The 65,833-nt window shown below is 39.4% G+C and overlaps 1 protein-coding gene across 7 annotated transcripts; it reads right to left on the minus strand.

Moving 5' to 3' along the window:
* Window positions 1-7,887: 7,887 nt before the first annotated feature.
* On the minus strand, window positions 7,888-45,172 carry WFS1 (wolframin ER transmembrane glycoprotein). 7 transcript variants are annotated; one of them, XM_075148673.1, is made up of 9 exons: window positions 41,348-41,426; window positions 40,768-40,833; window positions 22,740-22,822; window positions 20,880-21,226; window positions 18,022-18,166; window positions 16,982-17,152; window positions 16,256-16,336; window positions 12,271-12,416; window positions 7,888-10,614 (listed from the first exon to the last, which is right to left on the minus strand). In XM_075148673.1, exons 6-9 carry the CDS (start codon window positions 17,064-17,066, stop codon window positions 8,806-8,808), a joined length of 2,121 nt encoding a protein of 706 aa, XP_075004774.1. In that variant the 5' UTR covers window positions 17,067-17,152; window positions 18,022-18,166; window positions 20,880-21,226; window positions 22,740-22,822; window positions 40,768-40,833; window positions 41,348-41,426; the 3' UTR covers window positions 7,888-8,805. The 7 variants fall into 7 exon arrangements, with proteins under 7 accessions (XP_075004774.1, XP_075004768.1, XP_075004769.1 ...); XM_075148667.1 differs by lacking the exons at window positions 20,880-21,226; window positions 40,768-40,833 and adding an exon at window positions 43,870-45,172 and having other exon boundaries at window positions 41,348-41,545; XM_075148668.1 differs by lacking the exons at window positions 20,880-21,226; window positions 40,768-40,833 and adding an exon at window positions 43,674-43,816 and having other exon boundaries at window positions 41,348-41,545.
* Between the last annotated feature and the right edge of the window lie 20,661 nt (window positions 45,173-65,833).

Raw genomic sequence — 65,833 nt, forward strand, 5'->3', positions numbered from 1 at the left:
AGTTGCAGCTGGAATTTCACTTAAAGCAGCATGTCTTCTACCTAAGTTTTAATTAAACTCTGCCACAGATTTTCTCCCTTTGTTATTGGTCAGGTAACAGTTAAAGTTAATAAAAAGGTTTAAGCTATGACAAGCCCTGATTTTTTTTTTTTTGGCATCTAACACATAAAGAGACAAGAGAAAACAGAGTTTCCACCAGAAGGGACATCAGGCCCGCATGTTGTCACCACTCACACCAGAAGCAACCAATGCAGATCAACACTGTCAGACTTATGTTAAAAGATCTTGCAGACAGAAATGTTCTCAAAAAGATGCAAAACCGCAGAAAGCGGCCAGACCGTGTATTTCACCAGTTTGCCATGCACTGTTTCATATGCTGTTAATTTATCATTACACAGCATTTTATTACAAGGAAAAATAGGTTTCTTTTTCCATTTCCATGGTCTTGGATTGCAGATACACTCCGCAACGACGACTTTGCTCGTCATTTGTGCAACGTTGTTTGTAACTGGGGGGGGACAGGGTCTACCAACGGTTATCTATTTTTCATAAAGATTTTTCTAATGGCATTTCCTCTCCCAAATGGAGTGAAACCAGAACCCGATTCTTTTGTTCCTTGGCGGTGCCCTCCGGAGGCGGCAGCAGAGGGAGAGGAAAAGCAGCGTGAGCCCGGAGTGCCGCCTGACGGCACCCGCCGCACAGCACACCCGTGACGCCTCACCGCGGCGGGACACGGACGCGGGGCGAAGCACACCCGTGACGCCTCACCGCGGCGGGACACGGACCCGGGGCAAAGCACACCCGTGACGCCTCACCGCGGCGGGACACGGACCCGGGGCGAAGCACACCCGTGACGCCTCACCGCGGCGGGACACGGACCCGGGGCAAAGCACACCCGTGACGCCTCACCGCGGCGGGACACGGACCCGGGGCGAAGCACACCCGTGACGCCTCACCGCGGCGGGACACGGGCCTGGGGCGAAGCACACCCGTGACGCCTCACCGCGGCGGGACACAGACCCGCCGCAAAGCACACCCGTGACTCCTCACCGCGGCGGGACACGGACCCGCCGCAAAGCACACCCGTGACGCCTCACCGCGGCGGGACACGGACCCGCCGCAAAGCACACCCGTGACTCCTCACCGCGGCGGGACACGGACGCGGGGCGAAGCACACCCGTGACGCCTCACCGCGGCGGGACACGGACCCGGGGCGAAGCACACCCGTGACTCCTTACCGCGGCGGGACACGGACACGCCGCGAAGCACACCCGTGACTCCTCACCGCGGCGGGACACGGACGCGGGGGGAAGCCGGCAATCACCGCTTTCTCGCGAGAAGTACTGAGCAGATAAAGCAAACAAGCACCCAGAGGCTCCAGACACAAATGTGCTCTGGGGGTCCCTCAACCGTGCATAGTTGCTAGGCAGCCCCCTGCATGAGCACGACGGCTGCTGGGCCCCCCAGCACTATGTTTTCCGACTTTTTAAAGCACGCACATTGCAGAAGTACAACTCATCAGCAGTTGGGTGATGACTTGTACAGTGTTGCTTTTGGCATCCTACATCGAACTGTAGATGAGAACTAAATCTCTGCCAATAATTAAGGCTGAAATGTGAGTTGTTAATTATCTTTGTACGTCACTCACTGACGTTTCCACAAAGCCAATGCAGATGTCACTAACACTGACTAATGTGGCCTCCTATCTAATGAAATGCCAACCAAAATGAAGCTACAAACTTGGCTATAAAATGAAGGGATTTAAAGTCAAGCTTAGGTTTTTAGCTCATAAAGTGCACTTCTTAAAACTAACTTGTTTTTCCTAAAAATGTACACTGCTATGTAATTATAAGATTCAGGACCAGGGTTAAGAGAAATATCACCAGTTGTAAGAGTGGGAATAAAATCAGGTGCATTGGCAACACCACAGGAACTCAACTGGAAATGCAGCAGCTGTGGCACGAGCTGTGGGGTGGCCACCCTGCGCCTCGGACGGAGCTACGGCCAATGCAAGGGAAGCGTTCTGTGGCGAAAAGAGGGTGCACCCCCAGGGCTCCACACTCTGCACAGCAGGAGCTCACACCGTGATCCACGTCTCCACCTGGGGCAAATTGCCAGTCCTTACACAAGAGCTTTTCTCCCTGGCTTTGGTGCTGAGCCTCACGCTGTCTGAGCTGACACCGGTCTAGAGGTAGAGGCTGCTTTATATTTATCCATGGAACAGATGTGCAACCTAATGCTGACACATAAATTCTAGAAATAGGTGAATTATATCATCACAAAGGTTAAAAACTCCACTTCCCACTTATATTAAGACTCAGGACACTAGATTTTAAAACGACAACATTCTGACCACCATATACCCACACAACTAGTTATGTGCACATCTACTTCAAGTTCTTCTTCGTAGAGTGTAATCATTTAAATTCTGTTCCTGTCCAAGTCAAATGGACTTTGCAGTCTGACCTCACAGGCAGAGGATGCACCTAAAAGCTGGCAATAAAACATTATGTGACCTTAGTGTCACGTGTCACTGTGTCAAATAGAAGCTTCCCAAAAGCAACCCACCGCACTATTCTCTCTGCTTTTATATTACATTTCTCCTATTGCCAAGTGTTTATTTATTTGTTTGTTTTTCAGCCACACTCTCACTCCCAAATTTGTGCGGTGCATGGACTGGAGTGGCTTTGGAGGTGTGATGCTTCTGTTTCACAACTCTAGATCATTCATACTGCTCAAGCAATAAAGGCAAGTACTAAGAGGAGCATTCTCACTGACCAATTGCAGGCACTGCAGAGCATCCTAAATTAAGACTCCATCTATATGGTCAGTAGAGGACAGGCTGTGTTGGGGAAACTCAAGCCATCTGAGAGTTTCCTCTCCAAATGGCCCCTGAAAAAACTTGTGATGCACATTATCTAGCGACAAACAGGAAGATACCAGCACCTTGATAAAGATGGTGTGATTAGAACAAAAGTTGCAACAGAAAAATTTTGCCAGGACCGAGACCCCTGCACCGCCTGGGAGTGGGAATGGCTTGTGCTGACACCCCCCTTCTCCACACAGGACCAACGGGGCTCCTGGCCAGGATCAAGGACCTCCAGGTGGTACAATACAGCCCAGCACCTTCTCTGGGAGTTAGGATCCCCCTGAACAACCCAGCACCATTAAAGCACTTTGCTGCCCTGGGCAGAAGCTGCTGTCACCTCACAGAGTTTGTACAAGGTGCCTTTCCAGCACTGAGATTCGACCTTCACAGCAGCAATCCCACCCACACAGTGCCATCAAAAGACATACCATCTCCCAGCGGAGAGCTCCTATCAGCGGCGGCCCCAGGATAACAGGCATCAGCACAACACGGCACCGGAGGAGGCATCCCTGCATGTGACCTGGCCCAATTTTTATTACTGATGGCAGGTGGGAAATTTCAGAACTAATTGAACTCAGCCTCCCTTGGTAAATCCATCCCCCATCACACCGGAGCATCACAAACCTTTGGGTAGAGCCCAAAAGGCTTTTCTCTTTGTAACGGGGATCTGCAGAAGGGAGGAGGATGCAGCAGACTGTAAATGTGTTGGGGCAGACGACCCAGCCAGACCCACACGAGGGCATTGTTTCTGCTGCGGCTAGCGTGAAGCCAAGCGAACCATCTTCAAGCAGGTAGTGCCACCAGTCTCCAGGACTACACCTGTGAGCCTAGGTCAGGCTGTGAATGTCTGGGCTGCCGAGTCGTACTTGAATTACTAGTATTCTCACTGCCCTGGGAACGTATCTTAACTTCTTTGTGCGTTTGGAGATAGTGGCCTACTGTCTGGAGACAACTGTGGGAAAACCCACTTGTTCTTCAGGAGGAATAGTGCCATGCACTGGAGGACACCTGAATTTCACTGCTGTATTTTCCCTGTTGCAAAGTGAGACAGTTAAGGAGGAATTCACATCCCAGCCCACAGGTCAGCTGGGAAAGAGGGAGAGGGGATTTAGGGCTAGAAGAGGCCACCAGCTGGCAGAGGTTGGGAGGGACCACTAACAGCCAGTCCCCAGGATATGCTGCTTTGGCAGGAAAGCTCTAGGGGCACGTTTGCGTGTGGGCAAACTGAAGTGTCAGGTGGTTCTGGTGCAAAAACGATGTATGCACTCACTGTATGTATCGTACACAGCTATTCCCCATGTTCGTCCATGTTATGCCCATGTTCTGGGCATGCAACTGCTTCTTGGCTAAAAAGCTGATTATCAATAACCTCCTGCCCTTTTGTTTCTATCATATTTTGGGAAGTGCGATTACACACACACACACCCCTTTTCAGTAGGATTACAAAGACCCTTGATTTCACCATCATCAGTGGCAGCCCCTCAGAGGAAACACCCCAAGTAACTCAGTACTCAAATCAGAATGTGCAGTAAAACACATCACTTATTGCACAAATTTAAATGAATTTTTTTGTCGGATGAAAATGCTGAAATGAGTATAGTGAAGCTGCAATCTTACAGACGCTGCTTCCTGTAGCTGGCAGGAGGAAGATGTCTATCCTGTGTATTTCCTTCTATACCCATGTAAAATATTTCGTAATGGAAGATTGTAAGCAGTGCTTCCACATTCCTGTTCTGCTTCAAAACCTGAAGTTTGAGTTTATTAGAGGTGATGAAAATGCAAGTTTTCTCAGTGCTGAACATCCGTCCCTAATGGGAAGGTGAATCTCATCTTTTCCACATCAGGCTATAATTTATAAGAGGAAGTTGCAGGATGCTAATGATTTTTTTTCCCCAGAATAAAAGCTAATTAAATCTTTTGAGTAATAATATGAAAACAAATGAACCATCTCAATTAATGCATATAAACAGTAATGTCATTTGGTTGTTTGGTTTCTAGGCATCCTATTTGTATTTAAGTAACATTGGCATGCATGCAAGAATTTGTTAGAGCAGGTACGTATCTCTTAACAAGTTGGTGAGTTCCACCTAATTTTTGCTGCATAGATTAATATTTTTCTAACTTAATGATTAAGCAGCTGGTTTTCCTTTGTAACTATCTGCTGCTCAAACAATTGCAACCGTGAAGCTGAGATCAGAGCACAGCCTTTTTTTTTGTTACTGAACTTGACCCTTACCCTGAAAGGCTACGATGAATCTCAAAAGCATTAAGAAAGCACATTCACAATCTTGAAACTTATTTTGCCCTTTTCAGTGGAGACAGAGAAGCCAAAGGCAGACAGATATGGGTATGCTCTGGATATCGTTTTTCTGCATACTGTTTTATATCAAAGGCTCAAGTTCATCAGCTGTGTAGGGACGTAAGAAAGCATCGCGCTACCCCAATGGTAACATTCTTGTTACCCTGTATTACAAAAAAACTGCAAGCAAATTCACAATTAATAGCAGCTATTTTATGGCACTTATGACCAGCTAGTTCTAGGAAATAAAACCACATGTAATTCCTACAGATCGACTGATTTCCTTCTCTGGAAGAACAGGGCAAAATGCAAAGTATAAACTCCTTGCATTCTTGCCTACTGCAAGAATGAGTGGGCTCTTAAATTATTCAGAATTTCTATATGTGTTTTGTTGGTTTTTTATGCTTATAGAAGAATGTACCAGTTTGGAGAACAAGCAGTACTTTTTCATGTTACTTTGAGGATGGAACTAAAATAGTGAGTATTTACTCTAAATTCCGTATACTCTAAATGCTAAAGCTGAGCTTACAGAAAAACAGCTGAACCTAATTTAGATGTGTCAATAGCCATGTAATATCCTCCTCCTCCTCTTCAGTTAATTAATACTAATTCAAAAGATTGAATTATCAGCCTAGAGAAAGGGCACCTATCTTTGGAACTGTTTATAATTCATCATGTCTGCAAAACTGAATAAGAAAATAATAAATGTAGGATTAATTGAATAATTAACAGCAGCTGCCACATTCTGTCTCTCTCCTTTCCAGTCTAGAAGATGGACTGGTTTGGAATATAGAGCTGTAGCACACGAGTGGTACAAAGTTATTTTGTCCTATTTGCCTGCAAGATACGGAGTAGATAAAAACACCCTTTGCAAAAACACCTTGCCTGGAATTGCAATTGCTTATTAAGTATTAGTGATCTTGTGCTTGTCAGCTAAGATACGATTTAGAAAGATTTATTTGCTAAAGTTTTCAGAACACTGAACACTAGATCGACAAGAAAATGGAATACCTATCCATCATGTTACTGTATCCTCTTTTTCCATAAAAATATAAAAGCATCAAGAAGGAACACTTGAGAACTGGACATTAAAGGGCAGTATTTAAAGGTCTTGAATTCAAATTTACCTCCTTTTCAGAGACACAGAAGAGCTGAAAACATATGGAGAATGACCTCCTATGTGCTAGTGTTCAAAACTTTCCATCTCTGTTGGAAAGAATCATCTGACTAATTCAACCTGTCACTATGGAACATGAATTATTTTTCCCAGGATCTAGGTAACTCAGGGGTTGTTTTTCACGAGCACATAAAGAGGAATTGTGTAACTTAGAATCTGACCACACTGGTATCAACATCCTTGAAGGAGCTCCCCCCTCCGAGGGACTAGAGAGTTTTAGCCAATAATTCCAAGTTTGCAAATGTAGTAACAGTTATATGCCAATATGCCCTAATAATTTCCTCAGAAAAGGCTAAACTAGAATTCTCGGAGTTGTTGGAGTTAAGCCTCATAACGATATTAAGTTACAGATGAGAACTGAGCTACCTGGATTAACCCTTTTGTCTCATCTTACAAAGCAACTTTTTCCAAAGAAATCAGTAAAATACTCTCCCTCTTCTTGTAACACTTCCCACATCTGACTTCAGTCAAGTTTTCCTTTTCAGGACATGCAATAACTTCTTCAAAATGCACCACAGTAAGTCAGTAAATTGACATCCTTACAAAGAATAAAAGCTAAAAACAGAAGAATTTTAGAATTAGTTCTGAATACCAAGACTGTTGCCTTTTTTCTCCTGACAAACATATGAATAGAAGTTTCCTAATTATGTGTATATAAGGGGAAAAAGTAAAAAAACCCCACATCTTTTGTGCTTAGATTTCAGAGCCAGGAAGAATGTTTAGATATTTAAACAGAGCCTACAGATGTTCTAGCAAAAAGAGGAGAAAAGGCTAAGTTTGGCTTATTTCCAGCCAAAATGGGATCAGGTAAGCAAAACTATGTCAAAATTTGCATTTACCTGCTACCTTACACCATTTCTTTTCCCCAGGTGGAAACAGAGAGATGGTTGACAGTTTTCAAGAGTAGCAGCACCCAGAAGACACGATTCTACTTCATAGATTTTCTGATGGGCTCAAACATGACTACATGGCTTTGGATGGTGGAGGCTGCTGCTCTGCAACATCAGGCTTGGCTCACTGCCTGGGAACCGGGCAGCACGCCTGTCTGTGGGTGCCTTTGACTTCTTCCCAACTGCAGCCCAGGGTGATGCTCAAGAGGGTGCTTATAGTTGGAGTGCAGCCAAACGCCTCATTTTCCCAAGTTTCCCCCTCTCTATCACGAGCTTTCACTGATAACAGTCCCCTCCACCCCAACCCCCCAGCGATGACCGATATGCAAAGGCAAATAGGATCTAATGCACCATCAGCGGAAGAGTAGTCAGGGAAATAGCGTGATGTATCTGTGAAATACAGTCATCCAATGGTTAAAAAAGGTAGTAAGTCCCAGTGAAAGCAGGGGTGAGGAGCATGTCTAGATTTCACAGATACAAAAACTTCACCTGGCGTACTCCAGTTTTGCTGCTAGCTTGAAATAATGTGAAGTACAACTGCAAGTATCTCACACCAGAACATTTTAAGCATTCTAAATTGTATTTTTCAGTGAAAGCTGTTATCAGCACAACATAAACAACTGCTCACAATGACAAAGCATAAGAACAAATGTTGTACCCATTTAACTCTAGTTTATATTTTATGTTTATTTGCACAATACAAATCATTAAAGAAACATACTATTTCAGTTTCCACTGTAGACTTTCATGTACTATTTTCAGTTCCTTTGGCTTGTCCATTACTGGTACCATCTCAATACCAGCCTTACTCTCTGGTGTTTCTCCTTCACACACCAGCATGGATTATACCTTAGTGTCATATGTGTAGTTGTCATAACCAAATCAGAACAAATAGCGTATTTTGTACAGAATATTTAATGCAAAAAGGAAGCTTGAGGACTTTTTACAACCTTGCTGGGGTGTCAAATAGTGTGCCCTTTCAAAAAACATTAAAATCACTATCTTCTGGACAAATAGTGAAACAATGAGTTCTGTACACAGATACCACCACCAGGTACTGAGTATAAGATCACTTTTTTCTAGAAAACACCAAATAAATACAAGCAATATATGAAACAGAAGCTGTTGTCAGCTACCTATTCTAAATCGTACCTGTGAAAATACAAAAGGGCACATTGTGAATATTTAAAGAGTAAAGTGCTTTTAACATCGAGCAAGTGAATGCAACTAGTGTACCACAGGCAAATATATACCCATTTTGGACAAAAGAGTCTCCATGCAATTAGTCAGCAGCAATCCTCCGCATTCATTTACAATATTAAACTAGTATATATTACTTCAGTCATACAGGGTTTAAAGTCAGGATACAGTATGTACGCTTTCAAAACTCAACTAATGCTCTACATTAGCATACATTTTGAGCATTGCTACAGAAAGGTGGGGTTTGTGTTTTTGTTGGGTTTTTTTTGTTTGGTTTTTTTTTTTTTTTTTAACCTTTTAAGAAGCCAAACCTTTGGTAGTGTAAATGCAGCATACACTGAAGATACCACTGAACCAATATGAGAGCTCATTATGCAGCTGACAGGAATGGGAAGAAGAAGAAATCAAAAGCGAATTTAATGGCTTTATGCACTGTGCTCCTCCAGTCATGCTCTATTTTCACATGCCTCCCTGCAGGTAAGAGTTTAGACATGCAATTCAAGCAAGTGATTGCTTTCAGTTCAAAGACAGGCCATTTACTGCCAAGACGACCCTCCAGAATTGTGCTGAATTCAATTATACTTCCTTGCCTTAAGTTCAACAACACTTTTTTAAACTCATTGCTTGCCTTCAGCACAATATCTTTGGTTATATCATCCTCCTCTATAGACTTGGTTCCATTTTTACTACTGAAAGGCATGCCCACAGTTATTTCAAATTTGTACCGATCAAACATTTTCATGTGGCAGTTATGCTTTGTCAAATACTTGAGACGACACAATTCTTCCTCCTCCAGCGTAACATTCTTGGGGTCACAAAGAGGGTAGATTTCACCATACAAGCATCTCATCCAATCCCCAATAAAAAGCGGAAGCATATTTATTGCAGATTCTGCGCTATTGTCGATTTCTGTCACGCGCACATATTTGAACCGCCCAGTCCATGTCACTCTGTGTCCTTCCAGGTGACTACATAAAATCTGAGTACGTGCCATGTTAGTCTCCTTCCACGACCGGGGTCCACAGAGGAAAGCATACTGATTCCATGTCAAGGTAGAGTTGTAAACTTTCATTCCCTCTGATCGATACACATAGAACCAACAGAACAACACTACAGCTGTAATCCACACCAGAATGAGTTTCACGATCGAGCTGCGAGTGAGGGATTTAACCATTTCAACTACAGAGAAGTTAACTTTCGTCCACCATCGGAAGAGCAAAGGAACAGTACACAAAACCAGAGTCACTACAATTTTCATGAGCTCCAGAGACACGAACCACTTAATGAAATGGATAAGACACATCAGTGCAATGCCTATACCTAGCACTGGGAGTGCAAAGAGAAACAGAAAATAACCAATTGATGCACGAACGAGCCCAATGCCAGAGGACTCCCGCAGAATGACCACAGAGAGTTCGCACCACATAAAGCAGACCAGATAAGGGACCAGGTAGCAGTAGGTGCCTTTAAAACTCCGTAGTTGTGCCATTCTAAAGAAAAGATAGAACAAGTACAAAAACAGAAGGCATGGGATGCTTACATTTATCACAAAGAAATGGCCTACAGGAACAGTAAAGAAGGTTTTACCTAAGAATTTCAGGTAGCCAAAATTCCCAGGTAATACCTGCAGTAGGGATAAGCAACCTGCTGCTATCTCAGTCATTAACGCTCTTCGTGTGTAAGGTTCTGCACACGTGCTTAAACTCATGTAACTCGTCACTGTGAAGAAAACTGAGACGGTAGCTAACTCTGAGCATGGTATACAGTCTTTGCTTGCTATAGGGAAGGAAAAAATGACAAAGAATACCGAGAGTAAAAAATAAATGTATGGCTCTAAGTGATTCCATCCAAAGTTCACCTCAGCTTGCTCAACATCTAGGTTTGGTTCAAAACGAAGCAGTAAGTCAGTCAAAGCACGGAAGTTTTCCCAAGCCTTACTGTCCTGAAAAACTTTCAGTGTGCAAATCACCATAGAAATGAAGGACAAATAGAATATGACTAACGGAATAATGAAGGCAAAAAAATCAATTGTCAGGTTACTGATAATGAAGAAAAAGATGAGAGCATTTATATGGTGTGTTGGAACAATGGTAGACAGCCAATGCATTCCTGCCTTTGATGCAATATCTATAAGGTATTCTTTAATTTCCATAATGGCATGAAGCGGATATTTTACAACCTGGAAAGAGAGAAAGAAGCGTTTTATTTATGAGCAGTTTTGTATCTTTACATCACAGATATTCTTAGCTGAAGCAGTAGCAGTCAGTTGTCTAACCTCAGCTGACATGAAAAGATTTATATTTCAGATGAATGTTGCCAATAAAATGAGATTACTTTGTCTGAGATTATTAGCTCTATTTTGATTAATTCAGTCAGATGAGGCTCAGAGGCGATTTTGATTTCAGGAAAGATGTATTTCATTACCTTTGACACATTTAATTAAAGGGCTTCCTAGTCAAATATTCTGCTCTGCTAACCTCATACTGAAGATAAAGTACACGGCTGCAGTCCTGTACTATCTTAAGTTGTTACTTGAGCTGTGAGTACTGTAGCTTTAAAGCACTTAACTCTGCCACTGTTCTGCAAGGATTATGCTATACATGCTGACGTGGATATACACTACAGGAAGCAGTGCATATGAATCATATGCACTTACAGGAAGTCTTTACAGCTGTGGTTTATCTTTGAAACAATTCTTCCCAAGCATTTAGGGATGCAGCTGTCAAAATCTGGTTTGTAAGCAGCAGAAATATCTTTAACTGTAATTATTACACGTCTAGGGATTCTTTTAACTCCACAACAGTAACTGTACAGGATCTTAAAATTCTACCTATCTTACGTGGCATTTTCCAACGCAGTCACCAGACAACAGAGGAACTGCTGGATCAAATCCTCTCCCTATGACCAACCACACACTTCACGTAGGATCAATAAAAAGGTACAGGATTTTTCAAACACATATTCAAATATTGCACCTGCACATTAGATGCTGCAAACAATCCTTCTTCCCCCATAAAAAAAGACAGTTTTTATGTTTTGCCAGAACTTATGCTTTTATATTAATTAGTTCAAGGGGAAGGCCAAGAATGCTTCAGCAAAGATCTATGCATTGTGATGAAGTGGGGTAACACACACAATGACTTGGGCATAAGCTGATTTATTAGCGAAGGTATCCCTGTTTTTCTTCGTAAATGCATCTCTTTCAGAATATTAGTGATTCAAAAGACATACCCCTCACCGCCCCCCCCCCCTTTTTTTTCACCCCTACCATATGATAATGGACAATAAAATGACAACAATTACAACAAAAACTCTCATGTCAGCAGCTAGAAACCCCCTACCTTGCTTGAAATTTATACCAGTATTGAATACATGCACTTTAAATCAGTATAGAAAACCACTAACAGCAAGTTCCACTATTCTTGAATTCCTTCATAACAGAACCTTCTCACACCTCAAGGCTATGGATAATTTTTCCCACCTGCTTGCTCCTGTTTAAATAAGAAAGATATGAAGCATATAATAACATCTATAATAAAAATACGGCAGTTGTGATAAGGACATTTAAATCCTCACTGAGATGTAATGAAGATAGATTGCCCTCTTTCAGGGAAAACAATTATCCCTTTCTCTTAAATATATGACTCATATACATGAAACTGTAAACATAGATATGACGTCAAGACCAAAAGGGAATTATAGCAACAATTCTTGAACTGAGCAACAATTAGGCTAAACATCAGCTTTGAGAGTCAAGTGCAAGTCACCTCTGGCTTGTCTGAAATGGATACGTTAAGAGCCCTTCAACATAACCTGTTCAGTATTGCCTTTTTACCTTCAGTCGCAGAGGTAACTCTTCAGGACTCTTCCCTGCCAATTCATCATCTTCCTCCTCTTGCATAATCAGGTTAGATGGGATGATTCCCTTTGCGTACTTCTTGGTAATTTCAACAAAGTCATCCAAAGCAATAAATTTTTTAGCTAAAAGATAAAATGAAGCCTTTGAGTAAATAATATCACTACAACACTGTACTGATTATGAGTTGGAATATTAATTTTCTTTCCTGGTATTAAAGATGATCTACTCTGGGCTTCAAAAACTGAACTACCGATAACAGAGGCTTACCTTGCAACTGTTTCGGAGATCTGTGCTGAAAACAACAAGCTGCTTGTGCCAGCAATATATGACTACTCTAAATCTTGTCAGACCAGCAGATAAATTTATTATACTGGCAAGTAGAACAGAGTGAGTGGATGTAGCTTATCTGCAAGTATTCGAAGGAAAAAAGACTACTGGATTAGGTCACAGAGTTTTAAATCATAAGCTATTATATCTTTGGTAACTTCTTGAGAGAAATCTTTAACTAGCAGCCACACTGAAAAGAAAGAATTGTACAGGAACAGTAATGAATTATCTGTACGTTATTAACTGAAAAACTGACTGCTGATTTGGCATTTACAGTCATTTTTCTGAGTTCAGAAGTTACAGACCTAATTATGGGAAATGCCCAATTATTCCTATCTACAAGACTAAATATAGATTACTTACAGTGTACTAATTTAATATGCTATGTGGCTATACAAAGGGCCTCCCCCAAACTCTATCAACTGTGATCTAAAACAGATAGCCAGCAACAAAATATACTGTGCTCAGTTACACACAGAGACAAAATTTATCACTCTGCCCTGGAAGATCCTTATTCACTCCTGCAAGAAGAAGGGAGGCAAGAGGTTATTTCCGAAAACTCTAGGGATGCTGCAAGACAGAATATGATTTATACACTGCTTCAAACTCTTTTCACAGCCAGTTCCTTACATTAGCATGGATTAGCTAGTTTCTATGGTAGACAAGTTTGATGTCATTTGTAAAGGAGGATAATTAACAGCAACTTTTTTCCATACACTAAAGCAAATGACATTGCTGTAGGTATGAAAGACTTTTGAATGACAAAAATCTGTAACACACCTCCTACACAGTAAGTTTAGCTAGTCAGCTGATACAAAGATATGAAAGCTGGCCTGCTTAATACTAGTTTAAGATTTAAAGACACAGAAAACTGAACTGCTTCACCAAGTTTAAATTCAGAGGATTCATGGGTGGGAGCCTATTAATTTTTTAATTTTACAAAAATGCTACATTTATAGAAGTTATATATATCAGAATTTAATACTGAAAACACTGTAGATACAGAACAAAATAAAGTATTTGTGTGAAGATATCTACTACAGGAAGAGGGGTGTTAAAAGAGCTCAGCAGAAAAACAGCAGCTTACCATCTATCTTTTGCTTTAATCTCACAACATGGATGTTGCCTTTTGCTTGCCCTTTTACTTTTTTAATTTTTTTTTCGTCGTTGCATGAACCCGTATGTCCTACAAAATACCATCTGGCATGCCTCCCAAGAAACAAGAAAGGATTGATTTATTTTTGCTAGCTATTCTTATCATTCACAGGCTGTAAGGCGACACTGCTTGCACAAAGAAATCAGTGAGACTCCTTAGCTGTCTTTGGTGGGGTTCAGATCAAGCCTAATACCAAATGTGTCACCTAAATTTATTGTCCTATTGGGACAAAATATACAGTGGTAAGATAATCTTTTTGGTGTGGAATCAGCAAGCAGACACGGTTAGAACCTCACAAAAATTCCTTAATGGCACTTTTACATGACCATGGGACATCCTGAGAAGGAAGGAGTTATTAACTTACTTACTATGTATAGAAGGCCTATGAAATGTAATGACATGTATACTCTTAGGCATGCAACAACTGTCCATTGACAATGTCAGCTCTAATCTTCTGTTTAGCCCTCCATTAAGGATACCCCAGATCACATATCTGCAAACACATATCTGGCTTAAAAATTATCTTCCAAGTATTGTTGTGTATTAAAACTGAAGGAAGAATCTCCTGCTGGCAAGATAAATGGAGAAACTCAGTGGATCAGAGAAGTAAATGCTGGAGAGTAACAGCTGTCTTGTTCATCTATGAAAAGATGAAAGCTCTCTAGAGAAGAGCTAACAGCTTAACTCCTACTTTAAGTGTTTGATGAAAACTTTTCGTTTTTAAATGTTATTAGTATTTTGTCACCCAAGTGTCTCTTAAATTGATATAAAAAGCATATGTTGTAGATTCTACTTTATTATTCATAGATTTTTTTCCTTCAATTTGGTTATGACAAATTCCCGCCTCCCCCATCCACCGTAGAAAAAGGAAAATATGCACATCAATTTCTGCCTACACTTACATGTACGTTCGTTTACTCTCCTGTTATTTTATCTGCTATTTAAGCCTTCAAAAAAAAAAAAATTGCCAGTTCCTTTTGTGATGCTCTTCGAGTTACTGAAGAATCTAGAATAAAATGACTTGCTTTGCACTCATGCTCTATCAGCACGTGCTAGTTCAGCTAAGGAATGGAAAGAATACTAGTGTCATCCATTAAGCACCAGTGCAACATAGCGCCAATGAACCCAGATACATCTGCATTACGAGATGATGACCAGACCATGAAACACAACAGTCTTATCCCTGAAGGACTATTTCTAGCTTTCCAGAAGTGGCAAACGAGTCACAAGAACAGCTGTGACCTACTCTCATGGAAGTTTTGATAGGATCACAAGCTAGGTCTCCAAAATACTATTTCTCCCTGTCACCTACTCCTTCACTTACATATACTGCACGTGTCCCCCCTCCTCTTTTACTTCTGTGAAAGTTAACATAAAACTGAAATACTCCATTCTTAGGAATGTTACTTTCAGAAGTCACCTGTGTAATAAATACAATCCTTGAAAGTAAAGGCCAAACTGACCTAATGAAATGTAAATCTAATCTTTCAGGGAGTTTAAACCTGCAAACCCCCAGATTTGGCTCACTAATCCCCATATGATGCTTTATTTACACATATTCTCAACTATAGATGTATTAATAAATAATATGCTTTGTGACATTTAAAAGTGCTCTTCGAGAACTGATCAAGATTGCACGTGAACTATTTCATATGATCTACTCCATTTCAAGAAAACGAGAGTTTCCCGACAATGATGAATCTAACCTTGTGTTAGATAATGTTCTTGAAAAAACTACACATGCTGCATTGTTTATAATGCATTTTCTTAATTTAACAATTGGACTTTCCTCCTGAAGGCCCGGCAGCATAGCAGCATTTCTTAGGTATGCAAGGCTAGGGAGAACTTTATTTCAAGTCCAAGCCCCCACCCCCACCATACCTTACAAAACTCACAAATTTGGGTCTACAAGTCTGACCCTGTGTGTGTTGAGTGGTTTAATTCTCCCCACTACATGAACTAAGCTGCCCCTAAGTTATGAAAGGAGTATCTTGGTGCATCTTTCCTATATCAATCTTGAACAAATATAAAAAGACAAACATTAATTATAAGGGAATGGCAAACAGAAGCAAGGCAAATAGAATGAGGGATCTGTCTGCATTAAATGGTTGCATAATTAATTCCCTATTGTAATCAGAAAGCTTACTACAGTTTAGAACTAAAAAAAATTATTGAAAGTGCAAAAATTTTTTTGCTGAATAGACTGGTAAGTGCTGAAAGGGCAAGAATATATTAACAAATGACATGCAAACTCCTCTTAGTATACTAATCACTGACAAGTTGACTGTAATGGTGATGTCTCTGTGAGTTCACATGCAGATTGGTTATTTACCTTGCACATATAATAAATTGACACTATCAGTTTATAGCAATCCAAGCTTGCTATACATTCTTACTCTGGCAGCACAAAATTGCTTAGCAAAACAAAATAGAACCCAAAACCACGGGCAAAGATTGAAAGCAGCAGCATGCACTCACATTCACTGCTCACTAATCGCTCCAGCATTCTTCTCTGCTTCTGTACCGACTTTGGGACCGGGCCAGGTTGCTTCTCACCATCTGGTTCAATAACAGAAGTTTACGGAAAGTCAAAGCAGTCCATTAAAGTGATCAAACAATAACTGGAATGTTCTTTAAGCTGCAATATCTGGAGAATGGTATTTCTTCAAAGTCAGGAAAAGACAAATATACATATAAACAGGTAAGAAGTGGCTATATAGCTTTCCATATTCCTATTACTATATTAGAAAAGGGAACAGCATTGACATTAGCTAACACATACTGCCGTAATGATGGAGTGAGCCAGGTGTCTTGAAGACTGGGTTTGTAAATTGAAATATCTAGTAATATATCATCAGGATGACTGATAAGGAAAAAAGTCAAACACAGCAAAGCCATAAAAGATTTATTTTCCAAGGACAGCAAGTGTCTAATGAAGATATTTTTAATATTTGGTATGAGTGCTTAACTGAATCACAACCTACAGCAAGAGTTGGCAGGCCTTTATGAACTAACTTTATTGGTCCAGAGAACACAGTTATTAAAAGAGAGTTAGAGTCATTAACACTGTTACTTTTTCTTAAGTAGATCATACATTTACTTTTATCTCATGCCTGATTGTTTATAAAGCCCTTTAAGTTTCCAGCTGTATTCTGCCTGTAAGGATATATTTTATCAATACCATAAATCAGTTCATAAACAAACCTTCATTGTCAACTTGCCCAACATTTTCTAGTAGTTCAGAAACTGCTAATTGCTTCTTCTTTTTTGGGTTTAATTTCCAATACATGACTAAGGCAGCTTTCCTCACAGCTCTCTCCAAATCAGTCTCAGATGATAATTTTTTCACTTCTTGCTCGTTCTCAGAAGTGATGCCTCAAGAAAAGAAAAATACATTAGGTACTATTATCCTACACTCATGCAGAAATGACAGATTTGCCCACAATTTATTTTTCTCAGTTTAGTCTGAAACTTCTCAAGTTTCATTCACATCTTCACCACCTAAGTAAATTACTCAAATGCCCTTCTGTGCCCATTGCTTATCAAAATCTAATCACATTGCTTAAGTTTAAACCGTACTTCAAAGACTCTGCAAGACATGCATTATCCTTATGTCTTGGTTCAACTTTTGAAGTACAGCAGTTCAGACAAAAGATGCTGCGGATATGCATGTTACATGTAAAAAACACGAACAAGTTACATGGTAAATAACATCCTCTGCCTTTTTTTTTTGTTTAAAAAAAAAAAAGAATTTAATGAAGGGTTGGGGTTTTTTTTCCCTTTAAATAAGAGTTCAAATAGTTGGCAGACAAGAGGAGACCATTCCAAGCGTGGGAAGGAGCATGAAGGAAGATGTGAATCTTGAAGTGGGGGAAGACAGTGACAAAGACCAATTAGGAGAGAGGTTGTAGAGGGGTAAAAGAATGAAACAACAGCAGATATGTAGGTGGTGACCTTCACGGTCAAAGAAAAGAAGCTTCAATGAAAGGTGGGGAGGGGAAGAACGAGCATGAATTCCATGAAGGAATTCAAGCAAATAATTAATATATATGCTTTTATGAGCAGTATCAGTAATTAATGCTTTTTAAATTACCTATTTGAACATGCTGTCAGTAGCTACTCACATAATTTTGCCATGAACATTCCCATCGTATTTTTAATCCCTCTTTTCAGTGTTAAAATGGATATAGTATTATTTCAGGTAAAGTAGGAAGCGCAAGCACAAAGTCTCAGAGAACCCATACCTCTTCTATCTGCCAGACATCTACGCAACAGTTTGACAGCTTCTCTTCGGCCTTGCTTAGCAGCAAGGATGAACCAGTCAACCGCACTACAATTGTTAAGTTCTTCATCCTCCTCTTCTGCTAATCTTAAGAAGTGTTTCCCCACCTAGAATAAGTGGGGAATAGAACTCCTTCAATTACTGAAATACACTCTACTCCCCCTCTTCCTCTGTCTCTCTCCTCCCACCCTCTGGAACTCAGCTAGAATAAATTCTCTCTGAACAAAAGGTCAAAACATTTGCTCCTAGCACTAAAGAACATAGCTGTAAGTCAATCTTCTGCAGAGAAAAATCAGTTTCCAGAACTGGAAGCAAGAAGGAATTGCAACACATTTGGCCAGGTCAATGAATTCGTTGCCATTGGTCTTTGAGCATCTAGCAGGATCAGGTAAAGCTCCCAGTGTTAAAAGTTTTCTTGAATTCTTTTCCTCCTATAACAATGGTCAGACAACACTGCTAGCCTCATTTTAGAAACACAAAAATTAAGTGTAATAACCTGGTGCCCGAGACATTCAGAAATTCAGATGAAGTTAAGTTACTGACAAAGGTCCTTGACATGGAAGAAGGCTTCAGCAGTGAAATTCCCAACTCATAGCAGTTTAGCCACAGAAGGTCAAAGCAAACTCATGATCAATTAGTGAATGGAATAAAAGTAATACTGCTTAAGCATCAAGCAATTTCAGTGATATAAAGCCTGTAAAAATCCTCCTATTTAGGATTACAGAAATTATGGAGCAGTTGCCCGTATTATTGTTTTACGGATAAGAAAAAAAAATCACCTTTTTTCTTCCTTCTAAAAAATTGAAATATATGGTAATATACTAGTAAATATATTTATATAATAGCACGGAACACTTCTGCTTATCATTCCACAAAGCAACAAAATGTTAAATGGCAGAAAGTGGCCAAAACTACTGGACATGTTATCCGCATGCCTGGAGAAGCTGGGAAATGCTTTTGCTTGGTTCACTGCGCTCCCTCTCTCCTCCCTGTTACTTCAGTTACATTCTAGGAGTAATTAATGCAATACCTTAAGAGTATAGCTCCATAAGTCCACAGTATTATCTGCTGAAAAAAAACCTGTTTGACAGTTTCTCTGAAACTTTGCCTTTGGTATTGCCACTAAAGGCGACTAAAGAAATACCTTTGAAAGACACATTATTCCCATGTAGATTAAACACACTGATATAATCAAAAAGATCTTTTTCTTTCGGTAAAGGCTAGCTCTCCAGTCTTGCAACTGGTTTCATACACCTAAGTGGGTGCTCCGACAATTTCTACGTAGATAGTTACTGGGTAGACATCATAGTGATTAAACCCACAGTACATACACAATGAAGCTATCCAAAACCATACAGAAATAAGAAAAAGAAATTGGACTAAGTAATCCAAACGTCAGAACTAAACGATGATTACGTCATGCCAGAGTTTAACAAGCAGTGCACAGTGGCAGACCAAGAAAAGAGTATATGGGACAAAAAAATAAATTTAAAGTTTCAGCAATTGCCTGGTAATTTATCACCCAACTGCAGATGTACCTTCAGCTATTTATTTCAGAAAGGAATTGCTTGAACAAGTTACATGGTAAATAACATCCTCTGACAAGAACAGCTGCTTCTTGAGCATGTTTATACTTATAGCCATTGAGATTTTGAGCAAAGCTTCAAGAGCAGTAGATGCAGCTCTTTTAAGTTTATAAGGATCTCTTGGACATAGAAGTCCTCAGCACAAGACAGACATGGACCTGTTGGAGCGGGTCCAGAGTAGATCTTATTGCGGCCTTTCAGTACTTAAAGGGGGCTTATAAGAAAGATGGCGGCAAACTTTTTAGCAGGGCCTGTTGTGATAGGACAAGGGGGAATGGTTTTAAACTAAAAGAGGGTAGATTTAGACTAGATATAAGGAAGAAATTTTTTACAATGAGGGTGGTGAAGCACTGGAACAGGTTGCCCAGAGAGGTGGTGGATGCCCCATCCCTGGGAACATTCAAGGTCAGGCTGGAGGGGGCTCTGAGCAACCTGATCAAGTTGCAAATGTCCCTTCCCACAGCAGGGGGGTTGGACTAGATGACCTTTAAAGGTCCCTTCCAACCCAAACTATTCTATGATTCTATGAAATTCATACTGCAACACAAACTAGCAGATTCTGGCATTAGTCATGTTGCACAAGGCTACTGCACAAGCAAAACAATAGCATAACACCTGTTTTATGATAAAAGTGGTTTTGGGCTTGCCTGTGGGATTTTTTTGTATTGTTTGTGGTTTGTTTGTTTTGTTGTTTGGTTTTTTTTTTGGGGGGGAATGTTTTGGGGGGAATTTTTTTTTTTTTTGGAAATTCAGCATTAAGATTTAATCATCTATCCCCTCCAAAAAAAAAATCCACAGAACCCACCCCCAAAATCTGAGCAACCAGAAAATATTTTCCCTTTATTTTGATTATAAAATGACAAGCTTTTTTGTGTATGTTAAAAGTTTTGGTAGCAAAAAAAGACCACCTCCAAGTCCCACAACAAACATCAAGGCTTTCCATGAAATATTACTGGAAGGTCTACCAGCTCCCTCCAAACAAGCCCCATGCAACAGCCACCTTTCGCTGTCATAGCAAAGCTCCTACATGGAACCACCTGAGATGGCTGCAAAGCTCTGGCCTGCAGCAGTCAAAGGAGGAAGAACTGATGGGAAAAGGTGTTAACCTCAGATTTGTCATTTAAGCAATCAGGGATTCTCTCTTTCCCATGAGCTAAAACTGTGAAATGAAGTCATAGTTGGTAATGGCTTAACACAGATCTTCATACTGTACTTCTCCAAAGGTTGCTCTCACCTGTGGGCTTTGCTAACCGAGGCGGTTATCTCAAGCAGTCCCCTTGCAGACATCCTCCGGTTAAACACACAGAGCTGCCTTTTCTCCATTACCGAATTCCAGCTGTGGGTGTCTCGTTTACATAATTGCTGCACAGTTATTTCTCAATAAAGAAACTACATAAAGCTACGGTAATACAGGTTGACAGCCACTCAGAGTGCATTTATTTCCATAGTCATTGCAGGGTTATTTTTGAATAAACTCATAGTACTAACTACAAGCCAGTGAACCAAGTGATTTCTTGTGTTTGACTTCGTGATTATTAGCACACAGCACAACAGTGCCATCTCAGCTTCTCACTCGTACTCCTATAAAGGTAAGAAATAAAAATACATTTTTTCTAACTGATTCTACAGGGATGTATTCAACAATAGGGAAGAAATATATTTTTATAGGGTTTTAAAAACTAAAAGTTAGTTCCCTCTCCACATGTCACAAGAAATTTGATTGCATAGAAAAGAAATTACTGTATTTGGGGTTCCTTTTCAGGCAGTCAATTCATCCTGAGTGAATACTGAAACAAAATTGTATGCTGGATCTCTTTAAGACAAGAATCCTATTATTGTGTGGGAATAGAAAGTGTACACACTAAAGGAAGGGAGTGAAAGTGGAATGAACTGAGAAACATAAAAAATTATTATTTATATACATACATATGCACACATCATAGGCTTAGATTACATAAGGTATTTCTTACTCAACTGGAAGTTATATCCTGAAAGAATATTTATGGAGTTTGCTTTCTTTTGTGGTGGAGGAATAGAGCCAAAACGTGGATTTTACAGCACCGATTCCCTCAAGGCTAAAGCTTCATCCTCCGCAAAGCCACCGGCTGTTTCAAAGGTGAGGAACTTGATCCTGTCTCGGGTTACAACTCCAAGGACAGCCTGTCCCTCAAACAAGTTGAGATGGAGTGGGGAGCGAGCCTGGCATTGCCGTATTTTTTTACCGGCTTTAAAAGGATTTCTTTCCCATCCCCACCTTTTATTTTTATTTGCAAAAAGAGTGGTGATCCTTGGGGAAAAACCCAAACCACCAACGAGCATGTAGGAGACCATAACCACTCCCTTTTGCCATCAAAGCTGAAGCTGGAAAAGAATGCTCGAGTTAAACACAAATTAAAACCCTTCTAAACAATTTTAAACTATTTATACTAGACCAATACACCAGACAATGGAATGCAGCTGAAAACTGGTACAATTTTTCTAAAACCTAAGGGACACTTGAAGTGCTAACACATACAGGGACAGACTGCCATTATTAATTCAATTATATCTGCCATTACACAACTAAACATAGCTAATTTCAATAAATACCGAGGGGCTTCTTTTCCAAAATGTGTTAATTCAACAGAGAAATGGTATAAGAACATCAACCAACCTCTGTTCCTGCTAAATCACCTCAATGGCAGTTTCTTCCACAGAATCCAGCCTAAGAGTCCTGGTGTCTTTGTATGTAGTGCAGGCTGAACCAACAGCATTCAATAGTCCCTATCTGCACACCTCCACAAGTAACTCTTTGGCACATGCTTTTAAAAAAAAGCAAAAGCAGTTCTATACCTTCTCTATGCTCTCAGTCTACCCTCCCTGTTTTCATATGTGTCCTAAAGGCTTACTCACGAGTTGGACCTGAAGCCAGTAACACTCCCAAGCAAGCAGCATTTCTCAAGGCGGAGAAACCATCTGGCATCACCTTTCTTTGAATAGTTTAAGATTAAAACAGATACAGTTCAACTAAAGAAGAGATAATAGTTCTACAGCAGAGTGTGCTATTTTTGGAATTAAGAACAAACAAGACTGGACAAAGAGCATATAGAATTACCTCCGTTTGTGCTTTTGGTTCTCCAGCTTTGGCCCTCTCAAGCAGTTCCTCAAAGAGCACTTCAGGTTCTTCCTTCATGCCCTCTATAAATTAATTTGACAAAGAAAATTGTTTACTAGCAATATTTGAAAGTATTTCATAAATCATTGCTATATGTGGTTGAAGAATTAAAGGATTGGATCTAAAAAATTCAACACGAGTGTTGTGCAAGAACAGTGGAAATTAACTCATTACAATATTTACACTCCATCTCAGTGCTGTACTTCAGCATGTTTACCATTATTTGTTATTTGGTACCTGCCACAGGATGACACATACAGTTTATAGTTCCTCATTTACTTCCAAAGGATTCATTTCTTAATAGAAGAATATTCATTATGATAAATATGAGCACATGTGGAACATGTAGTATGGATCAGCTTTTGTACTATTACTATTCTTATTCTTGACAGCATTTCAGTCTTTCACCTGGCAGCCTCTTTATTTAGTAGTGAAGCCTTTTCAAGAGTTTTGAAAAATTAACCAGCCTTTACAACATGTCCAGTACATTTGAAAGCTCAGCTCCTCAGTCTCTGGAGCACACAGAAACTAACAATGATTACAAATCATAGACTTCACTATTTTGTGTCCAGCGCCACGCTGGCAGCTAGCTTTTTTTCCTTATCTATCTACTGTACACATACAGACTTAAACAATTTTTTTCTTCAAAAGCATCATATTGCTTCACCAGTCAATCATAAAGAAAAAACCTCAAGATCTTTATCTGACATCCAGTGTTTGTAAATAACATCATGCTGCGTGCTACTTGATGAACAAAGAATAAGTTTAATGGAAAAGCTGACAAAGGCCAGAACTGCTACTTTTTATGAGAAGATTTCTCATGAATTACTTTGGAAGAATTTTAAAAAGAAAAATCAATATAACTTGTACGCTTTAAGTTGGGTAAGCGTAAGAAAGGACAACAGACCGCCGATTCAGAATAACAGTTTACCAGCCAGCCTAAACCTGTGGTTAGAAAGGAAGATCCAAACTCAACAGTAAGCGCCAAAGCTTGACCTGTACGTGCCACATTGCCTCGCAAGGCCACCAAGCACACCGTGACCCTTGGTAGCTCTGTACTGAGGGCACAGGCAGCATGAGACAGTACAGTTAGGAAACAACATTTCCAAACGTAGGAAACCGACTGAGAGCAGCTTTCTGGCATTCACTCAAAAGTTACAGATTTCAGCCTGTGCCTAATTTGGGCAGCAATCATGCGAGAGGCTGGTAAGCAGCCCCGCTGCTGAGGTGCCATTTAGCATCAGCTCTTTTTCAAAGGGTAGGAGGAAGGAAGAAATAAACCCGATTCCAAATAATCTCCCGAAGAACAGGGCTACTTACATTCTTAACATCCCAGTTACCAGGACTATTTCCAAACAAGAACAGGCTACAAGCCAAGGCTTTCATTAAAATGGATGTATTTTAACAAGAGCAAACCATGAAGTAAGTTTTCTCCTTCACCATGCCACAGTTTTGTCTGCCAAGCTCCACTTGGAAAAGTACTAATGCCAGATTATAACATGTTGTCTGGCTAAACAAGGCACGTAATGAAAAATAATTTTCATTTAGCACTCGGTCTTTTCAGAAAGCTGTAAAAATATTATTGTAAAATAGGCAAACACCATCCCAGCAAAATTAACCACTTAATCTCCTCGCTCTGATATATAACCAACAGGATTGAACTCTAAACAAGCCAGAAGCCTGTTTTCCAGATGGCACCACTCACACCAACAGACATCACTCAGGGGCTTTCTGCTTACAATAAACAAGAAGTTAAAGGAAAGAGCAGATTGTTTGAAAGAAACATAATATTCATCCATCTACCCCACCCAAATGAAAAAAGCTGGGCAAGGCAGTATTTGTTTCTTCCTGTGCTTTCACATTCATTAACTTCTTTTGCATCAAAATTTCCGCAGCAACAGTCTTGGCTATGGATTTTCTTTTTCTGTTCCGGGTTTTCTACATGCCAAGATGAGACCACCACAAACATTTCAGTATACTGTGGATAAATCAATATAGGAGGCACCATTCAGAAGTTAGTGTTTGATAATTAAGTGGAATTTATACACACCCACAAAGCAGCAAGCTATAGAAAGCAGTTTGCTAAACTGATATAAGCCCTAATAAGAAGAGTGGTTCTCTGGCAGCTTATACAGGCAAAGCGGCTTCCTTTCTCCCTTGCTCCACTTGCCACACTTAGGAGCATATGGCATGGCTCTGACCCCTTCCATCTCTTGCTCAGATCAATGTTTGTTAGATAAGGACGCTTACTACAATAGAAAGCCGTAAAGCATTCTCATTTTGCTTCTTCAACACCAGGATATAGTTACTTTATTGTAATGACATTGCAGATTAACATGTAAGTAATGTTCTTTGCGAAGATGGTAAAAAAAAAAAGCAAAATTAAAAATGTGCAGCCTTATGGTCCAACTACCACCTTCACTGAGAACAGAAAATAAAACGTGCTGGTACTGCAGCAAATGTGTTGAAATGTTTGTTCGAACAGAGCTGACTGCCAGGGGAAAGAAATGCTTTCTGCTGTTATTTTCAACCTACTGCCCAATCCCTCCCCTCCAGTTATCACTTCTATGTATTCTCACATGTGACCTATAAATATAAATAAAAGATAGTTAATTAAAATTATGCCTGTGGGTTGGTTCCGTAGTTGTAGGGCAAGGGCGGAAGAGCAGGTTGTGGAGTGTTTTGGAGATCAAATTTAGAATAGCTTAGTATCATAGTGTTCCCATAACTAGCAATATTTTTCCTTTGCTTAAAGGATAAGCAAGAGGATAAGTAAAAAGATAAAACAAGAACAACTCAAGTTTCGTGGCTGCCATATCAATTTGCTTTCTCATAAAGTATTTAGGTCAGATTCTGAAGGAAAAAGGTCCAAAACACAGTCAAAGTGTGTTTTGGAACAGGGATGGACAACACACACTTTCTTTCCATTCAGCTCAACACTAGAACAAATACTATACAAGAGTAAATGCACCCACCATAAAAATACCATAAAAAGTGGTGATCTGTAACTTATCATCCTTGTTAAGTGTGTTTTTAGTCAAAAAATGTCTTGATGTGTATTCCTCCCACGTAAGAGTACTGCAATGGAAATGCTGTCAGTAGAAGCTTTTATTTTCCAGCTTCGCTAAAAACTCATGTCTTTCTAATGTCAAATTTTACTCTGTCTTGAATACAAAAATTTCCAGAAGAGAAGAACATTCATCTTACAATACTTCATGTATCTTTTATGACAATTAAAATAGACTTCACTAGCTGTTGTGTGTCAGATACATTTATATAAGCCAATGAAGTCTATCAGTTATTCAAGGTTCACAAGCACCGCAGTCATTCAAATGAAAGCAGGCAAGTGAAAGCACACAAGTTTTAGGTGGCATGTAGCATTCATATAAGAAACAAATTAAGACAGGACAGGGACGTGAAAGTGTGGTTAGTACTTAATATTTGGCTGTAGTTCCTACTCTGCCACCAAGACCCTGTGTAAACCTTAGTTCATCATCAGGCTGCTCTGTGGTTCAGTTCCCAATTTAGTTAATTCTACCTTCACAGACACAGGGCACTCAACACAAATTATTCAGTGGATATTGGAACAATGACATTATTAACAAAATTTTAATGTTTTATTTTTATTATTCTGTGTGATTAAGTCTTAAGCTTAAGATATGAAATGATATGGTATCCTTTAATTTTCTCAGTTCCCCTCCAAAAAAAAAAAGTGGAAAAAACCTATTTGTGGTCTGCAAAGGATTAAGCAGATGTAGTTCTGAGTCTGCTGCGTTTATGTCCTTATACTACAGAAAGCATTTAAACCTCTGAAGGGCTACAGAAATATCCACTTTTGAAATTCAGGCTTTTCATTTAACAGGTTAAAGCTGTCACTTAAAACCTATTTTATTAAAGCACTTATTAAAAAAGACTCAGTACAATGAAATCGATAAAGACCTGTATGCATTTCACAGTCATATACAGCATTTAGAAGAGTAAGCTAAAACTGCATATTATTAGCTGATAGACTTCAAAAGGTGCTATCAAAACATTACTAGAGTAATTTCTGTTTACTAGTAAAAAGTATGTTTTACAACTCCAGGTAAAATACTCAGAATATGGAAGTCTAAACACAGCTGTTTATATAGGTAGGTTGTAAACAGGCTGATGAAAATGAAAGACTACTATTTACTTTCTGAAATTTTACGCGTTACTTGGCACATTCCAGCTTTGCTGCTATAGGCTTAAATGGAAATTTAGCATTCATTTCAGCACAGGCAGGCATTTTTACTGTTTCTGCTAGGTAGAAATAGGAAATGTTGCAAAAGGAAACATTAAAGTTTTTTAAAGAATACTATGCAATACTATGTTAGGATGCAATTATTGTCCCTTACCTCTGAAATTTAGCAATTAAATTGACAAAAAGGCAGTTAATCCATAGCAGGGGATTAGTCCAAGTGAGATTGCAAGGTATCAGTGCTTAAAATTTTTAAGTCACAAAAGGAAGATGCCATCATTGATCAAGTAACACATATAAGCCTCATCTTTGGACTACATCAAGGATTAAACCCCAACAAACTCTTCAACATTCATACAAGGTTTTGAAGAATGGACTTACACAACCTAGATAAGAAATCTTTTCAATGCAAAAGATTTTTTAGACAACCAGAGTACGCTGTGGTTGTCATAAGAGTTCCTTCCCAGTATTCTAGCAGAAATCAGTGATGGATGCAACAGATTCCAACCTTTCTAATACCCTAATAACACACACACAACTGAAACACATCACGTGTGCATCATTGTAGTTAGGCTGACTTGTTGAAAAGTGTCTGCTGAGATATTTAGCAAAATGTTTTACACACAATTTAGACAAACATTGTTTCAAAAAAAATAGCATGTTCAGTTACACTGTGTATGACATTTCCATTCATGAATTCTAAAATATTTAAAGGCACATAAATAATAATCCTTTCATGTAAGGAAAGATTTTTAGTTCTATGTATACACACAGACACCCACTACATAAAACAACCTCAATTTTCTAAGTGCTCTTCTAACCGCTAGGAATCACTGCCTTCCTTAAAAAAAAAAAAAAAAAATCTATTAAAGTTATTTCATGCAGAAAGAGTCAACAGAGTGCATGCTGAATAATAAAAGTGTTTGTTGATTTACTTTCCTACCAACACAAACACATTCAAGCTCTCGGCAGAGTGGATTTACCCAGAACAAGGGAGTTTTAGCACCTTGCCTGCTATTATCACCCCCCGGCCAGGTGCACACAGCTCTTTCTTCTTAGGTCATAGCTACAGCACCTGAACTCCGGATAAAACAAGATGGTAAAGACCATGAACATGGAATACCAAAGGAAAAAAATTGGTCTTTTATAGGATCACCATCTCTTATGCCTTTTGAGCTTAAGATCTTATTTGTTCATGCAGTTATTGGGGGCCAGCTCCAAGACAGTTATGTTATCATGCACAATACATCATTTTTTACACAAACACAAGCCAAGTACTTCCAAGTGCTTTGAACAGTGGAAACCTAATGAGAACAGGGTAAAAGGAAAACTGAAAGCAGTTTCTCAGACAGGAAGCAATAATGAAGTATTCATTTGAAATATGTAAGTTTAAAAGAAATTACAGGTTTTACAAGTGAATATTAAAGCTGCATGGAAACTCTACTGAACAAAAAATTAATGCATTAAGCAACACCCACACTAAGTGTACGAAGGAAACCTGTATGGCATACACACTTTATATGATCATGACTACAAGCATTCATTTGGGCTCAGAAAAGAAAGTGACAGGGATGTGCAGGAGGAGGAGGAAAAAAACCATGTGTTGGGGAGAATAAAGGATTTGAGATGACAAGATACGAAACAAGATTTCTGGATTGGCCTTCCCATTTTATTAGTAGAGCAAGTGTTCAGCAAGTGACTGAAAATAGTCAGGAAGAGTTAAGCGTCTGCACAATGCATCTGATACGTTCAGTCTTAGCCAGTGGTAACACTTCCAAGCTCACCAAATACACCTAGAAAAGTATATAAACATTTTTACCATTTCATGAGAAGATTTGACAGTTGCCACAGATGCAAATTGCTATCAAGGTGGCCCAGCAAAGTGGGCCAAGCAATGGTAAGTAATCAATTTCACAAATGATCTTGCAAATTTTATTTAAAAAATCCTAAAAGACTTTAAATGCAGTTTCCTTGTTCTTTTGTTTGAATAAACACAACTAAGACACACTGAGAAAAGCAAGAACAGCAAAAAGACCAGAAAACAGCAATAATGGCCTCAAGTACCTCCCAGAAAGTATCGCATTCAAGAATGATATCAAGATAAGATTTTAGATACATTTAATAAATAACTTCATGAAGTAACTAATCAGAGAAACCAAAAGACAGAATACAATTTTTGCTTCTAGTTGAGCAATGCACAGAACCTAGTTGAAGAGGTTAGTGAGCCACTCCGTAGCAGCAAGTCAGATTTAGTACCCAGATAGGAGTGTCAGAAGCAAAAAATCTGCTAGTCGTATTTAAAAGCAAAGCCAGATTGGAAAAAAGAGGAGGAGAAAGAAAGTTCTTAGAAGTAAGAATACATCCTTGTAAAGCTAAGGTCATGCCAAACCAAAGAAAAATAGAAAACCCACGAATTTAAAACATACCATGATAGATGGTATGCCTTTTTCACGCACACAAGGATCAGCAAGCTTAGCAGATTACGGGGCCTACAGACAGTTCAACAGCAACTGACTATTTGAAAAACAGAAGCCTGCAGTAAAATAGATCTACTAAAACATGGGGTTTTTTTCCCCGCCTGGGAATAGCGTTGAGAAGTTCCTGTGCAGCAGTCTCAAATATCTTCTTTTAAAAAGAAGCTATGATTTCTTTTAATTGTGTTTAAAACTGTAGTTTCTCTTAGTTGTTTATCCAAGTATTCTATTGAACTATATACTGCAGTGTGTAGCCTCTCATTTAAAACTGAGAAATGGAAATCTGCAAGTACGATACCAGAGGGATTCGTGATAATAGAGACCATTAAATCTGATATCCCTATAAGGCAAATACAGAGAAGAAAAAAAACAATCATAAGCCTGTGGAGGAGGCAAAAAAAGATATACTGGGTAAAATCAGCAGATCTTGTGTAAAAAGCCTTGACATAAGACATCCCTGAAGGAGTCAAAGGGTTGGAGGACAGACAGATCCAGCTCATATTTCTATCTCCAAAGGCAGTGAGTAAGGCTTCTCACAGAAGTCCTCTAAACAAAGGTAGGCTGTTACATGGGTAAGAAAGAGATTCAGAAATAAAAAACAAAGAATAGAAATACACAGCTCGCTCTCTCCCAGGGGAAAGATTATCAGTTTAGACACGCAGGGATATACAATAAGGCCTATATTATTCAACGCATTTATGTGTGAATGAAAAAAAATAGAGGGGGGGCTAACATGGAGATGACAATATCTAATGATGAATCTGTGTTATTCAGGCCAAAAACACACCTTAGAAGCGATTACTGCAAAAAAGCCAAACAAACCCAAACCCAAAACAAATCCAAACAAAACCTGCAGAAGAATTTCATGACTGATTAAGTGTAAAAGGCCAGATGAAATGCAGTAAATGCAAAACAAGACTACACCTTATCATTGTACACACAGTGATAAGCTCTGAACTATTACCACTCAGAATAAAACCTTGGAGTTGTAACACAGTGTTTTATGAGAAAAAAAAACAAAACAGCTCAGTGCTAGTAAGACGCTATTATCAGGGCTTTTCAACCTGGGGAGAAAACTGAGAAGAATGGCACTAGACATATGAAGAATTTGCAAAACGGAGAAGGTAAACAGAGAGACTATTCAATGTCTTACCAAACCCTAAAACTAAAGGGCATCAACAGCTTAAAAGTATTTGGTCAATGCCAAATATTTATATGAGTTTAAAAAGCAACTGGACAAACCAAGGGTAGGGAAAAAAAACCAACACACAAAGCACTATCAAATACAAAGATCTCACCACTGAGCAAGGAAGTCTCTAGGCTGCAAGGTGCTAAAGAAGAACATTCTGAGAAGGAAACAGCTGCCGTTGAACACCTTTAACATCTCAGTAAAATATGAATAAAATCAACTAAGGACAGCACTAGCATTGCATTTAGAAAAAGCTCCCTGACTGTAACAGGCATGCTGTAAACAATCACGTAAAGGATTCTGATGAAAAAGATAACAAGAATCTTGAACCTGGAAAAGTCTGTCACCATTCAGGTTCTCCAATATTAACACTGAGCATTGATAGCAGCTTCTGTGATCCTTCACACAGAGTTCACAAACTGTAACACTCCAGTGTTAGTTCAGGTAGGAGAGAGGAAAAAGCTGGATGGCATCCAGAGGAAGAAAAACTGCACTTTGTGTTTTCATTAGCTTTATCCAGTAAGCTCTCTACTTAATGTAAGTGGGTTTTGTACTTATAAGAAGTCACAGGACGTCAAGCATTTCCCTCAGCTCCATGTTATTAACTGACAAGAGTAATTTACATGTTTGATGAAGGGTAGTATGGAACAAGCTTTCATCCACAGGTCCTTCCACCAGCTAAATCACTGGGGTGGGAGCAGGGAGGGAAGAATGTCATCTTTGACATTAGATCTTCTCCCACACATGAACAAATTCTCCATATACCATGAAGTGTAGCGATGTCTGAACCAATCTTTGTCACACAGCACAGCACTGTACTTACTTGAAGCTTCAGGCATACATCACTTAACTGCTTTAGCAAGAAGGCCTTACTGTAATTGAATCTGAAAGGAAGTACTGTCTGAATTACAAAGAAAATTACTTGCTTTTACTTTGAGAGGATACTAGTATGAATAACCTATGTTTGCTGCTCAACTCCACCCTTCCCACCATGCTCCACAAGGCAAGCTGAACAAACAAATGCATAGGTGGAGACAGACACGACAGAAAAGACAGATACAGGATTAGTTACAGTATTTGAAAAAGCCTCTTCCATGACTTTCATTATGATGAACTTAAAGCTGAATTTTTATTTTATCTTTTATGACTAGAGATTTCCACAAAAACATGCCTCTGAAGTGGAATTAAGATAATAAAAGTGCCTAAGTAGTACTTGCAGATAGAGTCAAACTGTTCTACCATCATTAAGTTCAGAGTTATAACTGCACTCTGTGCCACAAGCTTCATCAGAGTTCATGTTAAACTGTAGCTATCTGACCTAGCACTGGATTAGCTTGAAAAAGAAACAGCTAGTAACAGCTCAAAACCATGCTATAAATCCTGTCCGAAAGGAAGTCAGGGTGGCGCACAGAAAGGATGCGTATCACTTTAATTATTACCATAAACATCCACAAAGAAAGTCAGCTTGCTGGAAGCCAGTCATTTTTTAACATTCATTTTTCATCCTCAGTTTGCATTTAAGGGCCCCAAAATGTGTTCTCTGTCCCCTGGATTTCAATGCTTTCTGTAGAATAAAGCTAAAATTAACTAAAAGAGAAAAAGCATTGTTTGGCTTCTTAAAAACCAAGCATCCAGCTGCTAACGACAACCCACCTGCAAAAACTCTGTATTTGCAGACTGCTTTGAAGCATTGGCGTCTTTCGGCTCTAGCCAACTGAATGGGATTCTCAAACCACTGCTCTAAGGGAATTGTGTCTCCTACTCCGCAGCTTTCATCAGTCTTGTTCTCTATTCCTCCAATATTTACCTTTGCTACGGTTACAGTCAGAAAGAGAAGCTGTTATAGCTTCTTATGAAGTCAGTAGAGGTCTTGCTACAGAGTTCGAAACTATGACAGGACTGTGTTGTAATCATCTGGTCTTTCTGGGCTACTAAAAAAAAAAAAAAACCAAAGCATGACTGAAGCATCAGAAATAATAGCCTGTCACCAAAGTGAAGCAGTTAATTTATGCTGGAAGACAGAATTAATTTGCTTTAAGAAGTTCGCAAATTAAATACACTAGCTATAGAATATAATTTTCTTGCAGATTCTCAGCAATAGCTCATTTGCAAATACAAAGAAAATTTTACAATGTTTAAATGTGAAGATTTTATAACAGGTGGGAAGCAAGCAACAAGAATGCATGCACGTACAAAGTAAATAATGCAGGCAAGCAATAAATAGTCAAGGAAAAAGTAGGAAAATGAAAGCTTAAGGGCATGCCTGCCCAGGGATATAAACCAAAACAGATATAGCAGAACACATTTTGTGCAAAATCTCCCTAGAAGGCATTTCTTCTGGAGTTACGTCCTATATAGCTCCAGTCCCTTTTGGAAGTGTATGGTAGTAATTCTGATACAGTGTTACACAGGATTTTTTGCAGGAAAAGTTCTTCTATAAGGACAAATCTGGTAAGTTTATCAAAACCAAACAAATTCAAAATTTTCACGGAACAGTGCACAGCTTTTTATTACAGATTTTGTTTTCACTATGAAACAAGCTCTCTAGAATCTCAGACGCACTTAGGATCAAAGGCATACACATACTGATGACAAAAAATCCTTTCACTTTGCTAGAAGATGCTATGTAAGCATATCTCCAAAGTGAAAGGTGTCTGATTTCTTTCTTTCAGGAAAGAGAGATTTAAACTGTTCATCCACAGGTAGATTGTCTATTACCAATGTGCTTTTAGAAAAAGTTGATCTGTACATTTTGTTACAAAAATTAAGGTTCTAATAGCTTTTGTGTGTCACTGGATTGTACTGTTGAGCTTTCAGTGTTCAGTGGAGCCACTTTGAGTCTCTAGAGAAATCCTCCTACTCACTTTCCACAAGCTCCAAAAGTTCAGTGGTATTATGTGCCGTACCTATGTAGGAGTAAAGTTTCTGGAAAGACTGACATTCCACTTAAAAGCAGGCATGAAGCATCACGTCATAAACATGATTTGTACATATAGAATATAATGACACAAACAGAGGAACTGACTGGAGAGGGAGAAATATTTTGTACAACGAACGTCATTGTTTTGATAAATGGTTTTATTAACTTTAGACGCTTATTTGCTCATCCATGAGACTGAATCCTTTCATCCATTCAGAAGCCTCCTGGATTCTTACCTTAACTGCAAAGTAAGGGTTTGGTACAATTAAGAGTACATTGCACATTTTTCTTCTATGCACTTCAACTTCCATGGTGAGATCTTAAGATGGTCCTACTTGCCCCAACAACAATTAAAAATATTTCTATTAGCATACATTGCCAGGCATGCTATTTTTAAAGGTGATAACAGGGATGGGAGATAGGGGAGTAACATTTGTTTACAGAGGTGTTGAAGTCTAGGACTCAACTCTGCTTTCTCTGGGAGCAGCAATGTGTTTGTAGAGATGGTAATAGTCTTAGTCACACCACAATTGCAAGTCATCAAATAGCATTAAATTGAAAAGAGAACAACTTCTGCACCCCCACAAAATGAAGGCAAATTGTCAGGAAAGCAATAAAAAAGAAAGCATGTAGGTGGAAGACTAGGAATGATGATATTATAGAGACTATAAATTTTAAAAGTGGAAGGAGAACTATTCTTAAAACGTATTTCTTGCTAGCATAGGTACTATTGTACAATGATCATTTAAAGTCATTAAAATAATTTTACGTGCAAGTAATGAGACAGCCTTGCTGCTTCTTCTATGCAGGCATCTCTGATTAAATCCTTTATGGATGAGCTGGGATAAATCTAACGTGTTCCAAAACTGGAGAGTTAAAAATAAATAAGCTTTTTGTCATTTCTCAGTTGATAATCATCATTATTAGCCCTCCCCACAAAAAAAAAAAAAAAAAAAAAGAGAAACAAAAATGCCACCTGCAGAAAAGCACTGCGAGAAAGAGTTGAGATCATAAACCTCACCAAGCCCACATATTTTTGTAGGTGAAGACCTAAAGTTATCATAACAACCTGCACATTGCTAAATGGAATTTCAGCAATTCTGTGGTGGAGGCTCTTCTACACACAGACACTCTAGCAGTTCATTAGCTTACTGTCAAAATAGAGTGGCCCTTAAAAAAAGACCCACCCCAATTGTTTTGCAAGTCCACAGTGCCTTATTACCTTGCTTAGTAAGCACTTCTAATAATTAACTGACTTTGCAAAGGATTGGTTTTATTTCCCAGTTTACTGTTTCCAGTCTGACCTTCTAACTTTCTCAATGAAGCGGGCCTTCTGCTGCTGCAAGGGGCCCCTCTAACAGCACAACAGCCTCAAGTCTCTCTTTGATTACTGCAGTGTAACAGGGATTTGTTGTAGTTTATTTGAAGATGAATGTACAGATACTAGGTACTTCCAAATGCTTTCCTCCAAAGCCACTGCAAAACATCTACAGAGATTAGCAGTTCTTGCTGCTGATGAATGCAGATGCATTATATTAAAGAGTTGGTTCAGATGAGGAATGTACTTCCAACTTTCCAACCGTTCCCCTTTAATGCATTTTGTGTGCACAGTGGAACATGGATATTGGATTCCTTTTGGAGGAAACTAAATTGAAAGATTGTATTCCAAATGCTAGATGAAATTTTTAAAAGTGTACAATAGGAGTGATTTACAGAGCTACTCCTACTTCATTACATGATTTTCTAATGTGAATATAGCTCTTCCCCTTCTATTCTTCAGCTGCTCCTTTCTATCCCTCTAACACCCTGGGACTATGCTAGAACAAACATTTTGTTATCATAAATGAACACAGATTAGGAAATCGATCCACCTGAAAAATAATGGAGGAAGATTGAGCTAGGGCACTTCCTTTAATCTGGTTCATTGTGCAAATGCAAAAATTGTTATCAGTAACAATATCTTTGTTATCAGCCGAAGAAAACATTTATGTATTTCAAATGGTGAAAGAGGCAAAGATCGAGAATCTTTCCTCAAATAAATGGTGTCCAATCCTACTCCCATGTACGGTAAAAACACCAGCATGTTATTGACAACAATAGCAGCAGACGTGAAAAAGCCAGTTCCCATTGTTCTGTACTGACTATGACTGTCCCAAAATTTTACCTGAAAATAGAGTCATTAACTTTTGTTTGGATAGAATCCTTTCTCTCCCACAGCAACGCTTGGCAAATGAGCTTTCCAGGAGCCTGAGTAATTACAGGTAAAGTTTGAAGGGGCATTAATAAACTGACAGATAAATTGTTAAGTAATTAATACTTCAAGGCATAATCCTCCCCTTCTAACAATCAAAGATTTTTCTGATATTTCTTCAAGCTTGGCACAAACATTTCACTTTGCCTCAAGAGTTAGTCTGTACAAGCAAACTGCCAGAAAATGAAGACACAGAAGTGCTAAAATAGAGCTTTGAAGCAAAAGTTCTTTGTAACCTTAAGTGGAAGAGGCTAACACTGAGAAAATATTTGTAAATTAGAGAGGTTCCCTATTCGTTAGCTATCATTTAGCAATGCGTTGGAGACGCACTGTTGTACATTGTTACAATGCGTTGTAAACTGTTCAGAAGAATTTTTTTGTACTATTTATAAACTCTAAGTCACACAATTTATAAAATAATTCTCTTCCAAGAGATACAAAAAACCTCATAACCTTCCAAAGTACAAGCAGAACTCCGTACATCCACAAACAAAACATAAGAAATTGATTTCTGTCTGCAAAGCTCTCAGTACAAATACCTTCCCCATATGTTCTCAATTCTAGACTGAGATTTGTGTGTATTTCCTTAATGGCAAAAACATGGACAAAACAAAAATTAGTTCCTTAACCAAAGAAATATTTCTTCCAACACTGCAACTTAGCTTTGCAATGCTCTCAAAACTTCCCAAACTCTCACCTTTGAATTCCTACTTGATTCCTTCTCTCCAGTCTTACGGGCTAGCAAATGTACATGAATGATGTAAAAACCAAACAAAATCTGTTTCATCCACATATAAATATCACTTTCACACTGCCTCCCAGATTTCTCCATTATCCTAGGATGTCCTCTTTTACCTGCTGACTGGCAGACAGTCAATTTTTAGGAAAGACACTTCACATGCTTGAAAGTACTTGAGCATTATGAGCATTACAAGAAATGGTAACACCTCCAGATAACCTGCAGCACAATAAATATTCACCTGGGGTGAGCGTCAGTCCAGTTCAAGTTACCATTATAGCTGACTTGAAGCAGTTACTTGAATCCAGACATCCCAGGCAAGTATCCGATCACTACCGTACTGTGAGAAGTTTCTCTGCTTTCTTTTCATCTGAATCAAAGATGAAACATCCACTGGGCCACAGAAAGCTACTCCCTAGCTCAGCAATACAGACCACTTACCTGCATCTCTTCCAAAACCATTACATTAGTAGCAGCTGTATTCAGATACTCACATGCTAACTAAGTGAACATGTTGAAGGTGCTTTTTTCCTAGCTCTGCTCTCTGTACTCAGAGGAAATGGTTCCACGAGCAAGAATGATGTTTTTAAGCCTATTTGGAGAATCCAGTGTTCAGACCTCCAGAGCTCTCATCTGAGCTATTTCTTTTCGCATTGCTTTAGGCCTGTATCTGAAGGAAGAAAGATGCATAGAGCAGATGACATACCAATGCCAAAAAGGGGGTTGTAGCAGCTGGACAGAAACCCAGGGGCCTGTGCACCTGGGAGGCATAAAAGGGTCTTAGGAGATTTGAGTCTTAGTCTGTTTCAACAAACTTCACCAGACTTCATTAGCAAGCACCCACTGGTCCTCCTTGCTACACACCATGTTCCTCTTGGCACAGACTACTAAAATAATGGCAGAAGTTTTTTGTTTAAGCAACTGGCAACTCTCCTGTAATTTGCTTACATGAACACTGATGACTCAATGGTTTTAAAATTTCAGAAGCCCTAATTAGTAGTGTATATGCTTTGCTCACTAATAAACTTCCTGTCCAGGAACATCCATGAAAGAGTAACATTTTTAAAATTTTTTAAATTTATTTTTAAAACACGAGAGTTGATGTATTGATATTTATTCCATTCCTATCACATACACAAAAACCAGTAACTTATAGAGGCAGAAGTTTTCTAGAGAATGCAATAGCTTTGGGTAGAAACAGGAATACCCTCCTTTTCTTTTTTTTTAAAGTGACAAAAACAATATCTCCAAATCATCTCAAGCTCAACAACTGAATATTGTTTTTTTCATTACATCCAGATTTGATTTGCACAGTAAATTCTCAAAGCACTGTTACCTCTCACTGTGAAATGAATTACAGAAGGAATAACAAAAACACTACCTAATGATACATTAGCAGACGATAGATTGAAAAATTGCTAAGAAAAAACCTATAGTATAGGAGTTCAATCCAAATGAAGTACCTGTGCAGCTGAGGATGTGTGTGCTTAAGTGCTTTACTGAGTCAGAGACAGGGCATTCATTAATTTGCTGGATTATGCTGCAAGATATGGATAATGCTGCAGGAGTAGGAGACGGGTGTTTCCAGGAAATAAATTACTTAACATTCACATTGATGCTACAGTCCTAAACACAATGTATATGAGTAGAGACTGGAAGAAAATGCACAGATCAGAAATACAAATACATTGTCAAGAATATTTCAAGAATCACCAAATGGTTGGAAGGGACCTCTGGAGGTCATCTGGTCCAACCCCCTTCCTCATGCAGGGCCACCTACAGCTGGTTGCCCAGGACCATGTCCGGATGGCTTTTGAGTATCTGCAAGGATGGAGACTCCACCACCTCTCTGGGCAACCTGTGTCAGTGCTTGGTCACCCTCACAGTTAAAGGAAAAAAAAAAAAAAAATGTTTCCGTGATGTTCAGAGGGAACCTCCTGTGTTCCAGTTTGTGCCCATTGCCTCTGGTCCTGGTGCCCATTGCCTCTGGTCCTGTCATTGGGCACCACTGGAAAGAGCCTGGCTCCATCCTCCTTGCACCCTCCCTTCAGGTATTTATATACAGTGATAAGATCCCCCTGAGCCTTCTCTTCTCCAGGCTGCACAGCCCCAGCTTTCCTCACAGGAGATGCTCCAGCACCTTCATCATCTTAGTGGCCCTTAGTCTGTCCATGTCTCTCTTGTACCGGGGAGCTCAGAACTGGACACAGCACTCCAGGTGTGGCCTCACCAGTGCTGAGCAGAGGGGAAGGATCACCTCCCTCCACCTGCCGGCAATGCTTTGTCTAATGCAGCCCAGGATACCAGTAACCTTCTTTGCGGGAAGGGCACATGGGCATGTGGTAGATAGGCTTGAAGGAAAACTGCCTTTCAAGATAACAGGAGATTGACGTTGTACATCTCCCCTTCTCCAACAGAAATCATAGCTGATTTATTAAAAATTAAATTACTTCTACTACAAATTTAAGTTTGTAGAATTTTGTGCAAGAAGTCACCAATTAAGAGGAGTGTTCTACATATTTAATAATATTTCTTGAGATAGCTTTCTGTACAGCAATGTGCTGGTTTTTTCTGTCCTCTTTTACATCATTCAGAGTTACAGTCATCATCATAGTGGCACATATTCAAAGTAACTGACTTCTTAATCTTCCAAGAAAGAAGTCGGAACAGCCCTTCCCAGAACATATGTTCTAGTGCATATGTCCTTTCATACAGCCAGACCACAACACGCCATGGGTAAGAGACCAGATCCTTCACTCTTCCTAGATCCATCGGCAACTTGAATGTTATTTGTTGGTAAAGGCTCTAGTGATTCCAAGGAATATACCTTCTCTGTCAGTTCAAATATTTTGAAAATTGCTGAAGTGCCAATTTTTTATTTGACACATCACTTCTTTCATATTTGTTTCCATATGCACACGGAACTGTGAATTTGTACTTCTCTCTATTTGTACTTCTTTCTGAAATCCCTGTTTCTAAGTTCTGATGACCTATGCTGCTGTGGGTAGAAGAAAAATTCCCTGCTTCCTTTCTTTTAAATGAATTTCCAGTTCTAGAAACTGTTAGTATTATAACAAATGACATAAATCTAAAATGACCGTAGAAGAAAATACTGGATGAAGAAACATGGTCTTATTGAACACATTTGCTATCTAAATCCACCAAAATCTTGGTTGTTAGAGACTCCAGCATGACACAATGGCAATAGTAGCTCATTCCGCAGCATTAAATACTTGCATATATTAAGATGGGGATAATACAAAACTGCATAGGGATCATTAGTAAATACACAGACCTGTAAAGAGAACCAAGACAAAACTCAATGTGATTTTAAAAGTCCAACATTTATATGGAATAAGAAAATCTCCAAATTAGCTAGAGAAGAATACCTGACAGAATCTCTGTGTAAAACACCACTAGATTGATAGCTTGTATTCATTTTCAGAATCTTGCATGAATGTGGGCACCAACAACAGAAACCTATGTTTTCCTCTTTCAAATCATATTATAACAAAGCCCGAGATAACTCCATACCATATTCCTAATATTGTTGCTATTCTTTCCCTGTTGAAGCATACTAAGAAACTGGAGAATGAAGAAAGGAAGAAAACATACCTGTTAGCACTGATCCTAAATTAATAATAATGTAATTAATGTTAGAAGTGTCAATTCTTCATCATCTCTGAATTCTTTTACAGGTGGATGAGATGACAAAGTTGGTAATGATACACTGAGGCATGTTAGAAATTCAGGTATCCAAAAAATTCTCCTCTGTCTGGAATGTGCCTTTTAGTAACAAAGAACCCAGAAGGTTCCAACAGTCAATTTTGAATTAGGTACAAACAGTAGATGTGCTAACACAGCCACAGCATTGGCCTGAACTATGTGCAGAGCTCAGCTGCATCTGATACATGCCATGTAGATATTCACACATTTAATAATTTTAAACTCTTGGATAGCCTTATTACCTTCAATAGAGTGACTCATATTTATGAATGTAAGTGCATGCACATACGCAGTTTCAGAATCAAAAGTCCAATTTTAAAGAAAGTTTAAGAGCAGTAATTTTGCTAGACCTCGAACACAAGACCTTCTTGCACAAGTGTTAGATTACAAACTGAATTTAAAACTGGAACTCAGCAGCTGAATACAGGAGCCAGATATTTTTCTTTCTACCTTTTGCACGAGACATTTCTCTCATCCCATCAGTTTTCAGTGTCTTTGAAACTCAATGGGTTCACACTGAGGGGAAAAAAAAAAAGTATCATTCTGCCTTTCAAAGTGTATCATGATTCTTAATCCAACTTCTTATCTGCCTGCTAATCTTAACTTCATTTCTGTTGCTCTGCTTTCATGTATCAGCTTATTATTCCCTCAGTCTACATTACAGTAGTATTTATTCATCCACATTAGAATTCATATTACAGCTATAGTTAGCACACGATCTAGCTAACTAAAGAAATTAAATTGAAACCTTAATATATGCTAATTTACATTTAATTCTTCCTGCCAATTTTTCAAACAAACTTCTTTCTTGTTGCTCTGTACACATAAGAAAAATTGGATGGGAAAACTCAAAAATATGCACAAGCAAGCTGCAGAAAAAAAGTCTCTTCCACAAGAACAGGTTAAATGAAATTGGAAAAATTTATTTTCCCACTTTACAGTGTCTCTTTAAACAGAATTTAGAATACATATACATACAATAATGTCCCAACATAAGCCAATTTTGCATAAAAATTGCTTTCATACTTACCATTTTTTTCAGCTTTCTCCCTGCTATGGGAGTAGCCAGGAACTGAAGAAGAAAAACTTGCAGTATCTCCTGAAGACGGTCCAGATTTCTGATTGTTTTCACTATGGTCCACAGCAGCAGCGTTTAGCTGGGACCTTCCAAGATGTAGCTGGGGGTGAGAGGGACTTGAGAGGGGATCAGGATCTGAATTCATTTTAGCTGCAAAAGAAGAGAATAATGATTAATTATTAGATAGTAGGGTTACAACGTTAAACCAGAGTAAAAATGTAAAATCTGAATACATTTATATAATTAGTTGAACAAAAAGCCTAGAAAAGGGCAAGAAGACTGATAGCAACTTCAAAATGTATTTATACATTCTTCAATAATTCCAAGCATGAGCAGCTATTGCTGAATAAGACTGACCATATATAGCATTGTGCCAGAACAGCGACTGCCTTTTTTCCTAACTAAATAAGAATTGATTTTCAAGTGTAGATAAATGCTAAAATTAATGAATCAATCCTGTCAATACTGCATATAAATAACTTCTTTGAATCTAATGTTCTACTTACACATGCAAAGACTAGCCCCTAAATTTTTACGGAACAGTATTGACATGTCTATAACGATAGAAAAATTCACTTCATATCAAGCGCCTGATTCACAGCCACCACCTAATCAGGCGACAGAGAAAGACAAGAAAGATAAGAAGGCAAAGGAGGAGAAAGTGTAGAACTCTGCCACTGGAAATGAAGAGAGGGACACCACCAAAGATGCTCTTTATAAACATCTCCAATTGAAATACACACGATCCAAAATAAGCTGACTCTGCCACTGGAAATGAAGAGAGGGACACCACCAAAGATGCTCTTTATAAACATCTCCAATTGAAATACACACGATCCAAAATAAGCTGACTTTATTTACTACTAAACTACTATCCAATTTTATACAAAAAACCACTAAGGCAGGGAGGGAAAGGCCTTACAGTTCCTTACAAGAGAAGGCCTTTTAACTTCCACTGTAAGCCCTCTCCTAAATGATGATGGGATTTCTGTTCTATAGTAAAAAGTTCCTTAAATCAGTAAACTTTTATGAAAGTGCTTACTGAAAGCTTAGCTTTTACAAGACAGGAAGTAGCAAGGTAATTATATACTACCCCAGTATAACACATAGTAACTCTTGCTGCTTAAGAGCAACTTCCCTGAAGTTCAGCGATTCACAAGGAACATTGTAGAAGGTGTCTGGCTACAAACTACATTTTTTAATTCTGTATGTTCAGAATACTGACCTAAAGATGTCCTTGTAAAGATGAAAGTAGTATAGCCAAAATCAAAGATACAATACCTAACTCAGCCAACAACTATTTCTACTGATGTTGTAGAACACTAAAATCACAACAGGATGCGAAAAGTACCAGCAATATTACCATCATTAAACATATTCTTTGCAATTTAGACAACTTGTTTGCCAAAATTAAGCTTCCCTAAACCAGAAAATATTTTACCGAAATAAGTAAATGCATTTCTGTATTATGTTTCTACATCAAGTTATAAATAAACCAACACATTTCAGTTCAACCTTCAAACAGTCCTAGGAAAACACAGAGATTAAAATACTTTCCCAGTAACTAGCATGAGTATTTTTAACCATTATACAATCACAAAAGTTACTTTGCATCTGGTTTTAAACTTGACCTTAGCGCTCTGAAAGAGAGACGAGCAAGAGAAGACACGCGGAGGCTCCAGCCCCGCCGGCAGCGGCGGAGGGTGCGTTGCACAGCCAGACTGCAGCTCTCCTGGGGCGGACCCCTCCCAGAAAGGGGAACTGGGCAACAAAGGCCTCTCCAACACACGTGCGAGGAACAGGAAAACGCTTACCTCGGTGTTAGCTAGCAAAAAACACCCCCGTCCCAAAAGCCACTCTGCACTTGTCCTATAAAAGACACCACCAAGTTTCCCTACTGCAGGCTTAGACGCGAGCAGAAGCTAGCCCTTAGATTTGATTTTAGGATTTTTTCTAAAACTCTGAGAACGGGAGGCAGGGTAAGACTTTCGGGGAGCCCGGGCTTGTTTGTAAGCCAGCCGGCGCTGCAGGAGCCCGGCGCCGCCCCGGCTGCCGGCGGTGACTCTGCAACTACCGCTCCCGGCAGGCGGGACGGGACGGGACGGGAGAGCCGTAGTTCGCTCGGCCTCGTTCCCCGCGGGGCCGGAGTGTGCCCGGGCGGCGGCTGCCACCCCGGAAAGCCGGGAAGCCCCGGCGCGCAGCCGGAGCACGGCAGGGGGCGGGAGGGAGGCCGGCAGCTCGGGCCATCCTGCCGCGGGTCCCCGGCCCAGACGCTCACCGAGTCCGGCAGGGCAAAGTCACCAGCGCGGACTCCCGGCGGCAAGCTTCTTTGCGGCTCCGGAGGCGGCTGGGCGCCAAGTAGAGCCCCGCCGGGAGCCCGCAGCCCTACGGGGCGGCCCCGGCCCGCCCACCGGCCGCGGCCCCCTCCCCTCCCTGCCGCGCTGTGCTGAGGGGGCAGTGCCGCTGCCACTCACCGCCCGCCGCTCCCCGGGGAGGCCTCCGCCGCTGCCGGGCGGGGCCGGCGGGAGGAGGAAGAGGAGGAGACGGAGGCGGGCCGCGGCAGGCCGGCCGGCCGGCAGGCAGCGGTAGCGGTAGGGGAAGTGGGCGCTGCCGGGGTGGCGGAGGCAGCGCGTCATGTGCAGCCTCTTCCCGCGCTGCGGCAGCGGGCTGGGGGCGGCTGCCCGCCGGTGGGGGTCGAGGGGGCGTATCTTGACGGAGGCGGCCGGGGCGGGCTTGGGCAGCTCCAAAATGGCAGCGCGGAGTGTCGGGGGCGGTGCCCGCCTTCAGGAGAGGGTCCGTGGGGTGGCCGCTGTGAGGCGGCTTCTGGCGGGCGGCCGAGGAGCGGCGGAGCCGCGCCGCAGGCCCCGCTGGGCAGCCAGGGCTGAGGGGGGGGGAGGCCGCCCCGACCGGTCACCGAGTGTCGGGGGAGGCGCCTGACAGCTTCCCCCGGCATCGGCCCCGAGTTGTCCGAGGTGCGGATAAAGCCCTTCTCCTCAAGTCGGCCCTTAACTGGTCTTCTGGGGAACAGCCAGCTCTGCCGAAGCGCCTCCTGTGAGCCAACATGGAGGCCGGCAGGGGTTGGCGCCCTGTCAGCCGGGGTGGCCTGAGCCGGCTTCCCCCGAGCCTGAGAGAGGGCACCTTCCCCCTAGCGCAGTGTTACTCCGTAGAGAGCAAAAGGAGTGAAGAGAAGAGAAAAAAGGGTGGTAACCGAGTAACTAGTTGTTCCCGAATGTCCTCTAAGTCACTACTACATACACCTGTACTTCTGCCGCATACCTGGAAAGCTCCTGGGCTGGTAGTGAGCTGTAAACGTATCTGCAAGTGTTGCTATTGTATTGGTAGTAAACTTAATTCTTTTTAGAAATAATACATTACTTTTCATTTTTGAGCTACTTTTAAATAAATAAATAAATAAATCAAAGTCCCTACATGGTACTGTGAATAGCTTCTAATTTAAAAAAAAAACCCAACCTCACAAACTCAAAATAGGAGATTAAATTTAAACTTCAGTCATTTATGTGAGTAATTCAGTCACTTAGGTTGATTTTCACAAGTTCCAAGTTTGCAGCAGACCATGGGGAGTTACGATATGTTTCGTTTTTAAAATGTCAGTTAGATCCCACTTGTTGATGTCACTGCATGTTGGTTTTTTTTTTTAATCCCTAAACAAAAATGTGGTCCCCAGCATCCTTACTATTTCCTTGCCGTGGAAGTCATAACAAAATTCTTCCTTTAACCTAAAATAAGTTTCAACAAACATGAAGTTAAGCTTCTGTTTACTTCAAATTAAAATAAAATTTGGAAAAAAACAGTTATTTTTAAGAAGATCATTTGCAGTCTGAGTCTAATATGGTTTTATCAGGAACACACAATGCCTGCCGTGTGTTAGCTGTTTAGTTGTTTCTTTAGACTGACAGATACGACAAACTTCTGCTGCTGAATCTACTCCTCCTGCTATTCACATTTGCTTCAAGATACTATTCTATACAATTGATTTGGTATTTAGTGGGTGTGCTTAACGGATGTAACTTGCTTAGGGAACAGGTGGAAATGAGGGTGGTAGCTAGAAAAGTAACTAAAAAGGAAGTGCAAAATGAAGCCTCGCCTGCTGCTTGTGCCCGCTCCTTTCCAACACAAGGCACAGTCACACATGATATAAGCCGTTCCAGAGGAGCTCAGTTCAAGGTTAAAACCACCACACTGACTACTAACGCGCTTAACAGTGAGGCTTGCCGTAAAATACATTGTGTGGTTGCTTATGGCCGATCTTACATTGAAGATGCACATTAGTGCCATTGCTGAACTTGATCAGATCCTTACTTAAGAAAAGGCCAACCAAACCTTTGCAGTAAATGAATTGTCACATACACCTTATGTATTCACGTACACGTTATGTAAATACATATAACGTTACTGAGAATAAACCGAGCTCAATCATGATGGCAGCTTCCATTATCAACTCCACTAATTTCACTTTGGCTTACGTTTTATCACAAATGGTTAGTTGCCATTTGGCATTATCACAGTTGCCGATTGTTACAGCTACAGAGGAGAAACATGGAAGTACTGTCATAACTTGTCGCAACACCTTTTTTAATTTCAGTTATGTATTATGACTCATAGAATCAGTAGAATGGTTGAGGTCGGAAGGGACCTCTGGAGGTCATCTGCTCCAAGCCCTCTGCTCATGCAGGGCCACCTACAGCTGGTTGCCCAGGACCACGTCCGGATGGCTTTTGAGTATCTCCAAGGATGGAGACTCCACCACCTCTCTAAGCAACCTGTGTCAGTGCTTGGTCACCCTCACAGTAAAAAAGCTTTTCCTGGTTTTCAGATGGAGCCTCCTGTATTTCAGTTTGTGCCCATTGGCTCTGGTCCTGTCACTGGGCACCACTGGAAAGAGCCTGGCTCCATCCTCTTTGCACTCTCCCTTCAGGTATTTATATACCTTGATAAGATCCTCCTGAGCCTTCTCTTCTCCAGGCTGCAGAGCCCCAGAAGGCTTTCAGCCTTTCCTCATAGGAGAGATGTTCCAGTCCCTTCATCATCTTTGTGGCCCGTTGTTGGACTCTCTCTGGTATCTCCAGGTCTTTTGTACTGGGGAGCCCAGAACTGGATGCAGCACTCCAGGTGTGGCCTCACCAGCACTGAGTAGAGGGGAAGGATCACCTCCCTCCACCTGCTGGCAACGCTCCTAATGCAGCCCAGGATACCATTAGCCTTTTTTGCAACAACGGAGCATTGCTGGCTCCTGTTCAACTTGGCGTTCACCAGGACCCCCAGGTCCTTTTCTGCCAAGCTGCTTTCCAGCTGGGTGGCCCCAGCACATATGGGTGCCTGGGGTTGTTCCTCCCCAGGTGCAGGATTTGCACTTCCCCTTGCTGAACTGCATGAGGTTCCTGTCAGCCCAGATTAAAAAAAATTCCTATTGCAACAGGAACAAAATAAAAAAGGCTGCAGTCCAGCCAGTTTCTTTTTGTGTTAGAGAATCAATAATCCTTTTACAAATATTTTGTAAGTTTACAGAGTGAGGTTTGTTGACTTTAGCTGATTTCTGTAAACAGTTTACTCAAGATATGAGAAAATGTAGTAGGAATGATTGCCTGGACATCTTAGATGCAGTACTGAGATATAGGCTGAAAGGAACCGCTTTTCCATCTAATCATCAATGAGTTCTAGAAATATACTTGAACATGGACATCTTATGATCTAAGCAACTCATACGTCGCTTCTGTTAAACTGCATGTGATACAAACTGACATTTTCACATTCTGTTGTGAAATTTATATTTCAGCATCTAGGCATGCGTGTAGTATTGAAATGTTTAAGAAAAGTCTGTCTCCTAGAAAATTTTATTTGTAACAGCAAAAGACAAGATCATGCTAAGCAACATTTAAATACAACTTTTTTTATTAAATCAATCAAGTCAAACTGATTTACTTATTAATTAAATTACCTATTATTCATTACTGAAATGAAACTATATTTGTAGCATTGCTGGCATACAAGTAGTTTCTCAGCAGTCCAGAGGAAAAACTATTTAATCAAACTAAAACGAAGAGATAAAGCAGCGATCATCCCAGAAGATAGACCTGGATGAAGTATGAATCATTCCAATGAATAGCCTTCAACTCTGTATGTTTGTCACAACACCTCTGAATAAGAGTCCATTTCTTTAGTCCATGGTACACTCAGACAGAGACTTGACGTAATTAGTCTGGATGTTTCTGGAATATGTTAATCCTAGCAAAAATATTGTCAGCAGTGCTGTTGTGAGAGTAAGAAGAGCTGAAAAATTCATAGAGAAATGCCATGTGCGTCTTCCGTAGTTACATATTATGAAAGGAAGTACATTATGGAAATAAAAATATCTGAGTGATGCTAAATAACCTGTACTAAAAGCCATCTTGAAGATCATCTCTTTTTTTGCCCCACCTTACCAATTAAGAGAACAGCTGTTATTTCAGAATAATAGGTTTTGTTGTTTACTCTGTTACACCCATTTTAACAGTGTAATTTAATTGATGGAAGCATTACATCAGCATAAAATTACTGCAATAAAAGCTCCAGCATACCTCACGAGCAGCTGGATACTATTGTTTCATTAGACTAAGGACCAACCTGAAAACAGGCCTTTTTAAATTTTTTTTTTTTTAAAAGCAGTGTGTGAAAAGCAGCAGGTATTTTCTGTCAGAACGAGCTTAATATGTTAAGCATACTGAGACGACAGACGTAGAATCTGGAGAATGAACAATGTGATGTCGGCAACTAAGATGTTAGTGCCATTTGGGATGGACATATGGGAGGAAGAATTAATAAAGGGCAAGGGTGGGAGGAAATGGAAAGAAAACCAGAAGAAAGTGGGCACAAAAGCAGGTAAAAATAGGAATTGAGTTCTGTGAAGATTGGCAATGAAGACTCTTCTTCCCAGATCTGCATATTGAGTATGCCTCTGTCACCTCAGGGTTGGAGTAGCTTTTGCATAAGTACCTGTTTTCATGTGCTAAAGTATGTAGGGTAATGTGAGCATCTTTCCCTGTCCACGGCTCTTTTAACCTCTCTTTATTCCACTGTCCTTATGCCAAATACTCTTTGGATGGTAGCATGCAAGTAGTATTCACCACCATTGCTTTATATAAAAAAGCAACACTGTCATTCTCCCATTAGCTCTCTCAGCTGTGAGGAAAGGGTCAACGCTTTCCTTTTCATAAATACCTACACTATAGGTGACTTATGTGGCATCAGATGTTCAGTTTTGCAGTTATTTTTCAGCTATCTTTTGTAATCATGGACATACACTGTGAAAAAGGAAAAGATTTTAAAAATGGGCACAGATATAACCAGTAGCCACAGAAGTGGTAATTAAGTAAGGCTGTGAAGGTCTGACACAGCAGCTATTGGGAGGTAAGTCCTGGGTTGGCTGCATTCCCTGGAGCAGGTAAAGGGGAGCCTGCTCCTCTTACACTTTCTTGAACGCTCTCGATTTGCTCTTTGCACAGCTTCACTCTGAGACAGCTACTGATTTCATGGCTAATCCACAATCTAAATGGGACTTGGCTCTCTAACACCTGAAGCTGCAGCTGAACCAAAGTTGTACTTGCTCTGTTCTGCCACAGTCCGGAAGAAACAGGGCACTTTTCCTAGAGGGAAGGAATATTAGCTCAAATCTCCATACAAAAAAAAAAAAAAAAAGTAACAGGTATCAACAAAGTCTGGAACTCTGTCTTGAATCAATTTGGTGTTGCCAGAGATGGAATTTGGTCTAAAATTAGATTTGACATATTTAAGCACTGAGAATTTCTTGATAGAGGTAACTTTTCACTCTACAGTTTGTAAATAGTAAGTAAATGAGGTTGCACTGAGAAGTACCATGGCCCTCCTCAAACAACATATTTAACACAGATGAGTTTGCACCAACCTTTCGAATTGCCGAATATGCCACAAATTTCGTCCCGTGAATTGATCCATTAGTGTTCTTTCTTTTGCAAGTCAAGCATAATCTTTTGCTCACAGTGACCTCTAGTGTGGATGCATGAAACCACTTGCTGCAATCCAGGGTAGTGCACTCTGTTCGTACTCTTTGTTACCTGTTTAAGGGCACACATGTACCATCTGTATGGCTATATGACAGACTGCTTTATGGATTAAACAAGCATGCAAAACATGAACAGGAAACCGTAAAACCAAAAACATTCCCTCAGCCGTACTAAATAAAGAATTTAAAGATCTTTCATGATTTCTGTGTAATTTTGTTTAGATTTTTCTTTATCAAAAACCCTATGCATGATTCAGGCAATTTCCAGTGAGAATTCTCCAAGGGCCAGAGATTGCTTTTACTTTCTGAAGTACAGCCTTGGACTGGACTTTGTATGAGAGAAACAAATCAGAAGGCAGTGATGCAAGAATTTCTATAAGGACTGCTATAAAATGTATAGATTCTCCAAACCCTGACCCCAATATGCTTATGAATTAACCTCAATATATTACATACATTTTCTTTACCCAAGTATATTGGAGTAACCATTTCCCCCCTCTCTTTTGCAGAACAATTTGAATGGGTTAGAAAAAGCTCTAAAGCAAAGATTTTTCTGTTTGGTTTCTCCCAAATTGCAGGAGAAAAGAAGAAAGTGCAGCAGATCATTATAGAAAGTAAGTTAGCAGGGAATATTCCTGATGGTTGGCAGTGTTAAATCTGGAATTTGACAGTTAAAAGGAATTTAGCTCTGGAATTAGCTAATTCAGTCCCTGACTGTTAAGAATTAAAGCTATAACCATCTTCCCACATTTCAGGAGGAAATAATCTCTGGCTCACTTTGGACAAATAGAAATGACCATTTCTTTTGTCAAACAGACAAGTTCACATGGCTTGAAATACAAAGTGTTAATAATTTGCAAAGGATACTACAAAAATTTTTCTATAAACTACTTTATGTCCTTTCCAGGGTCCATCTGCTATACAGCAGCAAACATAGACATGTTGTTCTCCATCCACAAAACATCACGTATAAATTGCTGTCTGAAAAATTGAGTTGCTACATCTCAGTTTCAAGCACATTTAATGTAAAGGATTCTGTAATAGAGATCGTGCAGAATTTAATTAAGGTTTTAAAAATGTGCAAAACTGTCACATTGAAAATTAAATATCTGACAGGAAATATATGCTATTAGTCCTATACATGTCAGATCAAATTCTGTCATATTGTGGCTTTCAGTGTTTTAGTCAGGAAGCCTTCTTAGAGTCATATTAGTCATTAAACTTTCAAATCATATTTATGTCAATATTGCTATCTCCAAATCTCACTGCTTCCTGCCTAAAAAACTGGCCACTTATTTTCAAAGCTTTGAATACAAGCACATTGACAGAAATGTGAAAAGAAAGTGAAGTGTTAAGGAATTATTAAATAGAGAATTTCAGAATTATCTGCAAAGTTCACATTATTCATTGTCAATTGCATTAAATAATCAAGAGAAAGGGTTCAGTGAATTTGAAATGCAGATTTAAACCTCTGTTCTTTGTCCATTAGGCTCTTATCTTCCCAAAACTTCTTACAATTTTTCTGCTATATATTTCACTATGCTTGTTCAGATTTTATTTGTACATGTCAGTACTCCAATCCTGTTGATTAACATCAAAAGCAGTGGAATTTACTAACTTTAACAATTACTTTACCTGACATTAAAAGGAGTAAAAAGGTTAATGCTGTTTTGTCATAGCAAATGCAATCATCTAATTATTCTCATGGTGCCAAATGTAGTTAGTCTGTATTCTCGCAGGATGGTGTTGGTCAGCTTGAGCCGTTTCAACACCTTCACACTCCTATCTGCAATTACCACGTTACACTCAAAAGGCTCCCACCAGGTGGCAATAACACTCTTCATTCTTTAAAGCATTTGCTATATTTTAGATGGTAGAAATGTATGTTATGTACTAATTAGAAGGAAAAAATTGTGATTTATAATAATGTGAAGGTAATAGAAAATTATTTTCCCGAACTCTCAAGGTAGAAGCACTTACAAAAAGTCATTCGTAAGTGGGAACAGACTGCAGCATGCTGGGCAATATCCACTGTTAGGTTCTTAAAATCTATTTCAATATAAATACAAGGAACATATTCCACTTGGTTCCTGAGAAACTGAAATTGTTTAAATTTGCCTTTTGATGAAACTGCAGAGAGCAGACAGTGTGAAATGCTAATTTACTAGTGGGAGTTAAACCTCACAGAGGTCTCACAATTTTAGCTCAAATTTAGACTGACCAAATTCACACCTTCAGCTACAAATTAAATGCTCTTTTTAGCCTTTTAATCTAGATGTATTTCTGCAAGTGCTGTACAACTGCTATATTCCTATCCTGTATTTCTGGAGGAGAAAATATCTGCACACATGCACTGTAAGGCTCCCATTTGCCAGAAGTGGTGGACTTGCTGTGCACTCACTTTTCAGATGCTCTGCACGTGGTCAGCGATCTTTGTACGACACGTTACGAACTCCACCTGCAGAGCTGTGCACCTGTTCAGACCAGCACTATGAGTTCCACATACTCAGGGTTTCCAGATTTATTGCAGCCCAGTTAGAGTTACTGGTCTGACAGCATGCAAAAAGTCCTCGACTGGTGAGAAAAATCCTCAAATTTCTCCTAGAAAAGATTCCAGCAAGAAAAAGAGGGCATGTCTGAGGAAACCAAAAGATACCGTTGTGGTATCTCAAAACTAGTCAATAGTTACCTGACTCTTCGGTGTCTTGTCAAGCACAGGCATGCAATGTGCTCAGTTATTTTCTTGAGTTCCCTACGATAATACACGACAAGATTTAAGTGCCCAAAATGGTCTTCACAAGGAATGAAGAGGACAGCATCTAATCAGTCAAGTAGGAAGTCCTAAGGAAGGAGGTGGAGACAAACACTACAAACTTTCTCACACAGAGGAAACAGTTTAGAACAAATGCCTGTTTCTGCTCATACAATAAAACCTATGGTATTTTTTAAGAATTGAGGTAATCTTGTATACTTTACACATAGTTCTTTTGTACATTTTCAGTCAGCAGAACTCTATGTTCCAGCAATATACCCACCATTTAATAATTTCCACTAATCCTATGCAAGTAAAATAATTTTTCCTGCTCCCTCATGTAGAGGTGTACATACATAAAATTTCATAAGTATTTCCAAACCATTTCACTGTAACCTCAGAAACCAGAACTCGTCACGATCCTTTCTTGTACATTCTGATTTTTTAACCTATTGCAACTTGTGTGATCACATAAACTGCCCATTTTCAATTTTTTCCCCAAATGCTTACACTTGGCATAAAGAAAAAGCTGCTGTAGGAAAAGCTGATAGCAACATAGGCATTATTTTTTCCTACTGTAGTTATATAGAAGTTGAAATTGCAGAGAAGAGTAATTTATATATAACATTGGTTGAAATAGGGTATTGCATTTGGTTCAGGTTAAGGAAAGTGTAAGGTGATTTCAAGTTACTGCCTTTGATGTAACAGATTATGAAATATAACTGCTAGTTTTATCTGAGTATACCATGAAACACCTATAAACCTGAAAAATCATATTTAATATGCAATTTAATACCAGTTTTAGTTTTCATGTGTTTCTAATAGGTTACCGGAAGAAAAGCCTTTGAACAAAAATAGCTAAGACAAAAACTGCAAAAGTTGTTCTTGAAAAAGAACGTGAGTTAGGTTTTCCTTTCTTTTTCAGTTCACTTTAAAAAAAACAAGTCTAAAACATGATTTGAATAGACAATGTTGTGTGCAGAAGTAAAAACTTTACTGCCTTCTATATTCTTGAATAGTCTAGTAATATAAAGACGTATTCTGTTTCAGTGGAAGGAATCGTTCAAGTATAGGAAAATTCCAGCTGCAGAAGCTCACTACAGCTTCAAACCATCCTATACTACACCACAGTTAAGTATCTACAGCACGTTCTAGGCTTCACTAGGAATGCCTAATAATGATGTAACTAATTCTCTGAAATAGAGCTTATAGCGAAAATAAATAAATAAATAAATATGTAAATAATAGTGCTTATAGTGATAATAAATATGCCCAAATTGCTGAAGTCAGGTATGTATTATCATAGATGTAATATTGTCCAATCTGGGGTGCTGCATTAATGTTCTTATTTTGCTTACTCACAGAATACTTTTTCTTTCTTTTTTTTCCCCCTTTTTTTGGGAATACCATTTACAATGCAAAACAATTAAGAATAAGAGTAGAAAAAACATCTTCAGCCAAATATTGGATCAGGGCCAATTTAACCCTCAGGATGCCAGAGCAGAGTACAGGTCATAAATAGCAGCTGCCGTTCCCTTTTAAAACTGTTCTCCACTAAAGCTGCACAATTTTGTACATGAAATCCTACAACAGAAAGAAAAGGTGATGAAGGACTCTAAATTACTTTTCAAAGTGGCAAAGAAACCAAGAGAAAAATAAGGTCTCTGCAACTGCACTCTCAAGACCATGCTACTCTGCACTCTTACCTATGCCCATATCTAGATATATTAAGTTAATACTTCACAATACAATCTACAAGACATAGAGGCCATAGTCAAATACTACACACATACTTGAATTTTATCCTTCTTTCACACTATTCAGACACCTATTCTAATGCAAATGAAGTATTTTTCATACCAACATCCTTCTTCAGGAATGGTGCCCGAAAAGCAGGAGGCAGCCTTCGCTGAGTGTCACTAGTGGTGGAGTGTCAGTAGCAAAAACTACATGGAGATGCACTGATGTTCCTCATACTTTTCTTCAGTAACTTCTGGCATGTATTTCTTGCCCCATTCATCCTAATTCCCTGCAAAAATCTCTCATCCACTTATTTCCTAATGATATTTTTTGATTTATGTATACCATCAGCGTTCACTTTACCTGCCCGACTTCCAACACACTCATGCATGTAGAAATATGTCTCTGTCTACATCATTTCTGGATCCAAGCAGACACTAGTATCACTAGTAGCACACTGATGCAATTTGTGCCTGAAATTTTACACACTTTCTGATGCAAATTTCCTTTGTATTTTTGGCACAGTTAATCTGCAATGCAGATTAACTACCTCTGGAAAAAAGGCAGTTCATTTACCACATACGTTGTTTTTAAAGTCATGTTATTCCGATTTAATAGTTTTGGGTTTTTTCTTCTTTGTACTCAGTTCTTCATCCATCAGTATTTGGTTTACCAGAATTTTGGGCTGCCCAGTATGCAGTAAACACTCTCACCATTAGTGCTGAGTCAGATACTAGCAAATTCTTTGGTTTGGCACACTGTACACAATAAATACTTTTTTTTCTCACTGTATTGTAACGTCATATTTGTTCTGCTCTATGCTCTAGGTCATTCTAGCATTACTGTTTGCCCAGATTCTTATTAAGGATGTATGACTCGGACCGCTTTTTTCCCAGGTGAATCTTTTGTCATACCTTTTTGTCTATGCACTTACACTCTTTGAGTTTCCTGCACTTCTTTCCTCTTTATGTGACTGTATTCCTGAATTATTCCTAGAATTAGGTTGAATGTCTCTGTTAAATAAAGCTTAGATAAGGCTTAGATAAGACTAAGACAGCCATAGACGTTTATGATTTCTTGTCCCCTCATACGCTAGTTTTCTATGTGTTTTGATTAGAAATGAACAACAAAGTGTTGTGCAATAAACCCCTTGGAAGATGGAAAATATTGCAAGACTTTGGGAAAGAGATAAATACTGTCATACATCTGCAAAACGTTCTGGAACCTGGGAGATGGCACATTCAGGCTGGCAGTGCACCCCTGCTGTGTTCATTGCAGTGTGCATACGAGCAGTCAGTGTGACATATGGCTGTGAATCCTGTTCTATACGAACGCTACATGTCCTGGCCTTGTCAAGGTGTTGTTTTTCCAGTATTAATTGTTGAACTGGCTTGAGTTAGGGCTGTATGAAGAAAACAAGGATTCAGACCAAGTTTCAGACCAAGAGTCTTGTAAACAAACATCATGAACAAATAAATGACAGGCAGATTTCAGCCTGCGGGCTCAAATAACAACAGTTTGAACAGTTGGGAGTTGGAAAGAACTGAGTAATTTTAGAAACAGTCAGAGACAATTTTAGCTGGTTAAAAGGCAACAAGCTTATAAAAGAGCTATGAATATTTTTAAGATAACTTGATTTCTTCAGAAATGGTACTTCTTGATCAAAATAAGTTGCTACAGGTCAAACAATATTTGGTGGGATGAGAAATCCAGAGGGAGAAGCCTGCAGGAAGAATTGGCAGGGGGCTAGGTAGACTCTCCTAGAAAGGAAGATGGAGAGACAACTGGTAAGAAAGATGTCTGTGTTTTATTGTTTCAGAACACAGCTTCTTGCAATTTTTTAGTTAACAATGCTCTATGATTAGGAGAATATTTGATAACTGCTTGCCAATTTAATTGCCCCAGAAGAAAGAAAACTGTAGATCTAGTGAGGTAAATCATAGCTGATTCCCTATAGACTGCATCTTGGGTCCAATTATGAAAGCAAGAAAAAGAAATCACCTTGACGGACATACACCATTTGAGATCACAGTCCTGAACAACTGGACTTTGAAAAACCAATCAGACTGAGAGAAAATTTGTGATTCTATAAGCAGGCATAAGCTTATGTTAGATACGTGAAGTCTTTTAAATGACCTCAAGTTTCTTTTCTCCTTGTTCTGAACAGCCTGGCATTAATTCACAGGAAAGCTCTCAGAAGTCTTAATAGGTCTTAAAAGCTTTTGTAATCTTAAATATGATTTGTAGCTGTAACTTTAGTAGTAATAAAAGGGAAGATTTATCACAGGAAAATGGCTTATTATCATTCAGTATTTGCAGAAGAAACTGAAAGAGCACAAGAAACATGTCAGAAATTTCACTCTTTAAAAAGAATTTGTAAATAACTTGAGAGCCACAAAATCTTTTTCCAGCTCAAAATGTTGATTTCTAAAATGGAATAAAAGCTGCTTAGTTTGAGGAGATAGATGGCGGTACAAGAAAATTAATAATACTTTAATTGTTGGCTCCTAATTTGATTCTTTCACAGTAGTTCAAACTTGAAAACCAACAGTCCAGTAAATGCAAAAAAACCATTATTTGTTCTTTGTTTCTATTAAAAGTGTTACGTCGGTAACTGGGTAACTTCTTCAGAGCAACAGCGACGTCTGGATAATATTAGCAGCAGTTAGAGGAAAAGGGACTTCAATTTTTCATTCGTTAATGACTTAAATATATAAACACAGAACCATCAAGATCAATGTAAAAACGGAAGCAGTAAGACTAGCAATAGCAAAAATGTAGGGTTCAGAACAGCAAAGACTGATCTGTGAGTTACATAAATCATTACAGTCCTACTTTTGCCATGACCACATACATGACCACCACCAATTTAGCTATGACCACCTACACCAGAGGCTGACATAACTGGAGGATGTTCTACAACATGAAATTAAAAGGGTACTGCACAACCATGGTATACCAGGTAGCTATCGATAAAACAGACATCCATACAGTCCAATTTTGTGTAGCAGTCTTCTATGAGGACTGAGGAAAAAATATTCCCTGCATTTTCATGTGAAGCACAGCATCAGCAGAATAATTCTGCAGCCACAGGGTATTCTCTAAACCTGCTGCTGTGGGACAAAGGAATTATTTTACTCTAATTCCTAACAAATTAATGTATTTAGTTGTTCTTGAAAAATGTGTTCCTCTGAATAATATTTTCCAGAGAATGTCTCTTTCAATCCTCAGAAAGCTCTTTTAAAATTTGCCTCAAAGGCTAAACACAACAAATAAGTTTTTTGTCGTTTTAAATTCTCCAGGCCAGAGATTCATGCATGAATGTTCATCTTCTGGCACAGGATTTCAAGGCTTCAAATTGCCACTGAAGATACAGAAAGACCTATTGCCATTAGCAAGCTTCGCTAGATCTGTACTACAGATGCTCTTTAATCTGTACCTCTCAACGTTATTATCTATCTTCTAATCTTTTGTTTTCTTTCCTTCCCAAATAGGAGGGCTATGTTCAGTCAACCTATTTCTAATATACTGAGTTAAAGCACCAAATGCATCTTCACACTTACAAATTCCTCCCTACAGCTAAAAAGATTCGTGATTACACACTATTTTATAAGCAATAATTTGCTTTTCACATAGTTTTTAACATGCATGTCCAAAAGCTTTCTAATCATACTGTTCCCAGATGGATTCAGCAACAGAACAGAAAGTTACACAGCAGATTTGATAGCCCACACTCCAAAGTTGTAAAAAACACCTGCAAAGACACTTACCTACACTAAGGAAGCCTGGAATCTAGAAAAAGCATGCATTACCGTTTTATTTCTCTTCTCTTTATGCATGTCATTTTTTTTAAAATCCTTCCTTTAATCATTTCTTTGTTACATTTCTACTCATACAGTTACAATTTTCTGGCTTTGAAGAGATAAAGACCAACACTGAAGATTTTGTATGTATCCAGCAGTGATAGAGAAGAATCAGTATTGTGATACCAGGGTTCTTTTAACACTGAACAGGAATAAATCTGTATGTTTTAAATGAATCACGTCAGCGTATCTAGACATATTTATAAAAATGCCAGCGTTAAAACAAATTACGGTACTAATAAGCAAAGCTTAAATACTCAAGTGTTAACAAGAGAAGAGTCAAGTCTTGTGCTTGGGAAGAAGTAACCACACTAACCAGTACAGGCTGGGGTCCAACAACCCACACTAACCAGTACACAGTGGGGGCCAGCCAGCTGAAAAGCAGCCTTGCAGAATAAGGCCTGGGGGCTGTGGTGGACAAGAAGACCATGAGCCAGCAACGTGCCGCTGTAGCAAAGAAGGTTAGTGGCAACCTGGGCTGCATTAGGAGGAGCGTTGCCAGCAGGTGGAGATGATCCTTCCCTCTGCTCAGCACTGGTGAGGCCACACCTGGAGTGGTGTGTCCAACTCCGGGCTCTCCAGAGAATGGCCACGAAGATAGGACCAGAACATTTCTCATATGAGGAGAGGCTGAAAGAGCTGGTGCTGTTTAGTCTGGAGAAGAGAAGGTTCAGGGGGACCTTATCAATGTTTATAAATATCTGATGGAAGAATGTAAAGAAGGCAGACTTCTCAGTGGTGCCCAAAAGGCAATGGGCACAAACTGAAACATAGGAGGTTCCCTCTGGAAGTCTCTCAACTCTTTTGTTTTCAGTTACTGAATTTATCTGGTGAATATTCATTGAATCTACTGAAAGCAACGGGGTCTAAATGCCAGCTACTTCATGTACATGATAGATGTGATATAATGCATGTAATTACATGAAATGCACTGTCAAGTTAGGTATGCATAAGGGTGTGGAGAAGAATTAAGAGGTGGCCTAATGAGTACCAGCTGATTCAAGAACAGAAACAGGTGAAGGGAATTGTGAGCAGACATGTGATCATTGCCGGAAGGAAGATATAAGAGAGGCAATGGAGAGAGACAAGGGAGAGAGGTGCAATGGAGAGAGAGATGGTAGGGCTGCCCTGTTATGATAAAGGCTGTGCATGTAGCATGTATGCTGCAACATAAGGGGGAAAAAAAAAAATCACTTAAATATTATAAGTACTCTAAAGCAGTGTTTTCCTATAAGGTGCTCTTTTGCTATGAAGAGACCTGAAAAAAACCACCCAAAACTAAAAAACCCACTACCATTTATATGTCCAACAAAATAGGTAATTGTTTCATTCCCCTGCTTAGATGAAAAAAAAAAGCAGAATGGTGAAGACCAAAAGTATTTAGTAAAGCTAGAAGCTAGTATCCACTAAGTAACAATTCAGACCCATCTTTTGCTGAAAGGGGAAAATTGCCACCAAGGGTTACATAGAGACTACCCTGAACAGAAACAACTACACAGGTAATGCTTTTAAGACTTTTGGCAAATCTTGATTCCACAGATAAGAAGGAATTTTTTATGTGATGGGACTCTGCAAATGCATTTAATACAGGCGCATATGCAACAATGCAAGTGAAAAATGAATCTACCACGATAAAGAAGAGCAGCCAGGAAATCCATATTCCCCTTAAGCAGGACAGAGCGATGAGCTCAGTAAGCCACATTAGCTGCATCTCATACGTGAAAAAGCACCGAGTTTCTTGGGAGAGACTGGTATCAGGACTGAAGTGCCACTTTCTATAGCTCTGTTACTCTATCTGCAAGAGCTACTTAACTGCCTTTCTGAAGGACCTTACAAATTGTTAAATAAGGCAAAGATTTAGAGAAAGTTATTATTGTTTATTAGGCAAAGTGATATACTTGGAGAAAAGGCCATCCAAGCTCATGGACACACAACCACTCCAGGTATTATGAAACATTTCAAAATTTGTAAGATATTAAACACTAGCAAAAACCCATCCAAAAATTAACCTACAGTTTTTAGTTAAGCACTTACATCTGTCCCCATTTAAATTGTTCATACTAAGAATACAGAATTTAACATTAAAGGCTACAGTAGTGACTTTAGATTTTTTGTACCTCCCTCCCCCCCAAAAAAATCCCAAAGCCAAATAGTTATACAGAACAGTAATTCCTTCACAAAGAGCTTAATAAGATAAAAACTCCAAAGACAAAGAAATTAGGATGCAAATAAAGGCAAAAACCACAGCAAATATACCTAAAAAGGTATACCTACAGAAGTAGGTTGCAAAAGCAAGTATAATTGTGGTCTCTCCTAATATTGGACCTCTTACCTTTGTATTCTAATATCCTTTATCTTAGGTCTATGTATATTTAAGCAAATACTTACAAAAACCCATCAAGGTAATATCAGCTATCTGGCTTTTAATATGTGCCATCTCTCCACTGCTAAAGTGCAGTTTTAATGGACTTGCATCAGTCACAGGCAAAGCAAGAGATACACATCTGAGATACACTTCCTAGAAATACTGCTCCTGGTGAACAAATAAATCATGTAATTCTGACTTTCATAAAAAGGAAAGGAACGCTAGCACATTTTCAACATATGACAGAATCTGCAGGTCCTTGTTTGCATTTCCCCAATATATTAATCAGAAGACACCATTATATTCTGTATTGAATGCAGAATTCAGATGTACTTTTAATTGAAGGAGATTACCTAGCTTCCTCAACGGAATTAGAATTTATCAACATAGCTTAAAACAAACAAAGTACAACATTTCGCACAGCTCACTACGAAGGATTGTCTTCAGTCAGTCTCCTGCTGACTTTGTTAACTGCAAAGGAAACTATTGAAAAAAATCACTATATGATTACAAAAACACAGGACTATAAGAGATTCAAAACCAATCCTCTACTACTTCTCTCCCCATCCTAATGCAGGATCCACTTCTCTGCTGGAGTTCATCCAGGAAAGATTAAACAAAATGACTTCTCTCTTTCAAAGACTCTTCTGCTACAGTTCTTCACTTATTTTACCATTACGACGATTCCAATAGATTGCAAAAAAATACAAGATGGAATTTAATAGGAACAGATACAAGATGTTACATTTTATACAGCTAATCTATGATCTAGGATAGGTCAATAACAGGATGGTTCCAGAAGCCAGCACAGGATGAAGAATAACTGGCTAGGTAGCAGTACATTGGGGATTACATTAGATTAAAAACCGATAAATCAAGAATGTCATTCTATTTCGGATAAAGGCAAGTGCCATGGTGGCATGTAAGGCATACAGGAGGTAATCCTTTCACTACTCAGGATTGTAAGGCCACGGCTGCCACACTTCAAAACCCAGGTCCATACTTTGGAAAGAGGCGAATCACGTGGACAACGTCTGGAGGAGAGCAGTGAGTGATCAAAAACCTAGGTGCAATTCAGGAAAAAGGTGGAAAAATTAGTCTTCCAGCCTTAGCAAAGAAGATACTCCAAAATATGCAACATATTCTGCAAAGAGAATGCTTTTAGTGCTCAAGGGGGATAGAACAGGTACTAATAACTTGCAGCAAAGGAGGTTTAGATTAGACATTAAAACTTTACAAGAACACTGAAACAGACCATCTGTACAACCATCATCAGAGGGTTTTTTTAAGAGAAGGAGATACAAACTTCTATAAGGAATATCCAGGTATTAGGAATAATGCTTTGGAGAACAAGATAGTTCAGATAATCTATCAAAATTTCATCCAGCTCTGAGATTTTTATCAACATTCCTTTATCCTTCAAATGTAAATAGTTTCTGTCGTGGTTTAACCCCAGCCAGCAAAAATAAACGCCACGCAGCCGCACGATCACCCCCCCCCCGGTGGGATGGGGGGAGAGAATTGGGAGGGCACAAGTAGGAAAGCTCCCGGGTTGAGATAAAAACAGTTTAATAATTGAAATAAAACTAAGTAGAACAGTAATAATAACAGTGAGAACAACAACAATAACAGAATACACAAAGCAGGCAATGCACAACAGAACCGCTCACCGACCGCCGACCGCGTGTCACGAACGGGGGGCGAGCCCCCCCACACACCTGGTTTTTATACTGAGCATGATGTCCCATGGTATAGAATACCCCATTGGCCAGCTGGGTCCACCACCCCGGCTGTGCTCCCCCCTCCCGGTGCAAGCATCACCCAGCAACAGCCAAAGCATCAATGGGCCATCAACGCTCCTTTCACACCGAACCCAAAACACAGCACACCCCCCAGGCTACTGGGAAGAAAGTTAACCCTGTCCCAGCTGGAACCAGGACAGTTTCTCAGCTTCCCACAAAGGGTAATCACTTTGTGAAGCGCTCTTCTTTTAAAGAAGGTTTGAGAAGCTTCAGAATGTTGATGTGTGTTCAATTCCATTTGAATTTTGCAATATATCACTTTTGAAAGGTATGATACTTAGAATATTCTCTAAAAAGGTTTTTCTGCTGGACACAGCTGAGACCACTGATCAGCCAGAGTCTTGTTTATTTTAGTAAGAGCCAAATTTGGATATCTGATCAGCACGATGCTTTGCTTGCTCAAAACATTGCTTAGCTAACACAATGGTTGACAATATTCACAGTTAGCAATTTAAAAGCCAGCAATACATTTGTCTTTGATTTTTTGTTGACATACATATGTGAATTATTGCATTAATTAATCTTCATACAATAACAGATCTGCGTTCACACACGTTCAGGGTGACATCTGCTTTTAAGCTAAAAATTTCAATAGCAGAGTGGGAAGAAGAAACAAATCTTCAAGAAGTGCTTGAGGCACTGGATAAAAAAAAGGACCGATTTAATTCTTAATTTAGATTTCCTTTAGTTATCTTAATCTCACCCTGAACTTCTTTGGTGGACTGAGGGGGGGCAGGGAAGGTGTAGCAATTTTTAAGTTTTTTTTTTTAAAGTTATATGTCAAGCCTAAAAGATTATTTCATTAAAATGCAATTTGACGTTCACAAAATTTTCTAGGCTACAATTTTTTAACTCACCTAATCCTTCCTCTAGGCCATTCTCAAAGTCTTTAGAATATGCAAAGATTTTTTTATGGTTAGGGCCCAAGCCACTTGAAATGATTCATTTGAGAACACACTCTAATAGGGTAAGTTACCTAAATAATTCAATGCTGTCATACCCTTTGATAGGTTCGTAAGGAACTGAAAATTCCTTTGCAGATTTCATTTCATTTTCCCTTTAGGCCAGAGACCATTTCTTTTCTGAAGCAGGGAAATACTTTGCATTACGCTGCCCCACAACTGGCACCACAAAGCGTTTTAAATACACTGTGCCCGACTCATTCCATTTGAGCAAGAGGGGCATCTGTAGGGGATAGGCAGGCTAAATTCCACATGTCGTTGAACAAACAACTTAAATAAAAAAAATAAGCTGAGGAAATGATGTGGAAATTCTGAGAACTTCTGGGTGCTTTGCCAGATTTACCTGGCTTTACCAGATTAAACCAATTTTGTACACTGAGCTCAGGGGTATTGACAAACAGCGTTCTGTTTGCTTTTTTTTTTTCTGCCATCTCCTTAGATGGGCTTTGGGAAATTGGAAAAACTGTGCAGAGAATGAATCAATTTGCATACAATACCTGCAGCATAAATTTGTCATCTCAGCAGCCCTCTCTTTTTGAAGCAAATCAAGAAACATAACCAAAGGAAGACCCACAGAGGGAAAACCCCATGTTGCAAAGTACGGTGGCTAGAGCCAGCCCGCGGGTGCCCGGATGGGGACTAACCAAGCTGCCTTCAGAAGCGGCGTAGCCGTTAGCCCAGCAGGCTGTGAACTCACCAGCTCACAAACAGCGCTACCTTCGGGATCTCAGCAGTTCAGTCAGCCTCTGTCACTGACCACCCTTTCCTCAATTATATGTTCTTTGTATCTTCACATAGCCTAATTTACATATACTTTCTACTATCATGTTCCCGCTTGATCTGTTTGACCCCACTACTACATTACCATGGCTAGGCAACAGTTGACTGGACCTTTTTCAAACTGTTACATGTATAGTATCATCTTATGGGAATCCTCACCACAACATTTTCATACTATTGCTCTTTAACTGGGCCTGCAATTACACAGTTTAATTAAATTTTATTTGATATGCATCCACGTTGTTTCTTATTCTTTATTTGCTATGTGATTCCCCCCTCCACTATAAAATGATAGTGGCAATCTACACCAGCATATATTGCAGTCGGACTAGATGATCCTTGTTGGTCCCTTCCAACTGAACTATTCTATTCTATTCTATTCTCTTCTATATTATTCAGTTGCATACACTATATCCATTCTTGTTTTGTCGTACCAAATACATACCTTTTGTTCCGTCTTATTTTTCTCAATTCTGGCTGTGCTGCTAATACAGTAGCTTGAAGTGCCCAGGGCGGCGAACTACTGGGATAGCTGTCAAATATCGGAGTTCTGGAAGGCATTTTTCTGAAGCCATGTAAATAAAAGAGGGGGGGAAAAAGACTGTTATAGATAAAGCTCACTAAAACTTGTCTGAGGCCATAAGAAAATATAAAAACATCCAAAGTTATTTGGACAGAAGTCTATGTTGACACAATCTTAATTATTCAAGTTGTTACTGAACTCTGGGCAGTGTACTTTAAGACATTAATTGATTTTGTACCTTTTCCTAAGGACAAACATTGAAAAGACAGAGCTAATGACATTAACCCTGTCTAAACTTTCTGCTTATTGTAGCCTGTTTTATTGAAATTGCCTTTAAAGTGGTATAAGGAGAGCAGAACTATATGGACAATTAATAAAAAAATTTTGTTCTTACCGTAAGATTAATTATATCAGATACAATTAATTTTTAAACTTGAGAAATATTTTTATTTTCCTCTGTTGCACATTAACCTGTCACTTGACAGAGATTAAATATGCTTTTATTAAGTACAAAAGCATCCAAATTCTGCACCACCAAGAAATCTACAGACAACTAGGAAAAACTTCAGTTATTTTGCCTTTGAGCATTTTAAAGAATAGGATAATACAGGAGCAATTTCAGTATCTTCATATCAAATATGCTAGTGCATCACCTGGATGAGTAATGAAGTGGCTATTTCATCCTCCACAGGGTATAACGCACTGATTCCAGTATCTTCTCCTTTGGATTGCAGCTGGTCCTATCCAATTTCCACCTCTAAAGAAAAGACCACATTCAAGATTCAAAGTCTTACTCTGTCTTTAAAGAGAGCTGCTTCCTAGTGACAAACAGCAGACCTTGCAGATCTCCTATGCTCAATTACACCCTAGTTTCCAAAGATATACACATGCTTGGATCCTCTCCTCTTTTAATCGGGAAAAGGGAAGGAATTTATCAGGCTCTCTGTTCATTTCCCTATCACCCCTTCTCTCTTCACAAAGGTGAACTTTATGACAGCAACCTTTTTTCATTCTATAAGAAAGACACATCCCAGGGAATCCCTCAATACGCCCCAAAACAAAGACCTTGCAGTTATCTGCGCAACAGCATTAAAATATTTCTCGATTTTGTGTACTGATTGAAGATTTGTATCAGTGTGCACAATCAGTGTGGTATTTCTTAATGAACGTTTCCAACTAGCTGCTATCCTTTGAAATGATGCGTAACCTTGTATTATGTTCTGACTGCCTGCAGTTTTGAATACATAGATACAAGAAAAGCACGTCTACTTTGTAAGCACATATACTGCTGTACAAGTACTAAAATCTTCAATATGATTAAATTCTGATATTAACTGGATGATTAATAAAGCATATTTTCTTTTCTTTTTTTTCCTTTGCACTTAAAGTTTCTATTACAGGAATGCTACAACTCAGAGTTGCCAAACATATATAATATTATCAATATATACAATATACAATATTATAATAAGATCTTGACTTTAGAAAGTTGAGGTGGACATTAAACAACTCATCCTTAAAAAGAAGGAATAAGAATCATGAAGAGAAAAAAAGGTCCACCAAAATTTCATGTTTTTAACAGCCATGTTTAGCAGCCTTTTTCCAACAAAGCTCTG

Source organism: Calonectris borealis, chromosome 4 (assembly GCF_964195595.1).
Source record: "Calonectris borealis chromosome 4, bCalBor7.hap1.2, whole genome shotgun sequence".
NCBI classification, from domain to species: Eukaryota; Metazoa; Chordata; class Aves; order Procellariiformes; family Procellariidae; genus Calonectris; species Calonectris borealis.

Excerpts from the sequence above, each read along its gene's own strand:
- WFS1 (XM_075148667.1), bottom strand. The coding sequence starts at position 41,540 with ATGAATTCAGATCCTGATCCCCTCTCAAGTCCCTCTCACCCCCAGCTA. Across the intron at positions 17,153-18,021 it reads ATGTCTGGCAGATAGAAGAG|GCATCACTTCTGAGAACGAG; the intron begins GTATGGGTTCTC and ends TCTTTTCTTGAG. Across the intron at positions 16,337-16,981 it reads TGGGCAAGTTGACAATGAAG|ATGGTGAGAAGCAACCTGGC; the intron begins GTTTGTTTATGA and ends TTATTGAACCAG.